The 72,089-nt window shown below is 40.9% G+C and overlaps 1 protein-coding gene and 1 pseudogene across 4 annotated transcripts; both read right to left on the bottom strand.

The window, feature by feature from the left end:
* On the bottom strand, positions 7,534 to 8,119 carry Gm2314 (predicted gene 2314; annotated as a pseudogene).
* Cyp3a57 (cytochrome P450, family 3, subfamily a, polypeptide 57) lies at positions 18,061 to 63,838 on the bottom strand. Of its 4 annotated transcripts, NM_001100180.2 has the most exons (13): positions 63,570 to 63,718; positions 59,567 to 59,660; positions 46,878 to 46,930; positions 43,274 to 43,373; positions 39,848 to 39,961; positions 38,265 to 38,353; positions 37,882 to 38,030; positions 36,336 to 36,463; positions 34,690 to 34,756; positions 31,586 to 31,746; positions 27,524 to 27,750; positions 21,867 to 22,029; positions 18,061 to 18,570 (listed from the first exon to the last, which is right to left on the bottom strand). In NM_001100180.2, exons 1-13 carry the CDS (start codon positions 63,638 to 63,640, stop codon positions 18,475 to 18,477), a joined length of 1,512 nt encoding a protein of 503 aa, NP_001093650.1. In that variant the 5' UTR covers positions 63,641 to 63,718; the 3' UTR covers positions 18,061 to 18,474. The 4 variants fall into 4 exon arrangements, with proteins under 4 accessions (NP_001093650.1, XP_006504912.1, XP_006504915.1 ...); XM_006504849.4 differs by lacking the exon at positions 39,848 to 39,961 and having other exon boundaries at positions 63,570 to 63,833; XM_006504852.3 differs by lacking the exons at positions 18,061 to 18,570; positions 27,524 to 27,750 and having other exon boundaries at positions 21,911 to 22,029; positions 63,570 to 63,838.
* Between the last annotated feature and the right edge of the window lie 8,251 nt (positions 63,839 to 72,089).

The raw sequence follows: 72,089 nt of genomic DNA, 5'->3' as shown, positions 1-72,089 counted from the left end.
AGTTTGAGATTTTATCTTATTCTAATCGGATGGCTAAGGCACCAATGCTGGTGTGGGTGGATGTGGGGGATGAAAACCCTCATGTAAGTTGTCCAGGGGAGGATAAAAGCTGGTGTGGCCACTGTATTTATTAGTACAACTCTCATATCTCAAAGAAATTACATTTATTAGTAACTCTCATATCTCAGAGAAATTTCCTTGTGCCATGATACAGAAACTCACAACTGGTCAAAGACTAGAGAGTAAGTGTTAACAAAGGGCTCAAAAACTGGGATGTCTAAATTGTACTCTCTTGTCCTTTCCTTCCTCCCTCTTCCCTCCTTCCTTCCCTACCTCCAGGGCTCAGGGACAATCACAGAAAAAAGGAATAGAGAGATTGTAAGAACCAGGGATTGGAAAGGGCCAGAGCAAAATATTATCTTCTTGACAGGACAAGACCAGTGCACTCATGAATTCACAGAAGCTGCGGCCTCCAGTATGAAATCTGCCCAAAATCAAGCATTGCACCCTGACTAACCCATCCTGGGAACATTGACAGTTGATGAAATCCAGAAAAGAGAGACATTCCTCCTTAAGGATGTGGCTCCTGGTAGATCAACCACACTCCAGTGGATGCCTGCACACTCATGAATATATGCTAGCAGGTTAGTAAAAAAGTACATGAATTTTGTGGGTTGTGGGAGAGACTGTGGGAGGGACTGTGGGAAGGGATCTGGGATAAGTGAGGGAAGGGCAGGGGGTGACTAGGATCCAGATACATTTTATGGATGTCTGAAATTCTCAAATAAATATTATAACTTTTCAAAACCATAAAAAAGCTGGGCAGTGGTGGTGCACACCTTTGATCCCAGCACTTGGGAGGCAGAGGCAGGCAGATTTCTGAGTTTGAGGCCAGCCTGTCCTACAGAGTGAGTTCCAGAACAGCCAGGGATATACAGAGAAACCTTGTCTCAAAAAACAAAACAAAATAAAACAAAAACAAAACAAAACAAAATATAAATCCCCAAACAAAGCCAAAACTGAAACAACCAAAAATATAATAAATAAGAAAATCTAGAACAAAAGTCTACAAAATCTAGAACAAAACTGGCACAAAATTCCACCAAATGTTAAACATAATAAAAACAAAAGAGAATTTCAAACGAAAACCTCAATCAACACTGAAAGCCAAAAACCAGCCAAGCAAAGAAACAGAAAATAAAATCCAAAGCATATAAGGTTAAGACTCAAATAACCCCCAGGGTGGTGGGACACACCTTTAGACCGAGCACTGAGGAAGCAGAGTCAGGTGGATCTCTGAGTTTAAGGCTAGCTTGGTCTACAGAGCGAGTTCTAGGACATCCATGGCTACACAGAAAAACCCTGTCTCAGGAAAAAAAAGGTCAACAAAAAAAACAAAACAAAACCCTCGAATATCCACAGACTGGGTAGCTAGTTCAGCAAAACACAAGGACCAACTTTCAGTGTTTAGAAACCCTGTGTAAAAACAGTCAACGGAGTAATTTTAATTTCAGATTTTGAAGTGGATCAAAGACCTTAACATAAAACCAGACACACAAGGTCTAATAGGACAGAAAGTGGGGGATAGCCTTGAGCTGATCAGCCCAAGAGACAACTTCCTGAACAGAACACCAATGGATCAGGCACTAAGATCAACAATAAGTGGGACCTCATGAAACTGCAAGCTTCTGAAAAGCAAAGGACATTGTCATTAGGACAAAACAGCCTATAGATTGGGAAAGAGTGTTCACTGTCCTACAGCTGATAGAGGGCTGATATCCAAAATATATAAAGAACTCAAGAGGAAGCTAACGTTAAAAAAACAAAAAACAATAAACCAAACAAACAAAAAAACCCAAACAACCCAATCAAAAAAATTGGGCATAGAACCAAACAAGACAATTCACAACAGAGGAATCTTGAGTGGCTGAGAAGCACTTAAAGAAATGTTCAACGTACTTAGTCATCAGAGAAATACAAATGAAAATGATTCTGAAATTCCATCTTACACCCATCAGAATGGCTAAGATCTAAAACTCAAGTGATGTCACATGCTGTTGAGGATGTGAAGCAAGGGTAACACTTCTCCATTGATGGTGGGATTACAAACTTATTCAACTACTCTGGAAATCAATTTGGCACTTTCTTAGAAAACCAGGAATAGTTCTATATCAAAGACCCAGCTATACCACTCAGAGACATATACCCAAAACAAGAAACTTCCTCAACTATATTCATAGCAGCCTTATTCATGACAGCCAGAAACTTGAAACAACCCAGATGTCCCTCAACTGAAGAATGGATAAAGAAAATGTGGTTCATTTACACAATGGAATACTATTCAGCTATGAAAAACAAAGGCATCATGAAATTTGCAGGCCAATGTATGGAACTTGAAAATATCATCCTGAGTGAGGTAACCCAGACCCAGGAAGACAAACATGGTATGTGCTCACTTATAAGTGGATATTAGCTATAAAGTACAGAATCGCCACGGTGTAATGAACAGACCCAAAGAAGCTAAATACCAAGGATGACCCAAGAGAGCATGCTTGAATCCCATTTAAAAGAGGAAATCAAATAGAGTTGGATGGAAGGAGGGAACTGAGGGGGAGAAGTGTGGGGGAGAGTAACAGGGGTAGGGATAGGTGTGGGGAGAGCAGGGGGAGGGGCAGCAGAGGGGTGGATGTGGGGGATGTATCTCTGGAATGAGTTGGAGACTTGGCAGGGATAGGGTTGGGGGAGACTCTAGGGAGCGTATGAGAGTAATGCTAGCTGAGACTTCTAGCAGCTGGGGTTGGAGAGACTGAAGTGGCCATCTCCTGTAGCCAGGCAGCATTTCCAGTAAGGGGAGGGTGGCACTAACCAACCCACAAAACCTTCAACCCAAAATTTGTCCCACCTATAAGTTGTTCAGGGATAAAGATGGAGCAGAGATTGAGAGAACGTTCAACCAATGACAGGCCCAACTGGAGACCCAGCCCATGGGAGAGACCACTGTTAACGATGCTCTATGACTTGCAGACAGGACCTAACTGTCTTCTGAGAGGCTTCACCTCGCAGCTGATGGAAACAGATGCAGAGATGCAGAGTCAAACACTAGGTGGAGCTTGGGGAGTCTTGTGGAAGAGTGGGGATAGAACTGAGAAAGCTAGAGGGGTCAAGGACACCACAAGAAGACCTACAGAGTCAACTAACTTGGGGCACATGGAAGCTCACAGACTGAACCAGCAACCAAAGAACATGCAGGGGTGGGCCTAGGCCCCCTACGTATTTGTAGTAGATGTACAGATTAGTCTTCATTTGGGTCCCCTAGGAACTGGAGCAGAGGCTGTCTCTGACTCTGTTACCTGCCTTTGGATCCCTTTCCCTTAGCTGGGCTGTCTTTTCTGGCCTCAGTGGGAGAGGATAGGCTTAGTCCTGCTAGGACTAGATGTCCCAGGGCATGGTGGCACCTAAAAAGTCAGCCTCCCTTTCTCTGAGAAGGGGAGGCAATTAGAGGAGGAGGGGCATGTGAGGTAGAACTAAGAGAAGAGGAAGGAGAGGGGCTATGATTGGAATGTAAAATGAATAAATAATAATTTTTAAAAATCTTTAAAAAAAATAAAGTAGATGGCTTACCTTAGAAACAATGGCCAAGCTGACTGACGGCCTCAACACAACAGATGTTCTCACACCTACTACATGTGCACCTATACACACTCTTGTGCCCACACACACACACTCTCACATACTCGCGCACAAACACACAGGTGCACTTACAGTAACCCCTGGGTCTACCTACACACACACAAAGGTACTCACATGCAAGTAAACTTAAAACACAACTCACACACACAAGTAATGCTTCTCCCAAACACACACTGATCTAGACACACACACAAGCTTACACACAAACGAATCAAACACAAAATCCACACACAGCTCGCTAGATACAACAAAATGGTAAAGGAAACCACAAACTCCACCAATTCCACCAAACTCAGCCAACTCCACCAAATTCTCTCAACACACTCAAAGAAATCTAGGTGTGGCCACAGCTTAACCCTGCTGACTGGGCCGCATCATAGTCGCTCCTCATGAGGTCATATCAGGACCTGTCCTGGCAGGCCTGGGAGGGACTCAAGGCTCTGGCTTAGGTGGGCTATGGAGACTGACATTAGGCTTTTAGATATCAAAACCTCTAGGATGTGCTGATATCCTTAGGTCTCTGGTTTGAATGTTTGCTGTGCCTCCTGCTTGAAACTCCTCATGTCTACACTCTGTGTGTCACCTTTGCATTCCAACTGATGGGTCCAGGATGATGCCACTGCTTAACATAAAAAAAGGTCCTACTCATTAAGACCTAGGTGCCTGCTGCCTTTCTGACATTACTGTAGCCATTTCTTTTTATACCTGTAGCCAGCCGTCTTACATCATTACAGAGGGCCTTTCTCATACCCGGCTAACCATTAACTGCATATCTCATTAAGCTTTATGCTTTGGTGTTCATGGAAACTCCCCCGACCCTAGCCCTCCTTTAGGGCCAATCATAATTACTACGGTCAGTTAGAATTGCTTTGTATAGTTAGGAACAATAAGCTTGGACTTGAACCAGCCACCCAACTGCCTGGCAAGACTTCCTGCACCTGTGTATGAGCTTTTATGGTTGCCGTGGCTTCTGTGGTTTTTGCCTTTTATAAGCAATCCTTGGGAAACAGAGTTGAAGTCTAAACTTCTGAGTCTGACCTACATCCCTGATCAATCAGTTCCAGGGTATATGTTCAATAAACTACCCCTGCTTGACTGAGATGGCTGAGTGGTTTGTGGGGTGATTCCTGGACCCCAACTCTGCTCATGAAATACAATAGGGCAGCTTATTACCACCTATGAGGATGACAGAAAGAGGCCTTTCTCATAATTTCCAAGGTTTTGGATTCTCATCAAAAACATGGGAGGGGCCTTAGGGGATAGACAAGTGGTTAGAACACCTGCCCTGCAAAGTATGAGGGCCTGAGTTTGAACGCATGTGGACACAGAGCAGACACTTGCAATATCAGAGCTCCTAGGAAGCAGGGAAAGCATTAGAGACAGGAAAATGTCTGGGAGCTTGTGGGCCAGGTAGCCAGGCATATGTAGTATCAAACTACACACCTAGTTTCAAACAAAGTAGAAGGTAAAGTCTGACAAAAATGTCTTCTAACCTCCGCACACATGGTGGGACATATTCATGACCATGTACATACAAGCTTGTTCCATTCTCTCTCTCCCCTCCCTCCCTGCTTCCCTTTCTATACCCACCGCTCTCTCTCCTTTCTCTTACCCCCCCAAACACACACCCCGCCCCGTCATCACACAGAGGTTGGCATGATGTATAGAAAACCAAGTCCATGCTGCGTGCAGGGCTCACTTTACACGCTAAGGTCCAAAGGTGGAGCATGCACATGCGAGGACCAGAAGCTCTGTGGACACCGTGAACAGATTAGCTGTACTGCTGACACACAGGAAACAGACTCTGAACCACAGTCAGGTCACAGAACCCATGCTGCTGTGTTATTCCTGAGCACCCAGTGTATCCAGAAGCTAATTATTGAGCGCTGATTGGCTCCAACCCTGAAAGGGCCTCTGCTTTTCAGAGTGCTGTGGGCAGTGCAGTGTGTAGCTCTTTCCTTTTGAAGACTCTTTTCTGGGGTTTTGAGTCCTCTCTTGAGGAACCTCAAATCTGCAGACAGTACAACTAGGAGGAAAGATCCTCATAGGTGAACTTCATTGACAGGCCTGAGAGCAGAAAAGAAAACCTGCCACCACTGGTCATTGTGCCTCAGCTTCTGACATTGCAGTTGAGATCAGGTGCCCTGGAGCCCTCCCTAGCCTGAGTCAGTGATCTCAAGTTCAAGTCCCTGCTTCCTGGTTTGTACTGTCAATCACAGGATGGTTTCAGGCCAGGGGAGCTGTGAACATCATGTAGACCTTGCTGTCTGCATTTGAGGGGGACTGTTTATTACAGGACTAGGCTAGGGCTGGAATCCAAACTCCCTTCTCCCTTGAGGCCAAGGGACACTGATATTTAGCTAATTCCAGGCTCTCTGATCTTACATAGGCAGAGACCCTGGGATGCGACTCATGCCACATCTGCAGGAATCCACAGGGTTACCGTGCTTGCCTCTGTGGAAGTGGGTCAAGCTGATGGTATCTAATGTTCTCTCTGGCCCTTCTGATCATGCTGCTGGGTCCAGAAGAACCCAAAGTCCACACCCAGCTTCTACACTTCCCCACTTCAGGTACCTGAAAGCTTGGTCCCTTCAAAGGCACTTTTAATGATCTGGTGGTTAGGGGTGTGAAGTTATTCTTCCTGGGGTTTTTGAACACCACAGGAACAATTTCCCTATGTAAAGAAGAGGCAGGAAAATCTCCGAGGTCATCTTTCACAAACATCTATTTTATTCTCAGAGGAGGAGTCTGATTATGACCCTGGGTAGGCAGAGGGGCTGTGGGGAGGGATCTGGGATGAGTGAGGGAAGGGCATGGCGTAACTAGGATCCAGATACATTTTATGGATGTCTGAAATTCTCAATAAATATTATAACTTTTAAAAATCATAAAAAAGCTGGGCAGTGGTGGCGCACAACTTTGATCCCAGCCTTGAGAGGCAGAGGCAGCCAGATTTCTGAGTTTGAGACTATCCTGTCCTACAGAGTGAGTTCCAGAACTGCCAGGGCTACACAGAGAAACCCTGTCTCAAAAAAAAAACAAACAAACAAACAAAACAAAAACAAAATAAAAGAAAAACAAAACAAAACAAAATATAAAGCCCCAAACAAAGCCAAAACTGAAACAACCAAAAATACAATAAATAAGAAAATCTAGAATAACAAAAGTGTAGAAGAAAAAAACTGGCACAAAATTCCACCAAATGCTAAACATAATAAAAACAAAAGAGAATTTCAAACAAAATCCTCAATCAACACTGAAAGCCAAAAACCAGCCAAGCAAAGAAACCAGAAAATAAAATCCTAAGCATATAAGGTTAAGACTCAAATAACCACCAGGGGGTGGGACACAGCTTTAGTCCCAGCACTGAGGAAGCAGAAGCACTTGGATTTCTGAGTTAAGGATAGCCTGGTCTACAGAGCGAGTTCAAGGACATCCATGGCTACACAGAGAAACCCTGTCTCATGAAAAAAAAGCAACAAAAAACAAAACAAAACTCTCCAATATCCACAGACTTGGTAGCTAGTTCAGCAAAACACAAGGACCAACTTTCAGTGTTTAGAAACCCTGTGAAAAAACCGTCAACGGAGTAATTTTAATTTCAGATTTTGAAGTGGATCAAAGACCTCAACATAAAACCAGACACACAAGGTCTAATTGGACAGAAAGTGGGGGATAGCCTTGAACTCATCAGCCCAGGAGACAGCTTCCTGAACAGAACACCAATGGATCAGGCACTAAGATCAACAATAAGTGGGACCTCATGAAACTGCAAGCTTCTGTAAAGCAAAGGACATTGTCATTAGGACAAAACAGCCTATAGATAGGGAAAGAGTGTTCAGTGCCTCTGGGCCAGCCCCTCTTATGCGGACAGGTTTATCCACTGCTGAGGCTCTGGTGTGGCCTTCTGTGCTCTCATCGCTGCTGTTTGACTGGATTGTGCAAAACATTGAGTAAACGCAGGGTACACTCCAAAAACGGGTGTGTGTGTGTGGTCCATTGTGGGTGTTGTGTGGAGTGGCCTGCCGAGAACACCGGGCCAACTGACTCTTCTGTCTCTTTTCTTACTAGTACTCTTGCCACAGACAGACACTTGCCTATTGGCAGATGACCAGGGACATGTGGGTTCAGTCTCTATCCTGCGAAGTCAGAGATGGAAAGTAGCAGTATCAACAAGGGAAGGGAATGGGGTCACCGATGGGTTCACAGGCTGAGCCCGGGTTGGCCTGTCACATTCCTTAAGAATCTGTTTTTTCAGTGGACAATAAGACGCCATGGTTTGGTTGAATTTTCTCTGACGTAACGAATCTTCAACATCTTGAGCTTGTAACCCGATGTGTCCCATTGCTTTTACAATCACAGGGTCTGGCTTGAGGGGGGTCTGTTCTTCAAAAGGATCTGGGAACACCCCTGAGCCTTCTGTGACCCAGAAAATCAAAACCACACACAAAGCCAAGAAAATCCAAATTAAAAAACCTAGCTGCAAGTCACTAGGAGAGAGGGGCACAGCTCAGAAACACTAAGAAGAAATATTACTAAGTGTGTAAGAATAAAAATGTACAGGGAGCCAGGAATGGTGGCGCACACCTTTAATCCCAGCACTCAGGAGGCAGAGGTAGGGGGACTTCTAAGTTTGGAGCCACCCTGGTCTACAGAGTGAGTTCCAGGACAGCCAGGGCTATACAGAGAAACCCTGTCTCAAAAACCAAAACAATAAAAAAAGTACAAGGAAATGTATAAATGATCAATATAACAAACTCATCAGAACTTCTAGAATACACAAAGAACTAAAAAAATAAAAATAACGGAGAAGCTTTGCCTCAGCATCAGCAGGAGCCATCTTACTACATCCACCGAAAGTAGTTTGCACAGGTGAGAGTGTGCACTACAGAAGCTAACGGCTTCTGGGACAGGCAGGAGCCACAGAGCTTCTGAGGCAGCCCCCTTTTTGGGCTCCAGACATCTGGCCACCTCCCTGGCCAGAGGACAGGTGTCTGCCCAGCCCTGGAGGGCTTGCCTCAGCATCGGCAGGAGACATCTTGGTTCCGAGACTCTGCCGAAAGTAGTCTGCACAGGTGATTGTGTGGACTACAGATCTAACAGCTTCTGTGACAGGCCAAAGAAACACAGCTTCTGAGACAGAACCAAGTTCACACATTACCTTTCCACGAATCTCGCCCTTCAAAGGATAATAACAGAAAAAAAAAAAAAAAAACAATACAAGGATGGAAACCAGGTGCTATTGGATGGGTCACACGGCCCCTAATGGAGGAGCTAGAGAAATTACCCAAGGAGCTATAGGGAACTGCAACCCTATAGGTGGAACAACAATATGAACTAACCAGTACCCGGGAGCTCTTGTCTTTAGCTGCATATGTATCAAAAGATGGCCTAGTCGGCCATCACTGCAAAGAGAGGCCCATTGGACTTGCAAACTTTATATGCCCCAGTACAGAGGAACGCCAGGGCCAAAAAGGGGGAGTGGGTGGGTAGGGGATTGGGGGGGTGGGTATGGGGGACCTTTGGGATAGCATTGAAAATGTAAATGAGGAAAATACCTAATTTTAAAAAAAAAGTTTTAGTTGGTTTCATTAATATGGTTGTCAACCACTATTTTCTGGAATTACTATTAAGTCCATCCTTAAATACATATTCAACTTGTATAAAAAACCCTCCTCATTTGAATAAAGTATCAATGTATGAATGGCAAAAAAAAAAAAAAAGCAAGAAGGTAATCCTTCAACAAACCTAAAAGAACAAACCCAAAAGAAGACATCCACAAGAACAGAATACCAACTTTAACAACAAAAATAATAGGAAGCAACAATTACTTTTCCTTAATATCTCTTAATATTAATGGACTCAACTCCCCAATAAAAAGACATAGACTAACAGACTGGCTACACAAACAGGACCCAACATTTTGCTGTTTACAGGAAACCCACCTCAGGGAAAAGGACAGACACTACCTCAGAATGAAAGGCTGGAAAACAATTTTCCAAGCAAATGGTCTGAAGAAACAAGCTGGAGTTGCCATTCTAATATCTAATAAAATCGACTTCCAACCCAAAGTCATAAAAAAGACAAGGAGGGGCACTTCATACACAACAAAGGTAAAATCCTCCAAGAGGAACTCTCAATTCTGAATATCTATGCTCCAAATACAAGGGCAGCCACATTCATTAAGGAAACTTTAGTAAAACTCAAAGCACACATTGCACCTCACACAATAATAGTGGGAGACTTCAACACACCACTTTCACCAATGGACAGATCATGGAAACAGAAACTAAACAGGGACACAGTGAAACTAACAGAAGTTATGAAACAAATGGATCTAACAGATATCTACAGAACATTTTATCCTAAAACAAAAGGATATACCTTCTTCTCAGGACCTCATGGTACCTTCTCCAAAATTGACCACATAATTGGTCACAAAACAAGCCTCAACATATACAAAAATATTGAAATTGTCCCATGCATACTATCAGATCACCATGGACTAAGGCTGATCTTCAGTAACAAAATAAATAATAGAAAGCCAACATTCACGTGGAAACTGAACAACACTCTTCTCAATGATACCTTGGTCAAGGAAGGTATAAAGAAAGAAATTAAAGACTTTTTAGAATTTAATGAAAATGAAGCCACAAAATACCCAAAGTTATGGGACACAATGAAAGCATTTCTAAGAGGAAAACTCATAGATCTGAGTGCCTCCAAAAAGAAACTAGAGAGAGCACACACAAGCCGCTTGACAACACACCTAAAATCTCTAGAACAAAAGGAAGCAAATAAAACCAAGAGGAGTAGTCGGCAGGAAATAATCAAACTCAGGGGTGAAATCAACCAAGTGGAAACAAGAAGAACTATTCAAAGAATCAACCAAACAAAGAACTGGTTCTTTGAGAAAATCAACAAGATAGATAAACCCTTAGCCAGACTCACTAGAGGGCACAGGGAGAGCATCCTAATTAACAAAATCAGAAGTGAAAAGGGAGACATAACAACAGATCCTGAAGAAATCCAAAACACCATCAGATCCTTCTACAAATGGCTATACTCAACAAAACTGGAAAACCTGGATGAAATGGACAAATTTCTAGACAGATACCAGTTATTAAAGTTAAATCAGGATCAGATTAATGATCTAAACAGTCCTTTATTCCCTAAAGAGATAGAAGCAGTCATTAATAGTCTCCCAAACAAAAAAGCCCAGGACCAGATGGCTTTAGTGCAGAGTTCTATCAGACCTTCAAATAGGATCTAATTCCAGTTTTTCACAAACTATTCCACAAAATAGAAGCAGAAGGTACTCTACAAAATTCATTCTATGAAGCCACAATTACTCTTATACCTAAACCACAGAAAGACCCAACAAAGATAGAGAACTTCAGGCCAATTTCCCTGATGAACATAGATGCAAAAATCCACAACAAAATTCTCGCTAACTGAATCCAAGAACACATCAAAACAATCATCCATCCTGACCAAGTAGATTTTATTCCAGGGATGCAGGGATGGTTTAATATACGGAAATCCATCAACCTAATCCACTATTTAAACAAACTCAAAGACAAACACCACATGATCATCTAGCTAGATTCGGAGAAAGCATTTGACAAAATCCAACACTCATTCATGATAAAAGTCTTGGAAAGATCAGGAATTCAAGGCCCATACCTAAACATGATAAAAGCAATCTACAGCAGGCCAGTAGCCAACATCAAAGTAAATGGCGAGAAGTTGGAAGCAATCCCACTAAAATCAGGGACTAGACAATGCTGCCCACTTTCTCCCTACCTATTCAACATTGTACTTGAAGTCCTAGCCAGAGCAATTTGACAATAAAAGGGGATCAAGGGAATACAAATTGGGAAGGAAGAAGTCAAAATATCACTTTTTGCAGATGATATGATAGCATATATAAGTGACCCTAAAAATTCCACCAGAGAACTCCTAAACCTGATAAAGAGCTTCATTGAAGTAGCTGGATATAAAATTAACTCAAACAAGTCAATGGTCTTTCTCTATATAAAGGATAAATAGACTGAGAAAGAAATTGGGGAAACAACACCCTTCTCAATAGTCAAAAGTAATATAAAATACCTTGGCGTGACTCTAAAAAAGGAAGTGAAAGATCTGTATGATAAGAACTTCAAGTCTCTGAAGAAAGAAATTAAAGAAGATCTCAGAAGATGGAAAGATCTCCCATGCTCATGGATTGGCAGGATCAACATTGTAAAAATGGCTATCTTATCAAAAGCAATCTACAGATTCAATGCAATCCCCATCAAAATTCCAACTCAATTCTTCAACGAATTAGAAAGGGCAATCAGCAGATTCATCTGGAATAACAAAAAACCTAGGATAGCAAAAACTCTTCTCAAGGATAAAAGAACCTCTGGTGGAATCACCATGCTGGACCTAAAGCTGTACTACAGAGCAATTGTGATTAAAAACTGCATGGTATTGGAATAGTGACAGACAAGTAGACCAATGGAACAGAATTGAAGACCCAGAGATGAACCCACACACCTATGGTCACTTGATCTTTGACAAGGGAGCAAAAACCATCCAGTGGAAAAAAGACAGCATTTTCAACAAATGGTGCTGGCACAACTGGCGGTTATCATGTAGAAAAATTCGAATTGATCCATTTCTATCTCCTTGTACTAAGGTCAAATCTAAGTGGATTAAGGAACTCCACATAAAACCAGAGACACTGAAACTTATAGAGGAGAAAGTAGGGAAAAGCCTCGAAGATATGGGTGCAGGAGAAAAAATTCCTGTTAGAACAGCAATGGCTTGTGCTGTAAGATCGAGAATCGATAAATGGGACCTCATAAAATTGCAAAGCCTCTGCAAAGCAAAAGACACCGTCAATAAGACAAAAAGGCCACCAACAGATTGGGAAAGGATCTTTACCTATCCCAAATCGGATAGGGGACTAATATCCAATATATATAAAGAACTCAAGAAGGTGGACTCCAGAAAATCAAATAACCCCATTAAAAAATGGGGCTCAAAGCTGAACAAAGAATTCTCACCTGACAAATACCGAATGGCTGAGAAGCACCAGAAAAAATGTTCAACATCCTTAATCATCAGGGAAATGCAAATCAAAACAACCCTGAGATTCCATCTCACTCCAGTCAGAATGGCTAAGATCAAAAATTCAGATGAGAGCAGATGCTGGCGATGATGTGGAGAAAGAGGAACACTCCTCCATTGTTGGTGGGATTGCAAGCTTGTACAACCACTCTGGAAATCAGTTTGGCGGTTCCTCAGAAAATTGGACATAGTACTACCGGAGGATCCCACAATACCTCTCCTGGGCATATATCCAGAAGATGTTCCAACCGGTAAGAAGGACACATGCTCCACTATGTTCATAGCAGCCTTATTTATAATAGCCAGAAGCTGGAAAGAACCCAGATGCCCCTCAACAGAGGAATGGATACAGAAAATGTGGTACATTTACACAATGGAGTACTACTCAGGTATTAAAAGAATGAATTTATGAAATTCCTAGCCAAATGGATGGACCTGGAGGGCATCATCCTGAGTGAGGTAACCCAATCACAAAGGTACTCGCACAATATGTACTCACTGATAAGTGGATATTAGCCCAGAAACTTAGGATACCCAAGATAAAAGATACAATTTGCTAAACGCATGAAATTCAAGAAGAACGAAGACCAAAGTGTGGACACTTTGCCCCTTCTTAGAAATAGTAACAAAACACTCATGGAAGGAGTTACAGAGACAAAATTTGGAGCTGCAACGAAAGGATGGACCATCTAGTGATTGCCATATCCAGGGATCCATCCCATAATCAGCTTCCAAACGCTGACACCATTGCATACACTAGCAAGATTTTGCTGAAAGGACCCAGATATAGCTGTCTCTTGTGAGACTATGCCGGGGCCTAGCAAACACAGAAGTGGATGCTCACAGTCAGCTATTGGATGGGTCACACAGCCCCCAATGGAGGAGGTAGAGAAATTACCCAAGGAGCTAAAGGGAACTGCAACCCTATAGGTGGAACAACAATATGAACTAACCAGTACCCCGGAGCTCTTGTCTCTAGCTGCATATGTATCAAAAGATGGCCTAGTCGGCCATCACTGGAAAGAAAGGCCCATTGGACTTGCAAACTTTATATGCCCCAGTACAGGGTACCCCAGGGTCAAAAAGGGGTAGTGGGTGGGTAGGGGATTGGGTGGGTTGGGTATGGGGGACTTTTGGGATAGCATTGAAAATGTAAACGAGGAAAATACCTAATTTAAAAAAAAAGAACTTCAAGTCTCTGAAGAAAGAAATTAAAGAAGATCTCAGAAGATGGAAAGATCTCCCATGCTCATGGATTGGCAGGATAGATATAGTAAAAATGGCTAACTTGCCAAAAGCAATCTACAGATTCAATGCAATCCCCATCAAAATTCCAAATCAATTCTTCAACGAATTAGAAAGGGCAATATCCAAATTCATCTGGAATAACAAAAAACCTAGGATAGCAAAAACTATTCTCAAGGATAAAAGAATCTCTGGTGGAATCACCATGTCTGACCTAAAGCTGTACTACAGAGCAATTGTGATAAAAACTGCATGGTACTGGTATAGTGACAGACAAGTAGACCAATGGAATAGAATTGAAGACCCAGAAATGAACCCACACACCTATGGTCACTTGATCTTTGACAAGGGAGCTAAAACCATCCAGTGGAAGAAAGACAGCATTTTCAACAAATGGTGCTGGCACAACTGGCAGTTATCATTTAGAAGAATGTGAATTGATCCATTCCTATGCCTTGTACTAAGGTCAAATCTAAGTGGATCAAGGAACTCCACATAAAACCAGAGACACTGAAAGTTATAGAGGAGAAAGTGGGGAAAAGCCTCAAAGATATGGGCACAGGGGAAAAATTCCTGTTAGAACAGCAATGGCTTGTGATGCAAGAGCGAGAATCGACAAATGGGACCTCATAAAATTCCAAAGCTTCTGTAAGGCAAAAGACAGCGTCAATAAGACAAAAAGGCCACCAACAGAATGGGAAATGATCTTTACCTATCCTAAATCAGATAGGGGACTAATATCCAATATATATAAAGAACTCAAGAAGGTGGACTCCAAAAAATGAAATAGACCCATTAAAAAATGGGGTGCAGAGCTTAACAAAGAATTTTCACCTGAGGAATACTGAATGGCTGAGAAGCACCTGAAAAGATGTTCAGCATCATTAATCATCAGGGAAATGCAAATCAAAACAACCATGGAATTCCACCTCACACCAGTCAGAATGACTAAGATCAAAAACTCAGGTGACAGGAGATGCTGGCAAGAATGTGAAGAAAGAGGAACACTCCTCCATTTTTGGTGGGATTTAAAGTTTGTACAACCACTCTGAAAATCAGTCTGGAGGTTCCTCAGAAAATTGGACATAATACTACCTGAAGATGCAGCAATACCTCTCCTGGGAATATATCTAGAAGATGTTTCAACTGGTAAGAAGGACACATGCTCCACTATGTTCATAGCAGCCTTATTTATAATAGCCAGAAGCTGGAAAGAACCCAGATGCCCCTCAACAGAGGAATGGATACAGAAAATGTGGTACATTTACACAATGGAGTACTACTCAGGTATTAAAAGAATGAATTTATGAAATTCCTAGGCAAATGGATGGACCTGAAGGGCATCATCCTGAGTGAGGTAACCCAATCACAAAAGAACTCACATGATATGTACTCACTGATAAGTGGATATTAGCCCAGATACTTAGAATACCCAGGATATAAGATACAATTTGTGAAACTCATGAAACTAAAGAAGAAAGAAGACCAAAGTGTGGACACTTTGCCCCTTCTTAGAATTGGGAACAAAACACCCATGGAAGGAGTTACAGAGACAAAGTTTGGAGCTGAGACGTAAGAACAGACCATCTAGAGACTGCCATATCCGGGTATCCATCCCATAATCAGTCTCCAAACGCTGACACCATTGCATACACTAGCAAGATTTTACTGAAAGGTCCCTAATATAGCTGTCTCTTGTGAGACTATGCCGGCGCCTAGCAAACACAGAAGTGGTTGCTCACAGTTAACTCTTGGATGGATCACAGGGCCCCCAATGGAGGAGCTAGAGAAAGTACCCAAGGAGCTAAAGGGATCTGCAACCCTATAGGTGGAACAACAATATGAACTAACCAGTACCCCACCCCACCGCCCGAGCTCGTGTCTCTAGCTGCATATGTATCAGAAGATGGCCTAGTCGGCCATCAGTGGAAAGAGAGGCCCATTGGTCGTGCAAACTTTATATGCCTCAGTATAGGGGAACACCAGGGCCAAGAAGTGGGAGTGTGTGGGTAGGGGAGTGGGTGGGGGAGGGTATGGGGGGCTTTTGGGATAGCACTGGAAATGTAAATGAAGAAAATACTTAATAAAAAAAAGAAAAAACTAAATATTTCTGTCCTTCATTGTCAATGACTGTGTGGATCTGGTTTACATCTGGACTTGTTTATTAGTTCAGATGAAGAGCTAACCCTCTTTGACTTTTCCTATTGTTTCATTCTTCCATGACTTCTATGTGTGTGTTGTTTGCTTCTGTAAGTATTTTCACGTTCACATGTGTGTGCATATGTATGTATGCCAGAAGTTGTTATCAATGGGTCTTCCTCAGTGTCTCTCTACTTAATAATTATTTAAAATTACATTTTGATGTGTTTATGTGCACAACTGTACATTTAACTCAGAGTCTGTGTAGAAGTCATAAACCAACTCATGATTGTTTCTTCCCTTTTACTGTATGGGCCCTGGAACTGAATACAGGGTCATAAGTTTTGGCAACTGGCAACTTACTCACTGAGCCATCTTGCTGGACCTCTACTTTATTGTATGAGACAAGGACTCCCAGCAAACTCAATGACTGTGAAGACTATCTGTCCAGCAAGCTCCAGGAATGGCCCTGTCTTTGCCTCTATACCACTAGGATTACAAGTATATACCACCTTTTCTGGGTTTTTATAGTGTTGATTGGTATCTAGTGGTCAGTTGATCACTCTGACCCATTTATCCTACCCCAACTATTTATTTTAAATGAAATTTGTGAACCACTGGTGAAGTGGACATTTCTGGATATGTTAGGTGTTATAGACTCCCGTGGTGAGGCAGACTCACCTGGTATTTTGCTGAAATAAGAACCATTCGAGGACATGTGATATTTGGAGAAAATATTCACTGAGCTTGCATCTTTGACTTTGCTGACTGGCACTTTGTTTGAGAGAGACATGGCAGAGAACTTCTTCTGGTGTCCATGGCTGGCCTGGTCATTTCCACTGACTCATGTCAACTTAGTGGAGGTCAGGCTCCTGCTCCAATTTGGATCATGCAATTGCTGCTGATTTGTGTTTGGTACCCTAACACTACTGAATACTGTGCCTGTAGTCTGACAAATGGAAATGGGAATTGCTTCAAAAAACTACTTCTAAAAAGGTCTATATCTCCTTGTCCTATTTGTCATCTTCTCTCCCCTATCTTTGTATGGTGGGCTAGAAGGTGTTTGAAGTAGAGAGGTGTGCTGCGTGGGTGTCTTCTACTGTACTACACCGAGAGGCATGGCTAGCCTGGGTCCAGTCAGCCATTTTTATTTTATTGTCACTATGTAGGACAGTGAAGAGCATATGATGGATTCAACCTTCATATCTGGTCCTATTGCTGTGTTAAATACTGTGACAAAAGCAACTTAGAAGAGAAAGAGGTGACTGTCTCACAGTTCTCAGGAAGAGTTCATCTTGGAGAAGAAGTCAGGGTGGCAGGAGCCTGAAGATTAATCATGCGGAATCCACAATCAGGAGGCAGAGAAATGGATGCTTGCTGATGCTCAGCTTCCTTTCCCTACAGTCCTAGATCTCATATGGTACCACTACAGTGAGTTGGTCTTCACACCTTAATCAACTCAATCAAAAAAATCCTTCACAGTCATGCCTGGAGACCCATATACCTCTCAGGTGATTCTAGATCCTCTGAAGTTGACAACACTAACAGCCATAGACTCCAAAGAAGTCTAAGAAAACTTGTGCTTTCAGAGATGTAGGAGGAGAGGAAGATGATCCTAGGTCAATCCTAAGAACAGGGTTTCATCTGCACTATATAATAAATCCTTCAAATGTGGCAGAATTAAACTATGAATACATTTCTCAAGAAATGTGTCAAATCAAAATGGATCAAGATGACCAAACTGTTAGAGTCAAGTGGGCATCCCAAACTGGATCACACAAGTGTGATTGGAAAGGATTAGTATCTTCTTTTCTTGATTCAGTGGTTTTTGCCATTGATGTGTATAGTGACAAAAGTACATCACACCTCTTGAAAGATATATTTATGTATATTCTTAATATCATATATTTTACATAGAGAAAACTTGATACACATTTACTAACAGTTATTACAATGGTTTCTATTGATAGAACTAGAGATAAATAGTTGCTGCAGTTAGAATTCAGAATGGATGGAACTAACTGGAATAAGTGTAGATGGTCCCACGAGAATCAGAAGATGAATCTCCACGTCTAACATTGAGTCAATAATTTCCTTTGAATCACACAATAGATGATATACTGCAGAGACACTGAGCATGTTCAATGAGTTTCTTAATACTTAGTCATCAAGGAAAGAGGATTATGCCCATATTATGTTGGTCTTGTTCTAAGGTTAATTAAATTCTCTGGTGTTCTGTGACACAAGCCCCTTGAAGAATATAACATGGTTTCTGAAGGAAATTCACGGTCCAGTTCTGGGTTTATCTCTTGACACAAACTTTAGGATGATGGGTTTTTCTGGTCGGAAAATTGGTTGCCTGCTGATCTTCACAGGGATCTGCAGTAGTTGAACAATCACAATGAGAAGCAGTGAGTGAACCAACAGCAAGGGCAGAAGCAAGAGGAACAGATATATCAAGGACCCTGATGTTCCATACACTCAAATACACTGTATATCACCATGTGTGATATAATTATATCAGTCATTTATATCGGCCATCATTCTTGAGCTTGTTATGCCTATACATTCACTGAGACTGAATAGTAAAAGTCCTTATGTAATTTTTATACATCAAAGTATTAGTTGAACATCTATTGTATATACAGAACCAGAGAAAAGTTATGTGTGTATGGACTCTTTAGTGACTTAAATTTTAAGTGAAAAGGACATGCTAAAATTTTAGATCAGATATTAAATGTATGGAAAATGGATTTTAAAGGCAATATAAGTTTAATTTTACATTTGTTGAAGCATAAGGTAATCGTGAGCAGGTATCACAATTTCATCTCTATAGAGGAACTCAGTTATCAAAGTGTCTGGGCAGCAGGTGTCCTCACTCAGTTCATTGGTGTACAAGGACTTCAGGAAGTTTTGTCCCTTGTTATTACAGCTGCCGAGGGTTATATGAAAGATGAACTTCTGAGTAATTGAGTGTTTTCATAACCATTTTGCCTCAGTTGCTTTTGATCTCAGTACAAGGAAAAAAGAAAGAAAATTGTCATGGGGAGGGGTGTCAGACTGTGGGTGAGTAAAGCTTGTCAGGTGTCCCCAACTCCTGCTTATTTTCAAAACTAAAAGCTTTGTCCATGTGCCCATCGAAAAAACTGCTGCACTGTCTTATAATACAGTCACACTGCAGCCACGGGCCACTACAGTCCCCCTGGCCTCCCTTGAAAAACGGCAATGGAAGAGGAAAGCACTATATATTTCATACATGTGTGTTGGAACATAACCATCAGGCAGTGATATATATAGTATTCCCATTATCTTAGTCGCTGTTCTAGTGTTATGACACCATGACCATGACAACTCTGGTTGGGGACTTGCTTACAGTTTCAGAGGCTTGTTCCATTCTCACCATGGTGAGGAGGAGCATGGCAATAAGCAGGCAAGTATGGTGCTGGAAAAGAACCTGAGGGCTGAATATTGATCCACAAACAGAGAGCAACAACTCTGGGCCTAGTGTGGAATTTTGAAACATTAAAGTCCATACCCAGTGATACACTTCTACCAACAAACCACACCTTTGTCTTCTCAAATATTGCCACTTCCTGATGAATAAGCATTTAAAGATATGAACCTGTGAGGGCCATTCATATTCAAACCACCACACCCATTAATGAGAATAAAGACAATATATATTTTTGAAATGAGATACTTGTCTTTAAGTTCTTTGGGAAAGATGTTTCAGCATTCTACATGTCATATCTTATTATTCTAAAATAACATGGATTTTATGCATGTTCTCTAAAGACACAAATAAAGATTATATTTAAAATAAAAAAATATAAGAACTCTTATTAAACTGGCAACCACTTTCTAAAATATACTGAAGGATTTCAATGTATATGTTCCCCAGCGAAGCACCATGAATGCTTTATATAAGCGATGGTGTATTTTCAATCCAAAGAAGATACAGAGAACAGAATTGGATGATCTAGAGAAAAAGTATTTACTTCAATGAAGAAAGGTTTGTGGGAATCAATTGATGGGCTGATCTTTTTGTGCACTGTGTAAAGGTTGTCTTTGAATTATTCTAACCTGATCTCTGTGCCAGCAGAGATCCAATTACAGGCTGGACTTTGGTATTATTATTCTTATGGTGAAATTATATTTTGTAAACACTCCCTCCAACACTTCTGATTTTTTAAATAAAGAACTGATGGCCTATAGCAAGCCAGGAAAGGATAGGTGGCAAACATGGGCAGAGATAAGAATTTGGGGAAAGAATCAGTCAAAAAGATTCACCAGCCAGATGAGGAGGAAGGAACGGGTGCAGGTACTCAGGAGGTAATGGCCCAAGTGGTAGAATGTAGATTAGTATAAGCAGTTTAATTTAAGTATAAGAGCTTGTTGAGAACAAGACTAAGTTAAATCTAAGCTTTCATAATTAATAAAAAGGTCACCATGCCATTATTTGGGCTGCTGATGAGTGTGAGACAGTTTGGCAATAACCAGTAACAGACACAGAATAAATGAGCTCTGGTTACAATTGGGAATTTTTCCTTGAGTCTTTTAGGCATTGTTTTGAGATGGAATTACAAGAGTAAAGAGGAATATGAAATAAGAAACAGAGATTTATTACGAAGGTGTAAAAAGAAAGATATTTTTCCTGGAGCAGAACTCCTGAAATGTAGGATCAAATGACCAGAATGACTTTAACACCTGAAGTGCTTGATATCTTGTGACAATCTTGTAAAAAGATGTCACATCAATGCTTCTGAACTTGGGTTGTGCAGGAGAAGTAAGGTGTGCGTTTTAAAGCCACACTTGTGGTGAATTATTTCAGCGGATCTGATTTAACCAGGCATTATGAAGGTTTAAGGCTCTTCAGTAGTTCTAAAGTACTGCCAGTGATTGGGAGCCCCTGACACCTAGAAAATTTTCTTAAGACCTAGTTATGTCCTCCACTCACAACCATAATAAGGTGACTAATGTATGCTGTGTGCACAATCATTCCCCATCTCTAGTTACCTTAGAGTCGATTTCAAGGAGATTTCGTATAGCCTTGTCTCACTAATCTGGACTGACTTTAAATGCATTCTTTATTTGATCTTTATTTCAGACGCAGCTCAGGGAGGAAACCATGCTCAGGTTTAAGGTCAGCTCAGGATCTGAGACTTCATATCAGACTACACATACATTCTTTGTTCCATACATTATTAAAATGTTAATGAGCATTGTGGTGGTTTCAATGAGAATGGCTCCTACAGGTTTTTGTTTAAATTCTTGGGTCGAGTTGATGGAACTGTTTGGGAAGGATTAGGAGCAGAGAGAGGCCTCAATCTAGGAGATGTATCACTGGGGGATGGGCTTTGAAGTTTCAAAAGGATGGTACCATTCATTACCTCTCTCTCTCTCTCTCTCTCTCTCTCTCTCTCTCTCTCTCTCTCTCTCTCTCCTCTCAGCTATTCCTGCCACCATGTATTCACTCTATCACCGTGAACTTTAATGTTCTGTAACCATAAGCTCATTTAAATACTTTTAAAAAAAGTTGCCTTGGTCATAGTCTTTTATCACAACAATAGAAAAGTAGTTAAGACAAGCATTTTTGTTTCCACATGTAAAGGTCTAAGTCTTTTTTTAAGTATAAAAGTCGAAATACTGTTTGTTGAGAACATTTATTGCCCCACCTGTGTCTCCTCACAAGGCTGGACAGTGAAGTTCTGCAAGACTCCTGTGACAGCAAGTTTCACGCTGATGAGAGCAAACCTCATGCCTATGCAGTTCCTGGGTCCATTCCCAAAGGGCATGTATATATATGGATCAATGTTGCCCTTGTTCTCCTTGCTGAACCTGGAACCACAGAAGAGATGGAAATGAGGTGATAGAACCTAGAGACCCCAAGAGCTGCAAGTTTGGAGTTCACTTCAACCAGGATGGCACAGTATATATTTGTGGACTTGTAGCTAAACCCTTGCTGCAGGTATCTAACTAAAACCTGTGAGCTAAAGGTCCCCCCACCACCACTCACACCAAAACATAACTGTTCTCTGTTGTTGAGATAAATTGAAGTAATTGCCTTAAACACAAAAATCCTCATCCAGACTGTTGATATTTTCTGCTCTGAAAGTCATATTGGGATTGGACAAATGAAGGCAAAGTAGGTTCCTGACTCACGTTTAAGGGGGTTGTGAATAGGGGATGCTAATTTCCCCTCACTCCCACTGCTAACATTACCTCTCATTTTCACCATTCTTTATAGTTCTGCTCCTTTGAATTTTCCTTGATTTCTTCTTCCTCTCTCTCTCTCTCTTCATTCTCAGAATTGATTTTTTTTCTTTTTCCCTCTTCCTCTATATAATAGCTAAAGCTATTTTTCTGAGATACAGGATAAGTTTCTCTTGTAGCTTCATGTATGACTTTCATGTCTACCTTCTCTGTGAAGCTGAAAATAATCTCCTGAACACTTAAAGCTGAATTTGCCGGGCGTGGTGGTGCACGCCTTTAATCCCAGCACTTGGGAAGCAGAGGCAGGTGAATCTCTGAGTTTGAGGCCAGCCTGGTCTACAAAGTGAGTTCCAGGACAGCCAGGGCTACACAGAGAAACCCTGTCTCAAAAAACAAAAACAAAAAAAAAGCTGAATTTGTTCAAATGTGATTTTTTATTATTTGAGTATATAAATGAAAATAAATGGACCTGAAAAAATGAGAAGGAGAGGAGGAACTGGTGTTTTAAAACTGTTTTTATATTTTGGAGAGAAAATGAAATTTTGCATGTGATATGCTATAAAATAACATGGGAGTGTAGACAAATCAGGTTATGATGGATGGATAGGGGATTCACAGTGGACACAAGAAATTCAATATACTAATTACATGGGGCTTGGGAGATGGCTCATGCAGGAAAGCTCTTGTCTGGCAAGTGTGAAGACCTGGGCTTGAACCCAAGAACATCCACAGAACTGTGATCACGGTGTTGTGTGCCTCACAGTGGCTACCTGGGAGGTGGGGACGATTGCAGCCCTGGAGGGCACTATTTAGCTACACTATTCCACTTAGTGAATTCCTAGGTCAATGAGAGGTCCTGTTGCAAACAAAAGGTGGAGGGCACTTGGAGAGTAGCATCTGAGGTTTGCTCCAGACCTCAGATATAACAATATTTATATTCGTCCAATTGTGCACATACACCTACATATATATGCTCTTCCAAAACACACACATGCACGCACGCACACACACACACACTTGTGTACCCCTACAGCCACCTGTACACACACATGTATCCTCCTACACAAAAAATCATATGGACTCATAACCTAGAGTATACTGAAATACAGGTCAAATAGTCAAATGTTCTATACACTTACTTAGGTTTTTCACTGAAAGTAGTGAGACTGGGCAAAACCCATAGATTTTATGGCCAAGAAAGCAGAGAAATCAATCAACTCTGATAGATCCCTTCCATATGTTCAGTGTGGAGACCTAATCATGGCACTAGGGCCACCACTGCCAATAAGACAAGGTCCCAGCCATAGGCACAGTGAATGAGCCTATGAAGTCTCGGTGCCAGACTCACTCTTCCTCAAGCCACTGTCTTAAATTGTATTCATGGTTTTGCTTTCTAACACAGTAGGGCAGCACAATCCATTTTTAAACTGAAAACATGCCTGATTCCTGACCTTGACTCTAACACGGATGTTCAAGCCAGTTCCAAGGAGGAGTATGTCAGACTCAGGAGTGACTCAGGCTTTCATGGAGACTGGGCAGAAACTGGCCCAGGATGGCAGATCAAGACAGGACTAGAGTCTGTATGGTTTCTGTTGTCTCCACCTTCCAGACCTCTATTTGTGCTGTTTTATCTATACTGGAGGGCCCAGGAGGAAGTTTCTAATCAAATGGATGGGGGAACTGTTTTCTAGAGCTGATGATTGGGCCAATGAGATGGCTCAGTGGATAAAGGAGCTTGCTGCCAAGCCTGATGATATGAGTCCCATCCTCAGGACCACATGATAGAAGAGTAAAACAACTCCCCAAAGATGTCCTCTGACCTCAACACACATGCTGTGGCATGCATACCCCTTCTTTACACAAATCTAGTAAAACCTTCTAAAGTTAGTGATAAATTCGTGGAATTAAGCATGCTTGAAAGAGAAAAATTGCTCAGTTCTAAAATTAGGTAGTGCTTTAAGAAATTATAGCAGAATAGATTCACCTGAGAAGATATACATACTATGAAATAGCAGATTGCTTGTGATTTACTTTAAGTAAATAGTAACTCAAAATATAGCTGAAATGATGCTACATAAGCTTTTTAACAGTCTATGTGCACCAAAAGATGTGCACCTATAAGGATAGGTATCACCTTATTAATGAGTTTAATGTTAATACTCTGGCACTCTGAATGGTATATGTGTGCAATTTCAACAGCAATTATCATTTTAAAAATTTTTAAAGTTCTAATTCCAGGATCTGGGAAGATTGCTCAATGATCTAGAGAGTTCACTGCTCTTGCAAATGACCTGAGTTTCATCCTCAGAACCCTCACTTCATAATCTCTTGTAATTTGAGTTCTAGGAGACCTGATGTCTTCTAGCTTTGAGTGTACTGCTCTCTCTCTCTCTCTCTCTCTCTCTCTCTCTCTCTCTCTCTTTCTCTCTCTCTCTCTCTCTCTCTCTCTCTCTCCCTTTTTCTCTCTCACACACATAATATATATATGTGTGTGTATATATACATATATACATATATGCATGCCAAGGGTATAAAATCACATATATGTGACTTCCTGTAAGAGGCATGGTGGTGGCTTGAATAATATTTCCCATATGTTGATGGTCAGTCACCTGGGAGTTTCACTATTTGTAAAGATTAGAAGGATTAGGAGGCATACCCTTGTTGGAGGAAGTGTGTCACTGGGGGTGGGCTTTGTGGTTTTAAAAGCCCATGCCAAGCCTATAATCTCTCTCTCTCTCTCTCTCTCTCTCTCTCTCTCTCTCTCTCTCTCTCTCTCTCTCTCTCTCTCTCTCTCTCCCTCCCTCCCTCTCTCTCTCTCTCCCTCTCTCTCTCCCCCCCTCAGTCCCTCCTCTTTGCCTCCCTATTGATGAGGATAAGATGTAACTTGTAGTTACTGCCACAGTGCCAAACTGTATGCCATCATGTTTCCTGCCATGGTGATAAAAAACAAAGCCTCTGAAACTGTAAACAAGTCTTCAATTAAATGCTTTTTTGTAATAGTTGACTTGGTCATGATGTCCCTTCACAGCAATAGAACAGTGACAAAGACAGAAGTTTGTACCAATGACCAGGGTATCACTGTGACAAGTCTGACCATGCTGTTTTTAGGAGGAACATGGAAGTATTTAGGACTTTGGACTAAAAAAGTCTTTGGCTTCTTTAAGCAGGATGTAATGGGCCATCCTAGTTGGATTAGGAAGAATGCTGCTGAGGGAGGTATGAACTGTGACAGCCTCTTTCAAGAAGTATAAGAGCTAAAGAGTCATAATAATAGGTCTGGAAGTCACTCCTGTGATTGATATTTCATCTAAAGAATTGGGTGGTTTTGTCCATGTCAAAAAAAAATATGCCAGAAGCTAAATTGAAGATTTTTGGATTAATGATGATGGCAGATGAAATTTCAAGACAGCCTAGTATTGACTTTGTCATGTGTTTATTGGTGTTCATTCTTTTGTAGATCTATAATGAAAAGAAACAAACTGAATAAGGAAAAATAGAAAGTGTACAGTTTGAGAAGAAAAGAGGCACCAGGAAGTTCTGTAGAGCCAAGTCCTGTCTTCAAGAAGATAAACAGACCCCAGCCAGCTAAGCTTCCAACTTGTGAGAAGGAATTAAAGGCAAGTTTAAGCCATGTGGTTCTGGCTTTATAGTCAAGGATACAGGAAAGGAATTATAAAATTTCCCTCCAGTAAAGCTGCAGAGGCCAGATATATATCAAGGATGAGCCTACATGGAGGCCCAGAGAGACCATTGTGTGAAGCTCTGAAGGTGAAGCCTGGATTTCACTGGAGACACCAAGATGTTAGAGATTCCAGAGTCTCAGAATGCCTACTAAGGAAAGATGCAGACAAGGTGTAGAACCAGCCCAACAGAGAGAAGTGTAATACAGTCAACAAAGCAGAAATGAGTTGGAGAGCTGAAGAACACCTTGACATCAGACTTGACGGTTCAGAACTTGGAGTCTGTCTTGCTGTAGTTTGACTTTGCTTTGGTCCAGTATTTTGTCACTGTGGTCCCTTTCTTCCCTTTTGGAATGGTAATATATATTCTATACAATTGTATGTTGGAAGGTATATGATCTGGTTTTTATTTTTACTTTAGAGGGGATTATAGTTAAGAGATTGCCTTGAATCTCAGAGGAGACTTTGAATTCTGCACTTTTAAACAATGTTGAAACTGTGAAAGGCTAAGGGGACTACTGAAGTTGAACTGAAGGCCTTTTTTTTTTTTTTTTGCATTACAATATGGCTACAAGCCTATGCGGATCAGGAAGTAAAATGTGGTAGTCTGTATGATAATGGTTCCCATAGTTGATTGCTTAGTCACCTAGGAGTGGGACTATTTGAAAGGATTAGAAGGATTAGGAAGTGTGGCCTTGTTGGAAGATGTATGACACTAGAAGGGGGCTCTGAGGTTTCAAAAGCCAATGCTAAGCCCAGAGTCTCTTTCTCTGCCTATGGGTCAGGATATAGCTCCCAGTTACTGCCACAGCACCAGCCTGCATATCACCATGTTCCCCACCATGATGATATGGACTAAACATCTAAAACTGTAAGCAAGCCTCTAATTAAATGTTTTCTTTCAGAATAGTTGCCTTGCTCATGGCATCTGTCTTAGTTAGTGTTTTTATTGCTGTGAATAGACACCATGACCATGGCTACTCTTCTAAAAGAAAGCATTTAATTGCTACTGACTTACAGTTTCAAAGGGTCAGTTCATTATCATCATTGTGGGGAGCATGATATTACACAGGCAGACTTGGTGCTGGAAGAGTCAAGAGTAGTGCATCTTGATCTGAAGTCAGCCAGAAGTTGACTCACTTCTGCAAGCAGTCAACAGGAGTCTCTCCCATGTTGGGTGGATCTTGAATGTAAGGCCTCAAAGTCCACCCCATCACTGACACATTTTCTCCAAGGCCACATCTATTCTAAAAGCACATACCTCCTAATAGTGCCACTCCTCATGGGCCAAGCATTCAAATACACGAGTCTGTGGGGACCAAACCTACTCAAATCATGACAGTATCTCTTCACATCATGGAACAGCAAATAAAACAGATGTTATATATTTAACCTGCCTGGTTCATGGCGGAAATCCCTTTCCAACATATCTGTACCTTTCAGGGCAGAAGTCTTCAGGCTCTGGCCAGTACTCGGGGTCCCGATGAAGAGGATAGATTGGTATCATAACTATTGTCCCTTTGGGAATAAACACTCCATGAATTTCCACATCTTTTTTTGAGAACCTGTCTATCCTGCTAACAACTGGGTACAGTCTTAGACTTTCATTCACCACCATGTCCAGGTACTCCATGTCCATCAGGGCATCATAGGTGACAGGTGCCTAGGAAAGGGACACATGTTTCCAGATGAGGCTTAGATTTGGTCTTCAGAAGCTTTAATGTTTAACCTCAATTAGTAGAAAAACTTAGTCTTAGTAAATCATTCTACACCTGTGATGATTGGATGTGAGGTATAACTATTAGAGCTATTGGGACAATCCCCTACCCAGATCCCCCATTCTCATTTGGGACACTCCCATGCCCAGATACCCCCTGCTCAGTACCATAATGCTCTGATTACTTTTTCGCTGTGAGTGTATATGGCCAATATATTATGACACTCAGACAAAGTAGTCTCATATCCATAGACTATCAGCCAAAACCAAGGAAATATGTTGTTGCAAGGAACAAACTCCCTACTCCTGGTCCAACCAGGTTGACAATGGCAATACCACATCTTGGTAGCTTCTTTGATTTCATACAGGAATGGTTTAGTGATAAGTATAATGAAGTATTCTGTGTAAGATGAGAGACTAGGTGCTGCCTCTGTGTGATCTGGTGAAGGTGAAAATTCCAAACAAGGGGGAAAAAAAGCCCTTTCTGGAGAAAGGAAGAGAGGAAGAACTTCAGAAACACACAAAGGAAGTGGCAGGATAGGTTAAAAGCCTGAGGGAAGACATGGCTGAACTCATGGAAAAAGGAGCCAAATTAAACTAGGCTTCAGCTACCCTGTCTCAGTTCACAGTAGAGAGTTAGTCAAAGGTACCCCAAGTCAAACCAGAGCACCTGATTGAAAGAGACTGGAGCCCCGTCTTTAAGAGAAATTCCTACCTCCCACAACCTCAAAACCCATACAGGTCTGAGTGAGATAACAATGCCCTCATTGACAGAAAGATCCCCATAGTCACGCAGTAAGACCCAGAGAATTTATTATTGTAAATTGACCCTCCAACAGGGCCAGACTCTTGGGCAAAATGACAAGACACAGACACTTTTGATGAATCTAGGCTATTCAAGGTGACAGTTAGTGCTAACTGCCCCCCCCCATTGTATATTTAGAAGACTCTAGGTTAACACCCATCATTACCAGTAAGCCTCTGTTTATTGATTCACTATTCACAATAGCTAAGAAAGCAACAGGACTTAGTATCTAAATACAGATGAATGAATGGGTAAAGCAAAAGGGGTGTTTGTGCAAAACAGAATATTTTTTAACTACAGAGATATGAAACCATAAAGTTTTCTGGAAACAGGTGCACTTAGAGATCATTAGGTTAAGTGACACAAACCAAAATCAAAAAACGTGTGAAGAGAGGGCTTGAGGTAGGCAAGGAGGGAGAGAGTAGGGAGACAGATAAAAAAGATGGGGAAATTGAGAGTGAGTGAAGGAGGTAGGGAGGAAGGCAGAGAGAGAAAGAGAGAGAGAGAAGGAGAGAGAGAGGTATGAAAGTAAAATGGATCCACATACAATTTAGGGGAAGGGAGAATCCCTGTAAGAGTGGTCAGGGAGGGTCTGGGAGGGCAAAGTGGGAGGAGGATGAACCTGAGTCAGCTTTATTGTCATGAATATTAGAATGGCCAAGTGACTCACATTGCTTTGTGTGCTAACTTTTAAAAGAATATAAATTTTAAAATGTTTAAAGTCATTTCCAATGGGACCAGAAGACACTCTCAACAACATCCTTGGTAGCTGGACAAGCATAACAGTTGTTGCTTCCAGACCTGATGATAAATTCTAGAAGAGATGCATTTCTCCCCACTCTGCCTGAACAGTCACATGAATCCCAGGTAACTTCACAATTCCAAACCTGCCAGTCAAGCAAGGAGATGGAGACAGTGTGGGTATTATTATGTCTGTTACCTTGCGTGACATTCAAAAGACTATCCTGTAGAGATTTAGAGTTTGGTTTAGAAGGCTTATGAGATGGGTCAGGGATTAAAGGTATTGGCCTGAACTCAGTGTCTAGCAACAAAATTGTGGAAAGAGAGACCTGACTCCTGCAAGTTATTCTCTGACCTCTACACATGTGCTGTGGCATGGACACCTATGCACACACACACACACACACACACACACACACACACACAAAGTAAATAAAACAACAACAACAATAATAACTATAGGCTTAGGACCTAGAGACATTGGCTCATCCCTTGGCTTCTTCACCTCTAGCTATATCGATGAGTGCATTCCCATACAGCTAGGGTTGAGACATTATCCAATTCTAAGTGTTTGATCCAGAGACTCCCAAGAGGATGAGAGAGCCTGTCTGGCACACTGACTATAAAGAAGTCTATTGACAGCAGAGGGTGCTGATACTCAAAGAAATTATTAAAGTGATGTTATCTAGCATCCAAAGCTTTAAAAAGGAAGTAGTCTGATACATCATTAAAGCCATTATCAATCCTAGAAAAGAAAAAACTTCTTAGCTCAACTCATGTACATCACACACACATAAATGTCATGCTATTGGACTGGACAGCAGAGCCATTATGAGTAATGTCTAGTCAGCCTGCTGAGATCAATGAAGGCCAGGCTAGCAACCCTTAGATAGGCAGGACACCCACAGATATCAGCAGAGATAACTGTCCTGACATGTGGGGATTGGTGCTTATTCTTAAGAGTTGTTGGACTGTGAAAGGCAGCCTGTGTTCTGGTTGATTAAGGCTTGCTCCAGAGACCCAGGAGAAAATTCTACAAGGGATTGAACCATAAGCTATGCTCCTAGACATTAGGCTCCTGACACCACGAGCCTTCAACTCCTTACTCCTGTGGCTATAAGTCACATAGGCAATGCCCCAAGCCCCTGGTATTCAGGCTAGACTCCAACCCCACAGTTACCTGGCTACAGCCAGATATGCCCTGCCCCACAGTTACCTGGCAACAACAAGGTAGTCCAGCCTACTATAAAAAGGGTTGCTTGGCCCCTCCTCACTCTCTTAAGCTCTTGCTCTTTTTCTTGTCTTTTACTCTCACCTCTTGCTCCCCTCTCTCCTCCTCCTGCTCCCTGTCTCTCTACGTGGCCATGGCCACCCTCTGCTTCTTTACTCTTCTCTCTCTCTCTCTCTCTCTCTCTCTCTCTCTCTCTCTCTCTCTCTCTCTCTCTGTCTGTCTTTCTACAATAAATGCCTTAAAGTGATGGACAGTCTCTTCTCATTGTGATCTGCCATGCTGGATCAATGGACCAAGCTTCCCTTTAAGAGCTACATGTCTTACCTCCTGCCAGGAGGCCTCCCAGGGTTTTAAGCCACCAGACCAGACCAAGTACTCTTGCCCTTACAGCACCCACCAAGCACTTTCTCCCTCTGCCCCTTCTCCCTTTGTCCCCAGGGCTGACCAAGCAGCCTCCAGGGCCCCGACCTGTTCTCAGCTCTGCCTAGGTATCCAGCAATGTCCTTCAATGCCCAAGAGCTAAAACCGGTTATCCCTGGCCTCTGTGAGTCACAGAAACCCTGGACTACTCCCTCCCACCCATGCCAACTAGGGTTCTACCCATCTAGCCAGATGCCTACCCATCATCATGGAGAGCTCGTGCATTCCAAATCCCTTGTCCGCCCTCCCAGTGCCCCTGAGCTCAGGCAGGATGCAGGTCATCTCTCTCCCCTCCCTTTATTTCACCAGGACTGGCTCCCTACGAAGAGTCATACAGATTTCCTGGGTATCTCCTACCTGGCTTTATTGTCATTATATATAACAAATCCACCAGCTCTCTGTTAAAGATTGTGTATTTGTGGGTCACATTCATTTCTTAAGTCCTTCTCTTTATTTCTCTTTTAGACACTTGCTGGGTGGAAGAAATGTTGTATAGCTCTCTGTAAAAATATCTCATTGCAAACGAGGCATGTTTTTGTTAGTCCTTTACCTTTGTCGTCCCTCTCTGAGTACCATCCACATACCTTATTGGGCAAAGCTCTGTCAATCTCATCCTGAAGTTTCTTTTGCACATCAGGGTGAGTGGCCAGTTCATACATTATGAAGGAAATGGAGGTGCTTGTGCCATCATAGCCCCCGAAAATAAAAATAAGAGTTTGTGCTGCCATTTCTAGATCAGAAAGAGCTAAAAGGGAAAAACATTTCAGATAAGGAAGGTCAAAGAAGAACATCATAGTTGAGATGAAAATAAATTCAAATGGTGCTCATAGCTGTCTAGAGAAGAACAGAGAAAGGCAGTTCACAGTAACTGGGACTGAGTTCCACTCTGGTGTCTGTTTGAAACACCAGAAAAAATGTCAAATTATTATTATGCTTTAAATATGTTTTATGTGTACGGGTGTTTTATCTGCATGTATATCTATGTACCACATACATACCTGGTGTCCAGGGAGGCCAAGAGAGGGCCTGTGACATCAGACCCATGTGATTGGAATTACAAATACCTAAGAGCAGCCATGTGAATAGAATGTGTTGTGAATAAAGTCCAGATCCTCTGGAAGAGCAGTCAGTACTCTTAACTGCTGAGCCATATCTTAAGTCCCAAAGTCAAATTATTTTAATCCAGGATTAATAATCTAAGATATGTATTATTCTTGACCACCTCTGTTAGGCCAAGTTATATCATCACAACAGGGCAATTTCAAGAGGCAGGATTCTCTCCAACCCATACTCTTATCACAGTGTGGAATAAAGACAAACTATTGTCATAGTTGACAGGGATTGTTAACCTGACGGGATCTGGAATCACCTAGGAGATAAACATCCTGTAATGCTGTTGCTGTATTATCTAGATTTAGTTACTTTCTGGATATACTTATTACTGTTTGTCTTGACTAATTTATTGATCTTGTTTCCAAATATTTACTTTCAAGTGTGTGTGTGTGTGTGTGTGTGTGTGTGTGTGTGTGTGTGTGTGTCCATTGAGGCCTGAAGATGGTGTCAGATTCCCTGAAACTGGTTACAGGTGGCTGTGAGCTCTGGAAGAGCAGCAGGTGTTCATAACTGCTGAGTCACTGCTCCAGTCCTGGATGACCTATCTTAATTATGGCACCATCCCATGAGCAAGCTTCCTGGACTGAATAAAAAGGAGAAAACAAGGTGAGTACCAGTTCTCATACTTCCTGGCTGTGGATGAAGTGTGAACAGCTGCCTTGAACTCCTGATGCCATGACTCCTACTGCCATGTTGGAGCATGATGGACATTACTATGCACTGTCCAAAACCCATAAAATAGAGAGAGCAGGATTCAAACCTATGCAAACAATCTCAGTATAGGTCTATCTTATAACAGTATAGGTTTCTTGGATGGTGGGTTGGGTGTTACATGTACCCATGGGCACTAGTAGATTGTAATCCTCCCTATACTTTCTTCTCAGTTCTTCTATGGCCAGAAATTGCCTTACAAATTAAGGTCTTTTTTAGGAATCAAAACTATACAAGGGTTGGTAAGATGGATCAGTGGAGAAAGGTCCTTGTTGAGCGGGCCACATAGGCTGAGTTTGGTTCCTGTACCCATGTAAAGGTGTACAGATAGACTTAATTCTACAAAGTTATCTTGCTATCTCCCCATGCATATCTCAGCAGATGCAACCCTCCATACCACACACAAAAATGCTGCTTCTGCTGATGATGATTATCAGTTTAAGAAAATATAAATGAAAGGGCTAGAGAGATGGCTTAGAGACTAAGAGCTTCTTTTGGGCGAGTGGGTAGAACCTGAATACAAATCACAGAACTCACATAAATAGGTGTGGTCACACATTCTGGTAATTCCATCAAGGAGGGAATGGAGATAGGAAGGTAACTGGGGCTTGGTGGCCACCAGACTAGATCCAGATTCATTTACAGACCCTGCTTCAAATGAATAAGACAACAACGGAGCAGAATACCAACATTCTCCTTTGGTCTTTGTGAGCACACCACACACTGCACACATACACACACCACATACACAACATACATACATACATACATACATACATACATACATACATACACACAATATACATACATACATACATACTATACATACCACATACACATACATACACATCATACATACCAAATACACACACATACACACCATACATATCACACATACATGTACACCAAACATACCACATAAAACACACACACCACACATATAACACACATATATCATATTACACATATACATACAAACACCATTCTAAACACCACACACACACACAAACATACAAACAAAATAAAAAGAAACTAAAATGAAAGAAATGGTAAAAACCCACATCACACAAAGGGCCCTGAGTGGACATATATATAAGATAGTTGAATGTAAAATAACTAAGAATCAAAGGAGCATAGCAGGGAATGCAGGAGGTCATACTGATGGAAGCGAGTGAACACATTTTGTAAAATAAAAACACAATTTAACATTTTTAAACATTCCTCTATGCTGAGTGATGACTGGTGAGAACAGATAAAAATGATGGAGCTTGGAGATCATCGTTTCTGTAGCTATAACAGTAATAACAATTTCCATCTCAAAGCATCCACAGATATCAAACCAGGGGTAAAATAATGAAGAAAGGCAGGGAATATTGTTTCCCAGATGCTGTTAACACGGAGAAGTGAAAATGAGCTGCAGATGAAGCTGGTGAACACAATTCTACCATTGTATGTACTGTGGCACTCCCAGAGGCCATCCCTACCACTAGACAGTGTGCTTCCTGAGAGGGCCCCTATATAAAATCCCAGGCAGAAATCCAAAATCAGTGGAATGGAATAATTTGATAAACAGTATATGCTTTGTCATAGATGATCCAGCACTGAGGACTTCTGGATATGAAATACTTCTCCGTGGCTGCCCTACAGGCTCTGGTCACACTTACACTGGTGTCCTTCTAGAAAGTTCCTGTGGATACCATACATATCATACAAGTGCATGATGTGAGTGTCTTTCTGAAATTTGATGGAAATGCTTTCATGCCTGTACCACTAATCCCCCACTCCTGGACTGGAATGCGCATGTACAAATACACTCTTCCCTCTGGGCTTCTTGATCCACACACTGTGAAACATCACAGGTTACCTTTCAGGGACTCTTGGCCTTTGGAGTTCTGAGTATTCATCATCAGTTGTAGAAAATCTACTCGGTTCTGGAAGCAGCAAGAGAAATGTCAATGATGGATGTTTAGTTGGGAGTCAGACTTGAAACAAGGGTTCACCTCCCTTCTAATAATATGGTCTCCAGGAGTTTACAAGTGCTGGCTTGAGTAATCAATGAATACAAGCATCTATGGGGCTTGAAAAATGCTCAGTGGTTAAGAGCACTGAATGCTCTTGCAGAGGACCTGAGTTCAGTTCTCAGACTCTACATGGTGACTCAAAACTCCTAAAAACTTCAGTTCCAGCGGATACAATGTCCTCTTCTGGTCTCAGCAGGCCCTGCCCATACATGGTGCATAGACAGACATACAGATAGAAAAAAGCACCGATACACTTAAAATTAAAGCACCTACCAGCAAGCCTTGGGGACCAGGACATTGCCCTGAGAGAAATGCATCTTCTGGTCTTTATCCCTCTAATCTGTGTCTCTGGCTCATGAGCATTCTCCTGGCCAGAGAGCTGCTGACTCCTCTCATGGTACTTGCTCAGGAAAGGTCCCAAGCTTCTATTCTCTGTTCTCTTCTCACAACGCTTAACCAACAGCCTCCTTGATTAATTCTATCTGTAGTGCTCACTGCCAAGTTTTGTGCAAGCATCCCCTGGTGCTCCACACTCCAGATACTACAAAATTCAAAGTGGAATCACAGGTACCTTCCTCCCTGATCTGCAGACAGACTTCTTGTAACTTCCAGGCCACAAATACCAAAGCTAGGCTAGCAGCTAGCAAACTATTTGTCCAGAGAAGATATTCACCTATTGTAGCCTCACTGTCAAGAAAATACACACACACAAAGCAAGGCATACTCAAATTTAACATGGGCCAATCTCCACCAGTTATGGTGATATTTCTGTTAGAGACTATGTCAAAATGAGAGGTTTAAAATATAAATTATTTTTTGATGATAGTAACTTTAGAGAGAGAATCATAGTAGTAGATATAATTCCTTGGTGCAAATTCTATTTTTGACATTTTTTTCAGTGAAGGGTGGTGGTAATGTTACTTGGCTGGTACTTATCTCAGTGTATAATAACTATCCCTTCTTTTGGCAAATGTGACACTGTTTCTCTCATTATTTCTTATATCGAATCATCCAGCACTTATCTCCCTAAGATGTAAACACCATCTTGCTCTAATCATAGTTTTCTCTATTTAATTTTAAGAGAACACAAAGAAAAGTACATAAATCACATACTGAGAGCCTAATACATAACCAAACCCTGAGTATCAAGAACAAACCCTGGTTATCATGATGAAACCCCAAGTGCCATGAAAAAACCCTGAGCATTGTGACCAGACTCTGAGCATCATGACCAAACTCTAAGTGTGATGACCAGACCTTGAACATCATGACTAAGCCCTGAACATCATGACCAAGCCCTGAGCATCATGGTCAATCCATGAGCATCATGACCAGAACCTGAGTGTCATGACCAAATCCTGAGCATTGTGACCAGACACTGAGCAATATGATCAAACCCTGAGCATCATGACCAGACCTTGAACATTATGACCAAGCCCCAAGCATCATGACCAGACCCTGAGCATCATGAAAGTAGTGTCCTATTTACCTTCTGGTTGTAATCAAGGCGATCTTTCTTCATCTTTTTTACAAATTTTTTGAAAAAGTTCATTGACTGTCTTGGAAAAATGGAAAGATTTAACATCTCATATATTGGAGTAAGAAATGGAAACAGAACTACAGAGAAAAAAATAAATAAATGCAGAGAATGAGTGACAATGGACTGACCAGCATCGACTGATATGTCTACAGGGAAAACTCTATATCCAAGGCTTAGGGGAAATCATGGATGAGAGGGCAGAAAGGTTGTCAGGGCAAGAAAAGGAGAAGGTCTGCCATAAGATTGTATCTCCTAGACAGGGCAGGGAAACTGGACTCTTGAAATCTCAAAGTTATTGTTGTCCAGACAAAACCTGTGTAAGATAACATGAGCTGACATGCCAATGTGGAAAGGGAATTTTCACAGGTTCTTACCTCTAAATTAAAAGCCATAGAAAATCAGTGGCTATTGAGAGAAAACATCAGCTTTCTCCAAGGATAAGCTATCCAATCCCAATTACTTGGCCATAAACATATGCACGTAAAAGTAATACTAAATGGACTCAGTACCACATATACATGTGTGTACATACATACATACATATGCATACATACACACATATATATACACGTGTGTGCTTATATGCACATATATGCACATGTGCATATATACATATATGCAACCATTATACTTAAAGGAGAAGAGTCATGAATTTGATTAGGAGTTAAGTACATGAAAGGAGTTAGAGAGGGAAAGGAAGGGTAGAAAGAAATAATGCAAATATAGAACTCATGTATAACATTATTAAAAAATAAAAATATGAATAATTCCCCATAATGATGGACTCCAAAATGTCCTCTAAGGTTTTAATAATTTAAAATGTAATGAAGAAAAATCAAGTTTCAGATGGGATATAGAGAAAATGGAGTCCTTGAGAACTACTGGCAGCACAACTGAATGCTGCAGCTGTTGTGGGAGCAACTTTTCAGTTGCCCAAAATGTCAAACACAATTCTTTTATAATAATTCACTAATTCCACACCAATTTCCCACCCAGAACACATGAGAACAAATGTTAAGTCCTAATCTTAGATGCCAGCGTCCATGACAACATTATTCCCAACACCCCAAATCTGGACATAACTTGAATGACTATCAGATAATATGGAATATGATCTGTCTACAGAACATGGGAGCTTTAGCAAATAGTTCTGTTGAATATGTGATGGTAAATGAAGGAAAATTGTTGCCAATTTCTTATACTATATAAAATATTTGTATTGTATTTTGATACTATGCCCAGAATAGGCAGATCTACAAAAGCAGATAGGGAGCTGGGCATTTCCTTATGGTGAGGAGGAAAGAGAGATGAGGATGAAATGGTTTTCTCAGAGAACAAATTTTCTGGTTGACAATGTTGATGGATGTATGGATCTTTGGTGAACATTTCATGAAGTTGTATTACTATTACATGTGAATTATTTTTTAACAATTATGTTATTTTGAATGTTGTGAAGAGGGGAGGGATACAAATAGAGATGAAATAACATACATACCTACAGAAAGAAGAAATGGATCAAAAAATTTAAATTTTAAGATCTTCTTGATTTTCTGCACAAAGGGATCCTGTGGATTATTGAGGGAATCGATGTTCACTCCACATGATGTACCAGTGATCACATCCATGCTATAAGCTCCAAAGATACTGGTGGATAGAGACATGGGAATCAAAATTTGCATCTGAGGCAGCTCATATTTCCAACCTATCAGGCAAGGAGCCACAGAGTCACAACCACAAGATCATCGGTACGGTCCAGGCTCCTATCACACACTCACACCTTGGCCTTTACCTGATGTCAGTATGCAGATGTCGTATTCCTAGGGTTGAGGGGACACTGAGGTACTTACAGTCCCATCAGCTGCACCACCACTTACTTACTCTTTCATGTTGATGGGCTCCTCTTTCTCTTCTTCTCGTCTCAAGTTTCTCACCAATATATCTCCATACTGTCTCATGATGGGGAACATCTAAGCACAGAACACAACACCTGTAGTGTAAATGTCAGTTTTATTTCCTCCGATGAAAAGGTGAGAGGAGAGCTGTATCTAAGATGTACAGAGACATGGCTTGGGCCGAAGGAGACTGTTTCCTTCTCTGTTTCAACTATCTCTAGGCATAGGCATGGACACTTCTAGCATCTGTATAATCTAGTATTCCCAGCTGACTTAATCAATTCAAGCTGAATTCTCTTGGGTTCTGCCTAAATTGCTCTGGCTGTCCTTATACTAACTTTGGTAATACATCCTAATCTGGATCTTTCTCATTCTCTGGATAGTTCTGTCCTCACCTGTGTCTAGCTTGTTCTGTCTGCCAACTGTCTCTGTAAAGCTAACACACACACACACACACACACACACACACACACACACACATACACACACACCCCACCACCACCACCACCACCACCACCACCACCACCACCATCACCACCACCACCACCACCACCTGGGTCTAGTCTGTTCTCTTTCCCCATACTGTTCTTAAGTAGCCTCTCTTGTTGTAGATTGCTCTGGTGCTGTTTGTGTTTTGATGCTAATTACACTTTTTCAAGAGGGGTTGCCTCAGACATGGAGTGGATCATGAACTCAGGTGAACCTCCCAACCTTAACTGGTCAAATAAAGATAGAGCCTGTGATGGGACAGTGGAAGGAAAAAGTGGGACTGAAAGTTTTGGACAGGAAGAGAAAGAATGAAGGAAGGCAGAAGAGGAGACAAGGGAGAGAGAGGAAGACAGAGGAAGAGGAGGTGGAAGGAAGATGGAAGCACATGGCCTGGAGGAACCAAAAATAGCAAAGTATTTCATAGCTGGGAGTAGTGTAATAGTATATCTGCCAAATACAGGTGTGCAGTTTATAAATATTATAACTGAGTTGTGTTTTCCTTGCATGGATTTATTGGGGTTGGAGAATTACCACAACACTCTTTCCTGTCTGTTCTTGTGAGAGTTGGCTGTATCCTATCTCTGACTCGGTCTATTAAATTGTTCTCTGTTTCATCACTTTGTCTGCCCCTGTTTCTCAATTAGAGGTCACTTTCAAACATGGCAGATTCCTTCTACAAACCTTACCTCCATTGTTAGGAATGAAAGGTGTATACAAAGGCTGTATCTATATTCCAGACAGATCATATAGCAATTCAAAGCATGTCTGCACTGAAGCCAGAACACATAGACCTAGATGGTCTGTGGATGTGATCCCTTGCCAGAGCAGCCATGTTACTGGAATAAAATTCCTCTATTCTGAAGCTAAATGTGGAATTTCGGGTCCCAAAAAGGCACATCATCCCAGTAGTGAGGCAATGACTTGCAGTTGATTTTATTATGAGAACCCCCTGGTATGAAGACAAAAGACCATCTTATAGGAATTGTAACTCAGAGGATCAACCCTTGGAAAGGGACTCTGGGTTTGTTTTCTACCTGTCTCTGGATTTGTTCCTTAAGTGAACACCCTCTCCATAGTCACCTCCTTGAGTTTGCTACTGGTGAAGGTTGGAGACAGGAGTGTTCGAAGTCTCTTCCATTCTTCATCCTCAGATATGGTAATGGACTTTTTCAAAAATCCCACTGGCCCAAAAGGCTAGAGTTCAAATGGAAAGGAAGTTTATCATATTAAAATTATGATAATCTTCACAATTTTAGAAAGTATATTAAACAAGCATCATTTATTTAACAAATATCACTGTTAATTGTCTGGGTCTTACTAGATGTCCAACAATCTTCTACTGAAATTTTCTGTAATCCCTATAAATGAAGGTGATATCTATCCATCTGGCACAGCTTCACATCTTTCTATGACCATCTCACTTTAAATGTAAAATCACCCTTGCAGAATCCATGAGAACAAATAGGCCAGACCTATAGTGTCTTTCAAATCTGTGCAGATGAAAAAGAATGGATTAGTAACAAACAGCAACTGGCCTTGGCAAAGTATTACTAGTGTAAACAGTATGAGGAATTGAAGAATAGGGATGATGCTTTGAGATGGAGTTTCTAAAAGACTGTAGCTGATATAAAATATTTATTTGATATTTCAAGATATAATGCAATTATTTTATCTTAATTTTCTATGCATGGACACAAGGAAAAGGAAAGATAATTTTATTTCTCTGCTAGAAACTTTATTCATGTTTATCGGTGAACAGTGTATCAATGGAATGTCTACATCTGCCTATCTATCTATCTATCTACATATCTATCTATCTATCTATCTATCTATCTATCTATGTAAATATAATATCCTTCAGTCAACGTCACACTTAGTGGTGAAAGTCTGAATGTTTCACTCACTGATTTGTAGCAATTCCAAGAGTCTGATCTCACCACTGTCATTCAATCTCATCCTAAAACTGCCGGCTATTGCAAAGAGCCATGAAAACAAAATAGAAAGCATACAGATTAAGAATCAATAAGCAAAAATATTCTGATTTCCAGGCCACATAACTTTCTGTGCAGAACATATCAAATAACACACAGAAAGAATTAATAGGAATAAAAAGTGAATTTGTAAATTGTTCTATGATACAACAGCAATTCAAAATCAATTTTTTGTATTTAATGTCAGTTGTATTAGAAAAATTTCAAGAATATTACACAATATTCAAACATGTCAAGAAATGTTACATGTTAAGTCATTTATAATTAAAATAGAAACTTAACAAGACATGTGCAGGGTTTTCAGCTGAAACCTATAAAAATTTCCATGTGGCAATCAAATATATAACATCTAGAACACATAATAGCCATGGGTTAGACAACCCAACTCAGAAAATGTGTTTCTTTACTCATGGGTAAGTTTCAAGTTTTCATCAAGCTGAGATCATTATCAATACAGACAAGCTAGTTCTGATTTTTGTTAGAAAGATAAAGAGTATTTCAAATTAACTCTAGGGAAAAAAAGTGGTTAGAAAGAATTCACTTGTTGTACAGAATCAGTTATTAATAAGATATGACCCTAGAAGACAGAAAGGCATTGTGATCTCTGGAAGAAAATGTAGAATGAGAAAAGGTTTCATACAAATAGGTCAATAGGCAAAAAAAATTAGATTTATCTACTTTGTGTGTGTGTTTTCCTACATGTGTGTCTATGCACTACATGTTTATGGTGTTCTCAGAGGCCAGATCAGGGCATTGAATCCCTGAAGCTGGAGTTGCAGATAGTTGTAAATAGTCACATGGGTTCTGGGGATTAAACCTGGGTCCTTAGGAAGAAACTCCAGTACTCTTATCCACTAAGCTATCTCTTCAGCCTCTAAACAGATTTTGAGAGTGCTACAAGAATTCTTTAGAGGGAACAGTTTTCCCTAAATGATACACAAACAACTGGACATGGATGGTACAACATAAGACTTTACCTGCATCTTATACTTTATAGCCCAAGTACAAATACATCATACATGTTACTGTAAAGTATAAAACTATGTGCATATTTTGTTTAAAAGAGAGAAGATTGCTAGGCATGGCTGAGGATGCAGCTCAGTTGGCAGAGTGCTTGTCTGGCATACATGAAGCATTTGGCTTGATCCTCGGCACTGCGTAAATCAGGTGGGGTGGCACATACTGGGAATCCCAGCACTTGAGAAGTTTAAGGCTGAGGCAGGGTCACATGAAACTTTATTCAAAGAAGAGTACTGAACAAAATATAATCAGACTTGACTCCAAAGGCACATCTATAAAAAGAAAGTGGATCAGACTCTGTGAGGAATTAAAAAAAAAAAAACAGGCTATACATGGCCATTAGAACATAAGCACTAGAGAAAGCTCAATGACAAATAAGGAAATTTCCTTGAATAAGGAAATTTCCAACTCAGATTGGCCGGAAGGCATGTATGTGGAGAATTGTCTTGGTTAGTAACTGATGTACTTAGGGCAGTACTATCCCTAGGCCCTGTGGTTTATAAGGAAGCCAGCTAAGCATGAGTCTGAGCAAGCCAGTAGGCAGCTGTTCTTCATGGATTTTTTTTTTCCTTCAAGCTCCTGCTTGAGCTCCTGCCTTGACTTCATTCAGGAATAAAGTGTGACTTGGAAGTGTCAGTCACTGAAGACCTTCCTCTGCTAAACTTCTTTTGGTCAGAGTGTCTTCCCTTCCTTCCTTCCTTCCTTTTTCTTTCTTTCTTTTCAGAATTTTTATTTATTTTATGAATATGAATACACTGTAGCTGTCTTCAGTCACACCAGAAGATGGCATCAGAAACCATTACAAATGTTTGTGGGCCACCATGTGGTTGCTAAGAATTGAACTCAGAAACTCTGGAAGGGCAGTCAGTGTTCTTAACCACTGAGGCACCTCGCTAGCTCCCAGAGGGTGGGGGCGGGGGCAACAGAAATAAAAGTAGAAAAAAAACAGAACTGCATTATAGTTACATTATATTATACTTATATAATGTGTGTGTGTGTGTGTGTGTGTGTGTGTGTGTGTGTGTGTGTGTGTGTATGAAGAGGACCAAAACTTTCCTAAGAATGGCGGTGGCTCTTTACCATTATTATATAATTATCTTGAAAATTTAAATTTCATAGGTTGTTGTAGTGGTTTGAATAGAAATGGTCCAGAGAGGTTCCTATATTTGAATTCATGGCCATTAGGGAGTGATATGACTTGTCAGGGATTAGAAAGTGTGGCCTTGTTAGAGAAAGTATGTCACTGGGGGTGAAGCCCCAGCCTGGTCCAGTGTTTCTCTCTTCCTGCTGCCTGCTGATCTTGATGTAGAACCCTCAGCTACCTCTTCAGCACCATGTTTTCCTGCATGTCACCATGCTTTCTACCATAATGATAATGGACTAAACCTCTGAAACTATAAGCCAGCCCTGATGTGATCATGGTATCTCTTTACAGCAATAGAACACTGACTAAAATAATAGTAAAGATTTATATTTCTAAAGAGGGGATGCCTACCCGACGGTTTGTGAAGACTGAGTAACATTCTTTCACCAGCACAATTTTGATGATCTCTGGATCCATGATAGCCAATATAGGCTGTGGGCCCTCATAAAACCTAGGGGGAAAACAGAATGAACTGAACCTCAGAAGTCGGGTTCTACAGCTGGAGTCACACACAAAATTTCAATCTCAAGCCCTGAAGCACAGTACATATCCTCAGTTGTATAAAGCACCATAATATGAAGTGCTAGTTCAAGTTCTGACCATAGAAGCCATTAGAGTCTCATGAAAGGAAGTCTAATATGGCTGAAGAAGGAAAGAGGCAATTAGGACAAAACAGCCCTTTGAAGACATCCTGGTTATTGCCAATACCATTCTTGAGTGTTTAAATATTTCAGTATCTGGGTTGGAGGTGTGGCTCAGTGGTAGAGCCCTTTTCTATCAAGTGTGTGGCACTGGGTTAGACTTCCAGAGATATAAAAAATATAGAGAAAAATTACTAAAGGACCCAAAAGTCAAAGCAGTATGTATCAGAGGAAATTTAGAGACAAACTATTCAGTGTCTATAATAATATTGCAGAAGCATTTACTTAGGGGACACTAGAGGGCAACACAACACATGCCTGGCATTGGTCACAATGTCTCTATGGACTGTGTCACCTCAGCAATCCCTGTATCCAGGCCTGTGGTTTCTGAAGATGGATGAGAAGTGATGAAGAGACAGAGCCTCCTCCCACTTTCTTGTGTCTCACAGTACAATGGGGGGCACCTCCTCCAAGTCTCCAAAACATCATCTGTACTGACAGGAAAGGATTACACCCTTGACTCAGCCACTCCACAAAACCACTGAAGACTTAACCTTGGGGAAGTAACCCACGGCTGAATAATTCCCTGCATTTCTTCTTCAGTGTCAGCAGAATTAGATGGGCAGGAAATACCCATATATACTTCTAGCGAAGTTCTTATCTTGAATTTAATTAGTGGACAAAAAGAAAAATTCTTACACAGATGTCTCATTCAGGACTGAGCCATCTACAATCTCTTAGGGTCTATACATTAGCCAGTTGTAGATCTCCATCTTATTCATCATCTACTGAAGAAAGGAGCTTTGCTGATGAGACCAAGAGGTGCGCTACTCTGTGGGTCCAATGACAAGTTGTTTGGAGTCCATGCAATACTATGTTCATTTAGCAGAATGATAATAGTAGATTCTCCTCCCAACACTCAGGGATCCTTGCAGAAGGGGGGGGTGGAGAGAAAGATTCTAAGTGCTTGAGGCAGAGGATGCCCAGAAAACTGAACACAATGTGTCAGTTGTACAAATGGATCCACTATCATTGTCACAGCATTAACAAGACCTTCATGAGCTCAAAATAGACAAAAATCACAGCTTGGAGAGGGGAGGTTGGCAGGAAGACCCATTTTAGCTGAGGAACCATTGGTGACTAATGAGAGCAACTCCCATTTCCTCCCCTCCAATCCCCACTATCACCATTTCCCTCCAACTTCATGGGTTCTCTCTCTCTCTCTCTCTCTCTCTCTCTCTCTCTCTCTCTCTAAAATCCTACTTACTTGTGCCAGTATGTTCATGCATGTAGGGCAATCTACTGGAGGATTGTGGGGCTACAGTCTATGCTCAGACAGCCTGGTTTCTAGTCGAGGCTAGATCTTGAATCCCGGTGGAACCTGATGGGTGGTAATTCCCACCTACATGGGACGTTCAGCATTCGACCATGTCTCATGGACCCCTGGCTCCTCTTGTCAAAGTTACCGCTCCCACAGGAGAGGCGTGGCTATCAGCCATGTAAGAGCAGCACCAAGCCTTCCCACATGAAAATGAGGTTTTCCCCAAACTCTCAGTCCAAGCAAATGAGAGGTACCTGCTGTCAAACCCTGAATCACCCCCAGAACTGTATATAAGTCAGGGTTAGGGAATTAAAGGTACATGAGAACTATTCCTTCATCTGATTCTTTTGTTCCAAGAGCTGTATGTAACTCTTGGGAAGAGATCTCTCCCGAAGAGCCACCCACACTCCTCACTGAATTTTCAGCTTTTCATCAGCCCAGCCCAACCAGATTCAGTTTAGAGTGGCTCGGAGTTACCAAGTGACCTGGAAGGTGTGGCAGAGAATTCGTCTTCCTGCCTGCATTTGCTTCCCTTCACTGGAACCCTTGCACCCGGCCTGGACAGGTATCTCTGTGGAAAACCTCTGGTACCCAGGCCCACAGAGGATGAGATAGCTGTTTGGAGGAACCATCCCTGAAGAAAACTTGTCCTCCTATCAAGCTATGATTTGCCAACTTCTCAGGTAAGTGTGGGACTTTCTGACCATATCCGCATTCCATGCTGGGATTTTATCTAGCTTGATCTTATGTGACTAGGGAGGTCATAGATGCTGAGGGAGAATGTTTGACGAGATGGACATAACAAGATTAGCATAGGTCTCAACCCTCATCAAAGACGCTTCTTTTAGCACAGCAGTTCTCAATTTGTGAGTTGCAACCATCAGAGAACACATTTCTGATGGTCTTTTGAACTTCAACACCCTTCATTGGGAAACTTACAGTTATGAAGTACCACCATAAATACATTTATTGTGGGGGATTGCTAAGACCATCAGAAAATATGTGTTTTCTGATGGTCATGACATGCAGGTTGAGAAGTGCTGTTTTAGCAGAACATGGTGACTAGCACAGAGATCTGCAACTGCTCAACATGCAGAGAGTAAGAGATTGTGGAGTGTTCATCTTATATGGAACATTGCTGTCCTACCCTGTTTTAGTCACAGTTACTATTGCTGTAATGAAACATCAGGACCAAAAAGCAAGTTGGGGGAGGAAAAGGTGTATTCCTCTTCCACTTCCATATCTCTGTTCATTATTGAAAGAAGTCAGGACAGGAACTCAAACAGGACAGAAACCTGGAGGCAGGAGCTAATGAAGATGCCCATAGAGGAGTGCTACTTACTAGCTTGCTCAATCTACATTTTCATAGAACTCAGGACTATCAGTCCTGAGATGACACCAACCACAGTGGGCTGGGTCAACCCCATCAATCACTAATTAAATTAAGAAATTATCCTGCAAGCTTGACTACAGCCTGAGCTTATGGAGGCATTTTCTCAATTGAGGCCTCCTCCTCTCAGATGACTTCAGCTCGTGTCAAGTTGACATAAAACTATCCAGCACCCGCCCCCCTTCCAAGGCTCATGGATCATTCTGGAAGGTGATAGGGTGGAAGGACTGTAAGAGTCAGAGGCAGCAGAGGACTCCAGAGAAACTGTTTTCTGGATACAGCAGTGCAGTCCCACATTTGAACTCACATCAGCTATGATGGCATGCACAAAATTGTAAAGACTTCCCATGTGTTTGAACATGTGCTTAGAGGTTCTGAACATAGCCTTAATGTATTAAAAGGGAGAGGTGGTAAGCCTTGAGTTTGGAGGCTACCAAATCCCAGAGGGTGCCATGGCAGGCAACATTGTCAACTGAACTCATACTGTTCAAGTTGCTGCCTGTGATGTGTACCACATCAAAAGGCTTCACCCCAAGAACAGTGTGCTCAGGGAAGTGCATTATCCTAATTAGTATGTGGAATGGAAAATTCCAGAAGACTTACCCCCATATTTTTCCATATTTTTTATAGCAATCATCATCAAATTTCCACATGCCCTGGGAAGACAAAGAAAATGAAACTGGTTATTGTTCTGTTACATGCTGACTGCTTCCTAACTAGGGCCAAATTACTGAATGCTCACAAAACTGGGCTTCCTGTCTCACTGGCAAGCACTGACAAGTTCTTTATTTTATGTTATTTTATTTTCATTTAAAATTTTTAACTTACATTACATCCCACAAACTACCCCCCCTTCCAGTCACCTCCTTCCACAGTATCCCCCTCACTCTCTCCTTCCCCTCTGAGTAGGCGGGGGGTCTCGCTGGAACATCTCCCCGGCTTGGCACTTCAAGTCTCTATGAGTCTAGGGACTTCCTCTCCCACTGAAGCCGGCCAAAGCAGCCCAGCTAGAAGAACATATCCCACAAACAGGCAACAACTTTCGGGATAGCCCTCCAGTTTCAGCTGTTTGTGATCCATATAAAGACCAAGCTGCACATCTGCTACATATATGTGGGGAGGCCTAGGTCCAGCCTGTGTATGTTCCTTGGTTGGTGATTCAGACTCTGAAAGCCCTAATGGTCCAGGTTAGTTGGCTCTGTTGGTCTTCCTGTGGAGTTCCTATCTTCTTCAGGGCCCACAATCCTTCCTCCTATTCTTTCATAAAAGTCCCCAAGCTCCAACCACTATTTGGTTCTGGGTGTCTGTATCTGTTTGAGTCAGCTGTTAGGTGGAGCAAAGGCAAGTTCTTATTAGAGATATCTAAAGGTATCAGGATTATCTGGATCAAAAAGTTCAAGCTGTTCTTGCCCTTTCTCAGTGTTGTACCTCTTGAAGGACTTTTCCTTATCTACAGGTAGCAAAGAACTGTGCACTTCAGGTGACTTGCTTATGTATGTTGTTTCAGAGATCCTAGCAAACTCTGAACAATTCCCTCCTTGGGCAAGTGAAGAATCCAGTGGGAAGGAGTATATGTGAGTTTCCTGGTGCAACACATAAGCTTTTATTTCCTGCCTCAACCCCTGGCTCCCCAATCTTTTGAATATGAATGTTTAAGATGGGGCCGAAGAGATGGCTCAGTGGTTGAGAGCAGTGCTTGACTCCCAGCACCCATATTACAGCTCAAAATCATTTTTAACTCCAGTTCCAGGGATCTGACACTCTCTTCTGGGCTCTTCAGGCAATGCATGTACATGGTACACAGACATACATGCAGGGAAAAAAAACACATATATAAATAAGTTGAGACAATGAACCCAGGGTAAGTGGCACACGCCTATAAATCCTAGCGCTCTGGAGGTAGAGTTAGGAGGATCACAAATTTGATGGTTGGCATGGTGAAATCTGCAAAGTGAGATCTAGTGCTACAACAAAAACAAATAAACAAATAAAAAATCTAACCCTAGAAAGAAATGTAAAAGAAACAATAGGGAACAGGAGAATGTGAGAGATTGCAGACAGACAGTATGAACATCCCATGAGAAAATGGAAAAATAGGAGATGAACAGAGTTGAATCACCTGGAGCCATGGGGTGCTCAGAGTTTCAACCACCAACCAAAGAACATACAGTGTTCTCTCTACAGCAAGACAAAGCTAAGGAAATACTATGTCTGAATTTTAAAAATTAAACATGACAAATGGGGACTGCCTATGGCCAAAGTTAAGCTATGATGTTGCTCAAGGGCACAGTACCTGCCAAGCACCACAAAGCCCTATGTTTCATTTCCTGCATGACTTAAATCAGGGATGATGGCTCCCACCCATAATCTGAGCACTTGGGATGTGGAGGCAGGAGGATCAAAATGTCAAGTCATCCTTTCCTACATAGTGAGTTCCAGGCCAAGCCTAGGCTACCTATGACCCTATAAGAAAATAAGTTTCACTCTAGGAAGTGTGTTATAAGTCCTGGGAACCATTTAATTGTAAAAATTTTCTATTTTTATTTTTATTAGATATTATCTTTACATTTCATATGCTATCCCCTTTCCTAGTTTCCCCTCCAAACCCACCCCCCTCTATTCCCTTCCCCTTCCCCCTGCTCACAAAACCACCCACTTCCTCTTCCTGGCCCTAGCATTCCTATACTGGGGCATAGAACCTTCACAGGACCAAGGGCCTCTCCTCCCACTGACTAGGCCATCCTCTGCTACATATGCAGGTAGAGCCATGAGTCCCACCATGTGTTTTCTTTGGTTGGTGGTTTAGTCCCAGGGAGCTCTGGAGATACTGGTCAGTTCATATTATTGTTCCTCCTATGGAGCTACAAACCCCTTCAGCTCCTTGGGAACATTCTCTAGTTCCTTCATTGAGGACCCTGTGCTCTGTCCAATGGATGACTGTGAGCATCCACTTGTGTATTTGTCAGGTACTGGCAGAGCCTCTCAAGAGACAGCTATGTCAGGCTCCTGTCAACAAGCTCTTGTTGTCATCCACAATACTGTCTGGTTTTCATGGCTGTTTATGGGATGGATCTCAAGGTGGGGCAGTCTCTAGATGGTCATTCCTTCAGTCTCTGCTTCACACTTTGACTCTGTGACTCCTTCCATGGGCATTTTGTTCGCCCTTCTAAGAAGGATCGAAGTATCCATGCTTTGGTCTCCCTTCTTCCTGAGTTTCATGAGTTTTGCAAATTGTATCTTGGGTATTCCAACCTTCTGGGCTAATATCATAATATCATTGAGTGCATATGATGTGTGTTCTTTTGTGATTGGGTTACATCACTCAGGATAATATCCTCCAGATCCATCCATTTGTCTAAGAATTTCATAAATTCATTTTTAATAGCTGCATAGTACTCAAAATGTACCACATATTCTGTATTCATTCCTCTGTTGCGGGACATCTGGATTCTTTACAGCTTCTGGCTATTATAAATAAGGCTGCTATGAACATAGTGGAGCATGTGTCCTTATTACCAGTTGGAACATTTTCTGGGTATATGCCCAGGAGTAGTATTGCTGGATCTTCTAGTAGTACTATGTCAAATTTTCTGAGGAACTGCCAGACTGATTTCCAGAGTGGTTGTACAAGCTTTCAATCCTACCAGCAATGGAGGAGTGTTCCTCTTTGTCCACATCCTTGCCAGTACCTGCTGTCACCTGAATTTTTGATCTTAGCCATTCTGACTGGTGTGATGTGGAATCTCAAGGTTGTTTTGATCTGCATTTCCCAGATGACTAAGGATGTTGAAAATTTTTTGAATACTCAGCCATTCAGTATTCCTCAGTTGAAAATTCTTTGTTAGCTCTGTACCACATTTTTAATAGGGTCATTTGGTTTTCTGGAGTCCAACTTCTTGAGTTCTTTGTATATATTGTACATTAGCCCTCTATCAGATGCAGTATTGGTAAAGCTCTTTTTCAAATCTGTTGGTTGCCTTTTTGTCTTATTGACAATATCCTTTGTCTTACAGAAGCTTTGCAATTTCATGAGATCCCATTTGTTAATTTTTGGCCTTACAGAACAAGCCATTGGTATTCTGTTCAAGAACTTTTCCCCTGTGTCCATATGTTCGAGCATCTTCCCCACTCTCTCCTCTATACGTTTCAGAGTAGCTGATTTTATGTGGAGATCCTTGATCCACTTAGACTTGAGCTTTGTACAAAGAGATAAGAATGGATAAATTTGAATTCTTCTACATGCTAACTGCCAGTTGAGCCAGCACCATTTATTGAAAATACTGTCTCTTTTCTGCTGGATGTTTTTAGCTCCTTTGTCAAAGATCAAGTGACCATAGGTGTGTGGGTTCATTTCTGGGTCTTCAATTCTATTCCATTGCTCTACCTATCTGTCACTGTACCATTACCATGCTTTTTTTTTATCACAACTGCTCTGTAGTACAACTTCAGTTCAGGGAGGGTGATTCCAGCAGAGTTTCTTTTATTGTTGAGAATAGTTTTTGCTATCTTATTTTTTTTTATTAGAGATGAATTTGCAAATTTCCCTTACTAACTCTGTTAAGAATTGAGTTGGAATTTTGATGGGAATTGCATTAAATCTGTAGATTCCTTTTGGCAAGCTGGCCATTTTTACTATATTAATCATGCCAATTCATGGGCATGGGAGATCTTTCCATCTTCTGAGATCTTCTTTGATTTTTTTTCTCATAGACTTGAAGGTCGTATCACACAGATCATTCACTTGCTTAGTTTGAGTCACACCAAGGTATTTTATATTACTTCTGACTATTGTGAAAGGTGTAGTTTTCCTAATTTCTTTCTCAGCCTGTTTCTCAGCCTGTAGAGAAAGGCCATTGATTTGAGTTAATTTTATAGTCAGTTTTTTCACTGAAGTTGTTTATCAGGTTTAGGAATTCTCTGGTGGAATCTTTGGTGCCACTTATGTATACTATAATGTCATCTGCAGATAGTGATATTTTTACTTCTTCCTTTCCAATTTGAATCCCTTTGATATCCTTTTGTTGTATAATTCCTCTGGCTAGGACTTCCAGTACTACACTGTATATGTAGGGAGAGAGTGGACAACCTTGTCTCGTCCCTGATTTTAGTGGGGTTCCTTCAAGTTTCTCTCCATTTAGTGTGCTGTTGGCTACTCATTTGCAGTATATTGCTTTTATTATGTTTATGTATAGGCTTTGAATCCCTAATCTCTTTAAAACTTTTATCATGAACAGGTGATAGATTTTGTCAAACACATTCTCAGAATCTGATGAGATGATCATATGGGGTTTTTTCTTTGAGTTTGTTTATATAGTGGATTACGTTGATGGATTTCCATATATTGAAACATCCTTGCATCCCTGGAATGAAGCCTACTTGATCATGATGAATGATCGTTTTGATGTGTTCTTGGATTTGGCTTGTGAGAATTTTACTGAGCATTTTTGCATCAATATTCATAAGAGAAATTGGTCTGAAGTTCTCTTTTTTGTTGGGTCTTTGTGTGGTTTAGTTATCAGAGTCATTGTGGCTTCATAGAATGAATTGTATAGAGTAACTTCTGTTTCTATTTTGTGAATAGTCTGAGGAGTATTGGTATTAAGTCTTCTTTGAAGGTCTGATAGAACTCTGCACTAAACTCTGGCCTTTTTTGGTTGGGAGACTGTTAATAACTGTTTCTAATTCTTAGATAGTTTATCTGATCGTGGTTTAATTTTGGTACCTAGTATCTGTCTAGAAAATTGTCCATTTCCTCCAGGTTTTCTAGTTTTGTTGAGTATAGGCTTTTGTAGTAGGATCTGATGATTTTTCCGATTTCCACAGATTCTGTTGTTATGTCTCCCTTTTCATTTCTGATTTTGTTAATTCGGATACCATCTCTGTGCTTTCTAGTTAGTTTGGCTAAGGGTTTATCTATCTTGTTGATTTTCTCAAAAAAAAAAAAAAAAAAAAAAAAAAAAACAGCTCCTGGTTTGGTTGATTCTTGTATACTTCTTTCTGTTTCCACTTGGTTAATTTCAGCCATGAGTTTGATTATTTCCTGCAATCTACTGCTCTTGGGTGAATTTACTTCCTTTTGTTCTAGAGCTTTCATGTGTGCTGTCAAACTGCGAGTGTATGCTCTCTCCAGTTTTCTTTTTGGAGGTACTCAGAGCAATGAGTTTTGCTCTTAGCACTACTTTCATTGTGTCCCATAAGTTTGGGTATGTTGTGGCTTCATTTTTATTAAACTCTAAAAAGTTTTTAATTTTTTTTCTTTATTTCTTCCTTGACCACTTTATCATTGAGTAAAGTGTTGTTCAGCTTCCAAGTGTATGTGGGCTTTCTATTATTTATGTTGCTATTGAAGATCAGCCTTAGTCTGTGGTGATCTACTAGGATGCATAGGATTATTTCAATAGTTTTATATCTATTGAGGCTTGTTTTGTGACCAATTATATGGTCAATTTTGGTGAAGATACCATGAGGTGCTGAGAAGAAGGTATATCCTTCTGTTTTAGGATAAAATGTTCTATAGATATCTGTTAACTCCATTTGTTTTATAACTTCTGTTAGTTTCACTGTATCTTTGTTTAGTTCGTTTCCAGGATCTGTCCATTGATGAGAGTGAGGTAATGAAGTGTCCCACTATTAATGTTTGTAGTACAATGTGTGCTTTGAGCTTTAGTAAAGTTTCTTTAATGAATGTGGGTGCCCCAGCATTTGGAGCATAGATGTTTAGAATTGAGAGTTGATCTTGGTAGAGTTTACCTTTGATGAGTATGAAGAGTTCCTCCTTGACTTTTTTGATAACTTTAGATTGAAAGTCGATTTTATTTGATATTAGAATGGCTACTCCAGCTTGTTTCTTTAGACCATTTGCTTGGCAAATTGTTTTCCAGGCTTTTACTCTGAGGTAGTTTTGGTCTTTGTCCCTGAGTTGGGTTTCCTTTATGCAGCAAAATGTTGGGTCCTATTTACATAGCCAGTCTTTTAGTCTATGTCTTTTTATTGGGGAATTGAGTCCATTGATATTAAGAGATATTAAGGAAAAGTAATTGTTGCTTCCTGTTATTTTTGTTGTTAGAGTTGGAATTTTGTTCATGTGGCTATCTTCTTTTAGGTTTGTTGAAAGATGACTTTCTTGTTTTTTCTTGGACTTAGTTTCCTTCCTTGTGTTGGAGTTTTTACTTTACTATCCTTTGAAGGGCTCGATTCATGGAAAGATATTGTGTAAATTTGGTTTTGTCATGGAATACTTTGGTTTCTTCATCTATGGTAATAAAGAGTATTGCTGGGTATAGTAGCCTGGGCTGGCATTTGTGTTCTCTTCGGGTCTGTATGACATTTGTCCAGGATCCTCTGGCTTTCATAGTCTCTGGTGAGAAATCTGGTGTAATTCTGATAGGTCTGCCTTTATATTTTGCTTGATATTTTTCCCTTATTGCTTTTAATATTCTTTCTTTGTTTTGCGCATTTGGTGTTTTGATTATTATGTGACTGGAGGAATTTATTTTCTGATCCAGTCTATTTGGAGTTCTGTAGGCTTCTTGTATTTTCATGGGCATCTCTTTCTTTAAGTTAGGGAAATTTTCTTCTATTATTTTGTTGAAGATATTTACTGGCCCATTAAGTTTGGAATCTTCATTCTCATGTATACCTATTATCCTTAGATTTGGTCCTCTCATTGTGTCCTGGAATTCCTGATGTTTTGAGTTAGGATTGTTTTGCATTTTGCATTTTCTTTGATTGTTGTGTCTATTTTTATATGAAATCTTCTGTACCTGAGATTCTCTCTTCTATCACTTTTATTCTGTTGGTGATACTTGCATCTATGGCTCCTAATTTCTTTCCTAGGTTTTCTAACTCCAAAGTTGTCTCCCTTTGTGATTTCCTTATTGTTTCTATTTCCATTTTTAGATCCTGGATGGTTTTGTTCAATTCTTTCACCTGTTTAGTTGTGTTTTCCTGTAATTTTTAAAGGGATTTTTGTTTCATCTTTAAGGGCTTCTACCTGATTACCTGTGTTCTCTTGTGATTCTTTAAGGGATTTTTGTGTTTACTCCTTAAGGGCTTCTACCTGCTTAGATGTACTCTCCTGTATTTCTTTAAGGAAGTTATTAATGTCCTTTTTTAAATCCTCTACCAGCATCATGAGATATGATTTTAGATCTGAATCTTGCTTTTTCCAGTGTGTTGGGGTATCCAGGACTCGCTGTGGTGGGAGTACTAGGTTCTGATGATGCCAAGTAGTCTTTGTTTCTGTTGGTAAGATTTTTGGGTTTGCCTTTCACCATCTGGCAATCTCTGATGTTAAATGTTTTTGCTGTCTCTTGCTGGAGCTTGTTCATCCTGTGAGTTGTAAGCCTGTGTCAGCACTCCTGGGAGACCAACTCTCTCCTGGCAAGACCTGTGCACAGAGGGCTGTGGAACAGCCCCACCTCCTGTGTGCAGATGTAAGCCTGTAGACCCCTGTCCCAGCTGCTCTGCCACTTCTGAGGCCTGTGAGGTCCTGAGTGGACCTGCCTTAGAGAGTCACTGGAGTGAAAATGGGGGAGGGGAGCATTGTAACATGATTTGGCATGATTTGTTTTGTTTGCCTTGTCCTTTAAAGGACTCATGCCCTTCAGCATCAATTGCCTCTTAGAACTCTGGGAACAGGTGATGAAATAAAAAGCCAGCAGAGGCTGAGCACTGGAAATAGGATTCAGGGATAGGAGAAAGAAGGTTCCCGAGGACTGAAAAATAGGATCAGAGAGCAGAGAGAGAGAAAAAGACAGTTAGTGACAGTTGAGCCAAGAGAATCTGAGCTGAGACAGAGAAGATATTATTAGGAGACAGGAGAAAAACTCACAAAGAACCCACAAAGTAGAGAATATAAAGATTAAATAAAGACCAAAACCTAAAAGTTGGTGTTATTCATAAGAAAAAAATATGGAGCTATTTGTAAGCAACAAAACAAAACAAAGATTAGAAATCATGTGGCCACCAGTGTGGCTAGGCTGAATAGGAGGCTTGATGTCAAGCAAAGGTAGAGCAAAAAGCAGGAAAGGGAGGAAGGGATACTTTGTTTCAAAAGCTGACAGGGTGTTTGCTGAGGCTGTTGTTGAAAAAAGCCTCACATGGTTTTAAATAGCAATTTTTCTTCTTTTCCAGCTTCAGGGCTATTTTTTGTTTATGAAAGAGTAGCTGAGCAATTGGAAAAATATGGATGCAATTAGAGAAGCTTGAGGATAAAAAAAAAAAAACCACTGGAAGAAAAAATGTCAAATACAAGAAAAGGGAGAAGAAATAAATTTATTCCCAGTTACAGAACCAGTGAAAGGAAGTTTACCCCAGGATAAAAGAAACTGTGCCAAAGGGCAGTCAATCAAAGAAATGGAAAAGCAGGAGAATGGTCAGCTCAGATAGCCTTTCTCAGGAGACAGGGTTAAACCACAACAGTCTTTGAGGAAAGGCAGTCCTGAGTCATCAAATTACCAACCGCATTCCTAGTCATTATACAGCATATGCTTGCTAATGGAGATGATCCACAAGGTTATGATGAAATGGGGTGGTGCCTGTAGACCTATGACCTTTTAAAAGGCCACAATGTCATATAGATGCATTCTCCCTATGTGAAACAAACTGTAAACAATTAGGCTATTTAAAATAGAATTATTCCCCAAGACCAGAGGGGATTGGTAACAGCTGTACTAGAGGCTAGTCTTCAATTGCAATAATTGTCATGGTGGAGAGAAGTCAGGAATTTGGCACAGTGTAATAGAGTGAGAGGAATTGATATAGTGAGGGAGCAGTTGATAGGGGCTATGTGCTGATATACAATGGGTTAAATTTGAAGACAAAATCATAGAGCAATGTCGTTAACAATTCTAAGAGTCTGGGACCAATTTGAAGAGACAGGAAAAAATTACAAAAAGGCAATGATTTTTCTAAATATAAGTCAAAAAGAAAGCCTATGCTTCCAGGGGTGTGCAGGCACTGTGTTAAGGGTTGCCTCTGGGTGAATGAGTATCCAAGATAGATATCCAAGGCAATTTCTAGCCATCAGGAAACAAAATGGAGGCACAGAAAAAAGTACAAGCCATTTGCCTCTTGTCAGCCAGGAAATAAGCAGGCAGAAAAACCTGAACTAAGCATTGCAGATTTAATGCATGCTACTCCAGGAAATGCTGCTATAAATTTGGTCATAGATGAGCATCTTACTCTATCCCAAGAAATTCAATGTAATAAAATAACTTCTGGAGTTTATGATCTTTGCCCTCAGAGACAGTAGGAATGGCCTTGGAAGGAGCAATTTGACTTCCCAAGGATTCATTGTGCATCCAGGAATTATAACATGAAGATTTCAAAGAAGAAAATAAAATAATGTCTTATGTAAAATATATATATATATATATATATATATATATATATATATATATATATATATATGCAATTGAACATGGGTGATAGGATTGTTCAGATACTACTGTTTCCTTACATCAGAGGCAACGCTGCTCCAGTAGAAAGATCCAGAGCAGGATGAGAGTAGGGTCCGGCTGGCAGAAGAATGGGGTCCAAGAATAGCATTAGAGATGACATTTGGTTCGGGAAGAAAGAAGATTAAGTAGGGCTAGAGAAGAGAAGAAATGAGATTGAGCAGAGTGAAGATAAACAGTTGACCCAGGAGAAGCAGAGCTGAGCCAGAGAACATATTGTTAGAAGACAGTCAGGAGAAGAATCCAAATAGAACCTACAAACAAAGTAGCAGATATAACAAATAAAACAAAATAGAAGTTGCAGAACTGCCATTGACATGTTCATCTCAGAAGGCTGGAGTTACAGATATGTGAAGTAGGCCTGCTATACCCTTCCACATTCTTACTCATGAGTGTTTCCTTTCCACATCAGCCATGAAGCAGTAGGGGGGGGTCTCCTTTAGAACTCAGGCCTGTAGTGAGCTTCTAGCTATAAAATGTAGGATCTGACCAACAACTGGAGTCTTCAGTACATGAAATCTTAGCAGAGAGCAGCTCACATGCATAACATGACTTTCTTGGCTCGCCAGCTCCCAAATAACAACAGAGAGATGTTTTATTAATTATGAAAGCTTTAGGTCTTAGCTTGTTCCCAACTACCTTTTCTAATTATCTATCTCATTTATATTAAACTAAGTTCTGCCACGTTGCTCATTTCCTCTCCTCAGATTTGTAAGTCCAAATCACTGTGTATTTGGCTGTGTATCCTGTCCCTGACTCTTGCCCAAAGTACCATCTCTTGCCAAAAGTCATGCCTTTTCTCTCCTGCCTCAGATATTAGCCATTCAGCACTCTATTAAATAAATCAAAATGTGTTGGAAGGACTATTTACAAGATGTGATATAGCCATCTGAATAACAATACCAAAACTCAGCCTATAATCAGATCTCTGCTGGTACAGAAATTGACATTAGAATAATAATGTCAATTTCTGTACCAGCACAGTAAAATCATCATTGCACAGTACACACAGAAAAAAATGATCACTCCAACCTGCATGCTCCCAGGAGCTGATCTCATTACTTTATGGCCAGGCTTTAGCCTTGGGCCAGATCAGACTAGTGTGTTTGGAGTGACCTGGTTGGAGGAGGAGAGACCAGTGGATAAGGAGGAAGAAAAAGAAAGAGAGGAAGCCACCATGAGGGGAGATGTAAGATGAGCATATGACCAAGAGAAACAAGTATCTGGGGTACACCACTGAGAAGGTAACCAGACCTGCAGTTAGAAGAGTATATTACAGGTGACCACCCAGTAATTGTCAAAGGCAAATAAAATAACCACAGTCTGAGTCTCATTTATTTGTAAGCTAGTTGGGGCTAAGCTTGAATTGGTTCTGCTATACTAGCTACCAAAAATAAACAGCCACTCATTTCACATGATACCAAATTTTTGATAATTGTTGCCAAGCCATCCTTCCTATGGAGATTCCATAAAGTGAATCCACTTTTGCTTAGAAAAGCAAAACTTGCTGTGGTGTCTGTGTGTGAAAGAAAAACAACATTCTGTCTCAATCTGTCCTTCAGGGTGCCAACACAGAACAAGAGAATCAACACAGAACACCATTAGATATTCTGTCTAACAACCAAAGATATCTAGGTACTCACAGGCGGATTAGAGCCATTGAAGTAACTACAGAGGACATAGGAGCTCCTGAGAGGTTCCCAGTAAGTGGGAATTCCCTGAAGGCCAACAATCAGTCAACCTGATACATAAATGATGCAGTGCTGGCCAGCAGGAAGAAAACAAATGCTGCTCCTGAGCCTGGTGTGGAAGAAGAATATTCTACTCTAGTGCACCCAGACTGGTGCTGAGTTACTATTATCAAGCATAGTTTCCCATGAGTGCTAGATAAGGACACTGTGCCTTCCTGGATGCATCTCTAGAGCAAAAGCCCAGGCTTCTGCCCCAAACACCAGGATCTAATTCTTCTGTGACCAAGGCTTTCTATTGAAAACTCCAAATGGATGTCAGCAAATCTGAAATGGAAGTCTAAGCACTCTCCTGGTTGGACACACTGTTTCGGACTTCTGGCACCAGAGAACCTCCTCCTGATTTTTTTGTTTTTGTTTTTGTTTTTGTTTCTCTGTGTAGTCTTGGCTGTCCTGGACTCATTTTGTAGAACAGGCTGGCCTCTAGATCACAGAGATCTGCCTGCCTCTGCCTCCAGAGGACTGGAATTAAAGGCATGTGCCACCATGCCAGGGCCCTAGGTGCATGCTTTTAATTGCAGCATTCAGGGAACAGAGGCAGGTGGATCTTTTTAGATTTTGAAGCCAGTCTGACCTACATATGTATATCCAAGCCAAGCTGGCTATGTAGTGAGATGCTGTCACACACACACACCTACTCAACTTTGAGGCTGGAGAGACAGTTATGCAATTAATAGCACTGTCTATACTAACAGAGGAACCAAATCCAGACATGGCAATCTACAGCTATCTGTAACTCCAGTTCCAGGGATCTTACATCATCTTCTGACCTCTACTGGCACCAGGTTCACATGTGGTACATAGACATAAGTGCAGACCAATACTCATAGTCCTTAATAAAAACAGATTAATCTAGTATTGAAAGAAATTGCCACTATAAGAAATGAAAGAGCAGTCAGATAGTGATAGGACATGCCTTTAATTCTAGCACTCTGGAGGCAGAAGCAGGTGGCCCTCTAAGTTCCAGGGCAGCCTGGTCTCCAGAGTGAGCTCCAGAACAGTCAAGGATATGCACAGAAACTCAGTCTCAGAAAAAAAATGAATCAATAAAAAATAGAAATGAAAAAGCTTACACACTACTCACATCAAGGTAGTTGATAATGTTGCCAAATAAAGGCAGAGGTTTTGGTCCAGGAATTCCTAGTTTCTTAAAGAGACCATGAGAATAGGTCCCATATCTGTAAAGTAACAGAGAAATACAAGTTTATACATATGGAGATGTGTCATTCATGACTGCCAGAATCAAACCCAAAAAGTAACATCTAAATGACAAATAAGAGTAAAAACCCAGACAGCTACAATCCCAATTACTCTCCTCTCCAATTTCCTACAATGTCAAAATGATGGGATAGAGATAGTGGAAGCTGCTGTACTTCCAGTCCACCAGAACATCATAGATGAAAAGCCCCAGATTTGGATTTGAGAGTATCAGGGATTCAGGCTCAAGGCTTCCCAGGGTGTTCCATTCGTTCTTGTCCATTTAGAAAATTTCCTGAAGCAATATCTCTCATCAGATAAAAGGGGGGATTTTTATTTGCATAACTGAATGTACTTAGTGCCACAGGGTCATGGAGACCTTATAGTATTGTTCTTCCAGACTGGTCAGTGACTTAAATGTTTGCTTTTCTCTAAGCCAAATGTTTGTTAGAGGCTCTCATTGTTCTGAAACTTGTCTTTGTAGAAAGACCTGGAACCAGTCATGGAGCTCTTCTGTCCATATAATGACAATTGAGTTCATGACTGACACTGCCTTTACAGAAATATCAGAGACCCCCAAGATTCTCTGTCTTGCAAGCTGGTTGACTTATGCTATAGATAAGGCTACTTTCCCATAGGTTCCCTTAATGACCAAGACATTGTTTAAAGGCCATTCCTCTCATGTGTCAATCTGGATCTCCAATTGGTGATAATCATCCAATAGCCACAGTGTCAGACAGAATTATATTTATCATGATGGTCAGTGTAGTGGCTTAAAGGAAAATGGGCCTCATAGCCCTACAGAAAATGCACTATTAAGAGGTGTGGCCTTCTTGAAAGAAGTAGTGAATGGGCTTCTGGGAGTGAAATGGGCTTTGAAATTTCAGATGCTCAAGCCTGGCCCAGTGTCACTCTTTCTTCCTTTTGCCTGTAGATCCAGATGTAAAACTCTCAACTACTTCTCCAGAAATGTGATGATAATGGACTAAACCTCTGAAACTGTAATCCAGGCACAATTAAATGTTTTCTTTATTAAGAGTTGGTCATGGTGTTCCTTCATAGCAATAGAAACTCCAACTAAGACAGTTAGTCACAAATGAGGAAGATTATTGCCTGTGTATGTCAATTCAGTGTGTACAAATTTCTACTAAGTCAAGTGCTCCATGGGGCAAAGCTGCTATCACCGATGATGTAACACATCCTAACTTCTCATAATGCTACAGACCTCCCAACTCCAGGGTCACTGACACATAGCAGATGTGGGGGAAGAAGCAAGACTTATGACTGTGATTCTGCAGATTACTGTAATTATTTTTGTATAAAGGTTCTATCTGACCTAAGAATCCTTTGACTTGTAAGACAAAGGAACTTCAGAAGGTCAGGTACTTCCTATTGATAACAGATTAAGTATATGTCACAAAATAAGAAACTGTACATGTTCCAGACATGAAAATTAATACCTCTTCCCTCTTGTTTCATTTAAATTAAATTTTAATTATTTTATCTGTATGAGTGTTTTGCCTGCATGTATGTCTGTGTACTACATATATTCAGTGGCCTCAGGGGGCAGAAGAGAGTCCTGGAGCTCTTGGAACTGCAGTGATAAATGTTATAGCCACCATGTGGGAACTGGAAATCAAACCCTAGTTTTTATGAAAGAACAGTGTTTTTAACCGCTGAGCCATCTCTCTAGTCTATTCACTCTTTGTTAATGGTAAGTCTTTAGCTCAATGCAGTTTCCAAACATTTGCTATAAATCAAGTGAAACTTATAACATTATCAAATATAGCCAAGAATTTGCATGCAGGGACATGCACTAAAGGATCACCAAGGAACACCTCAACAAGGCCTGACTAGTAACTGGGATTCCTCCCACAAGATTGTGATCGCTGCTTGTCTTAGGGTTTCACTGCTGTGGACCATTCTGTGACACCATGACCAAGGCAACTCTTATGAGGACAACATTGAGGCTGGCTTACGGGTTCAGAGGTTCAGTCCATTATCATCAAGGCAGGAACATGGCAACATCCAGGCAGGCCTGATGCAAGAGGAGCTGAGAGTTCTACATCTTCATCTGAAGGCTGCTAGAAGACTGGCATCCAGGGAGTTAGGATGAGGGTCTTAAAGCCCACACTCACAATGACATACTTCCTCCAAGAAAGTCCTACCTCCTAATAGTGCCACTGCCTGGGCCAATATTTGGTTTGAATATTTAAAAAATATTCAAACCATTACACTGCTCTTTGCTAAGAAAAAGAAAGGAAGAAAGAGAGAGAGAGAGAAAGAAAGAAAGAAAGAGAGAGAGAGAGAGAGAGAGAGAGAGAGAAAGAAAGAAAGAAAGAAAGAAAGAAAGAAAGAAAAGAAAAGAAAAGAAAAGAAAAGAAAAGAAAAGAAAAGAAAAAGAAAGAAAAAAGAAAAGAAAGGAAAAGAAGAGAAAAAGAAAACAACAAAAACATTTAGTGTTAAGTGGTTTCAATATTGCAAGGTGGAAACATGATTTTAGAAAATAATAGAGTTCTGGATAATGGTCAAAGAAAAGAGAGTTATGGATGCCGACCTTTCTATAATTGCTGGGTTATTGTGTTTATTAGGTTTTTTTTAATCAACTTGGCACAAGCTAGAGTCATCTGGGAAGAGGCAATCACACTTGAAAGAATGAGAGAATGTCTTTATCACATTGGCCTGTGGGCAAGTCTGTGGGGTATTTTCTTGAATGATGATTGATGTAGGAGGGCCCAGTCCACTATAAGCAGTTTCACACCTAGGCAGGTGCTGCTGGGTGGTATAAGAATGCTGGTCAAGTGAGCCATAGAGAGCAAGACAGGAAGCAGTGTTCCTCCAAGCCTTATGCTTTGGTTCCTGCCCTGGCTTCCTTCATGATGGACTGTAAGCTGTAGGGTGAAATAAAACCCTCTCCTTCTCAAGGTGGTTTTGGTCATGGAGTTTATCACAGAAGTAGAAAAAAGTATAGTTACCATGTGGGAGTTTGTGTAAATCAGATTAGAAAGTGTGACAAATGGAAGCAAGAAACACCCAAATCCACAGGTAACTAGTCATACACTCATCACTTATGCTGACAAAAGAGAAAGGGGAGAAAGGGAGAAAAAAACTAAGCAACTAGACTATTCTAAGGGTTCTCAAAGCTTGGAAAGGTGGTGGTTGCTAAAGTGCTAGTCTTATTTCTGTTGTTGTGCTAAAATGTTCCAAAAGAAGCAACTTAGAGGGGAAAGGGTTTATTCTCCTGACAAGTCCATGTAACAGTCCATTGTATCTGGAAAGTCAAGGCAGAAACTCAAGTAGCCAGTCACAGTGAAGAACAGAGAAAACAGACAGGTCTCTGCTTGTTTGCTTTCATATAGGTGTGTGTGTGTGTGTGTGTGTGTGTGTGTGTGTGTGTGTGTGTGTGTGTGTGTGTGTGTTATAGGTGTATGTTATAGTTGCATAGGAAATGCTGCTGCCCACAATGATCTGGGTCTTCCAGCATCTATTAACAATCAAGACAATCCTCCACAGAGCTGCCTATAGGTCAACCTGACCTAGACAATTTATCAATCAAATCTCTCTTTATAGGTAATTTTAGGTAGTGTCTGTCAAGATGGTAGTTAGAAATCAACCAGCATATTAGTTGACTGTTTATAAAGCCACACAATTATTGGTTAGTCTAGGTTAGCCTGAGAGCCACCTGCATTATTATATGGGCAAGTCTTGTCAAAACCCATAAGGTTAGAGTTCTGGGTGTGAGCTCATAGGATGGCCAATGATATTGGTAGGAACTACCTGATGTTGATTTCAACTTCCCCTCCATTATCTCTTTGGATGTTTCAACAGGAAAAGAAAGGGGGAATGCATTTCCAGTTGCAGATAGAGGAGGATCCTGAACAGCTACTTACATGTAGAAGAACACCAGGCTAGTAACCAGCAGCACCCAGGTTTGTATAGAAAGGTTGGGGATGAGCTCCATCTTAGCTTTCCTTTAGCAGTTCAGGCCTCCAAGTTTCCCTCCCAGCTGAGAGTCTTGCAGCGCTTCTCTGCTAGGCCTAGCTGGCATCTAGTGAGGCCAGTCTATTTATTTGCTGGGAAAGGAGGAGATGACAGGGATATAGCCTGTACAAGGGCCACTTACACACTGCCCAAACTGGTAGTTCTGGTGTGGCCTCTCCACCTGACATTTGTCAAAGTGCCAAAAAGGTCATGCATTTCCCTACTCTGACCTTTGAGCTTATATTCTGTGTGTACTTGTTCTTTCAGGAGCTCAAATCAATCCACTTGCACTACTTTTATCTAATTTGTAGTTGTGTCTATGACTGTTCAAATTCCAAAACACACTAAATCTACACAATTAAACTATATCTACTGATCTTTACCTATTCGAGGCCCTTTGCCAATAAGGCTACTGTGTGCTCAGGAAGATGTGAAACTCACAGTTGAACATCACTTGCCACTCTGCACTGCTTCCTTGGTACACAACTCAGTTGTTTTTCTCTGTAGTCTTTAGACATTCCATGGAATGCCTCTCCACCCTGTAGCTCTTACATTCTTTCCCCCACCTTTCTTGCTGGGTTCCCTGAGCCTTGGGCAGGAAGGTTGATACAAATGTCTCATTTACAATAGATCTCTTTTAAAAAAATATATATTTAATATGTATTTTAATAGTCCTTGTCTAGTCGGTTGGTCATGGTAGAGTTTTCATGATCACTTTAAAGACAAAGAGACAGAAAGAGGTGAAAGAGGTGTTCAAGACTGAACCAGGACTATAGGAAACAGGCAGAATTATGATGAATTAGAATTCTGTAGGTAATGTGTGCTTGTCTTTAAAGGGGCTCCTGAGTACCCTCCTGGTTGTGTCAGCATCACACAAAGTAAATAATTCTTTGTACACCTCCTAAAGTACTCCTAGCAAGGCCACAAGTTGTTACAAAATGGCTGTAGTATAGTTTATCTTGTGTGCCTAGCCCTTTAAATGATCCCCAGTTGCTAGTCAGCTGGCTCTTCAAGAATTCTTAACTGTGAGAATTGCATGACCCTGTAACAAACAGTGTTGGTTGCCTCTTGAATTTCTGGGGATGGGAAAGGATATAAAAGTGCCAGCTGAGGCTGGGAGTGGGGGTTAGTAGGGTGAGAAGAGAAGGCAATTAGCGAAGACATTGTTAGGAGACAGTTGGACCAAAAGGAGCTGAGCTGAGCAGATAGGCTAGAATACTTGTTATGGCTTGGAGCTGCTAGTATTGGGAAAACTGGGAAAGAAACATTTAAGCAGACTGGGGAACTAATGGAAAAAGAGTTAGGAGAGACATTTGAAGAGGCTGGGCTGGGAACTGGGAGGAGGGCAGGCCGTGAGTTAAGAGAACTGGTTACCATTTGCAACAATAAAAACATTAAACACACACACTCATTTTACAAATGGCTTTATAAGCAAAAAAAAAAAAACAAAAAAAACAAAAACCACAAAAATCTTAGTTTCCATTATTAAATTGTGAGTTCCTGAACCAATCATCCAAGCAGAAAGGCAGATGTTCTAGAGGAGTGGTTCTCAGCCTTCCTCGTGCTGTGACCATTTAATATAGTTCCCCGTGTTGTGGTTACCCCAACCATAAAATCATTTTCTTTGCTACTTCATAACTAATTTGGCTACTGTTATGAATAATAATGTAAATATCTGTGTTTTCTCTTAATTATAGGTGACTCATATGAAAGGGACATTTGACTCATGACCCACAGGTTAAGAACCATTGTTCTAGAGAGTTCTGACATATTCCATCCAGGGCATTCAGAGGCACCAGAAAAGCAAAAAGCATATGAAAGCATGGGATAGAGGAGAAATCAAAGATGCTGGCAAATTTTAGGAACACACAAACGGAGAATGGCCAGTGTAAAACATCATGGTTATATCTTACTTCATTCTCTGCTGCTATTGTGGAATAATGATGTTCTAGTTACATAGGTTGGGAAATCCAAAGTCTTTGCAATAGATATGTGGTCTGAGTGCCTCTTTCTTTATCACTCCATCACTGACGGTAGAAAGACAACAGAGAATGAGAGAGAAGGGACAGACCAGCACATCATCTCAAGAATGTGATCCCTACAGCAGATGTGACTGCAAAAATGGCACCAATCCATTCTTGAGCAGAGACTTAAAATAGATGCACACCTCTGGGAGGTTCCATCAACTAGACACAATGTATTTAAGATTAATTTTTAACCACACAAGTGGGGTACACATTGCAATTATCATCACTGAATGTATGAAAATTCTTGATTGTGAAGTGCTATGTCTAAATTTTATTAATTCACTAGTTAATTAATGTTTCTACAATTTTTGAGTGCATGCACGTGTATGGGGGTGCATGTGGGTGTGTGGATTCATGTGTGTGGGTGGCCTAAGGATAATGTCGTCTCCACAAACTCTTCTATCTTATTCATTGAGGCAAGGTCTCTCGGTAAAATCCAGAATTCACAAATATAGTTAGTCTTGCTATGGAACTTGTTGTGAGGATCCCCTGACTTTACTGTTCTAGCTGGAATTACAAACATGTCGCCATGCCCACATGGCATTTTGGAGGATTTGAACTTCTGTCCTTGGGCTTGTATAGGGATCACTTTGGACACCTAGCCACTCCCTAGACATTAGCATCTTCATCTTCATTCCTCCTAAAAAGCCATCAGTTTATACAACCAGCTCTGAAGCTTGGGTGCTGTTTTAAGGCTCCACCCTGGACCAGTCATCAGGAAACTTCAGGCTGAGCAGAGCCCCTGGGTGCGTTTCTGGCCTTATCATGCCCCAGAGTGGGGTCTTACAAGTACTACCACATATTACTGAGATAAAAAAAAATATTGAATTAATACTAGCACAACATAAAATTAACCATTTTCAAGTATGTGGAGCTATCGCATTTAGAACACCTGCTTTAGGACAGCCGTGGTCTCTGCCCCATTCCTACCACAGCTTCCCAAAATCCTGTGCACAGCCAGAATCTCCCATCTCCCATCACTGACCCACACTGTGTGACTGTCTCTGTGTGCTTATGTGTGCTCTTCAAATAATTAAGATGAGACACCACGTGAAACTTTGTGTCTTGTGTCTTTAACTTAGTATGGAGTGGGGTTTTTTTCTGTGTGTATGTGTGCTTTGCCTGAATGTGTGTATGTATGTATGTATGTATGTATGTATGTATGTATGTATGTATATCTACCATGTGTTTGCCTGGTGCCAGTGGAGGCCAGAAGAGCATGGCATTTTCTCTGGAACTAGAGTTAAAGGTGATTGACACCCATCAAGTGGGTGCTGGGAAGTGAACCCAGGTCCTTCAGAGGAGCAGCTAATGCGCCACCTCTCCAGTTTCTTCTATGACGTTTCAAAGGTTCATCTCAGCATCAAGATCTAATTTTAACATTTTTTGGTAATTTCATTCATATATATAAAGAAGCTTTGGTCATTTTTACCCCATTTTAACTTGCATCTTCTTTCCACAGAAACCATTCTTCTCAACAAATCCCTCTGCCACTTTCTCTCTCTCTCTCTCTCTCTCTCTCTCTCTCTCTCTCTCTCTCTCTCTCTCTCTTTCTTTTAAATGTTTGATGTTCATCCTCTCCCCATCATCCTTCAATTCCCTCATTTATCTCCATTCTCACCTCCACTGACTTTGTTTAAAATAAATATTTATTTTAATATTATGTGTATTACTGCTTGCCTGGATGAATATCTGTGCACCACATATGTGTAGTGCCCACAGAGGCCAGATAAGAGCTTTAGATCCCCTGAAGCTGGGATTGCAAAGGGTTGTAAACTGCCATGTCGATGCTGAGAATTGAACTTATGCTAAAGCAGCCAGCATTATTAACAACAGAGTCATCCTTTTAGCCCTCAGACTCTTCTAGACCAGCATTTCTCACAACCCAGTTCTTCTCTACATGCAGCTCTTGTGCCAGTAGCCATCTCAGCTGAGTGCCTGTGATTGCAATGGTCCTGGCTTATCTGATAAACAGCATTTCACAGTATTCCTCCCTCCTCATCCTCCAGCCCTTACAATCCCAGAGGGCATCTCTTTGACAGATATAATTTATGAATAAGCCATTAACTGCCTTTTATGGTAAGTAGAGTTCTCACTCCCAGTCTGTACTTGAGAAGAGTCCATTTCAGTATCTCCACCTGCCTGATATAGGCTGATTCAAGTCCAATCTAATGAAGGCTTCTGTGTGTGCTGAGGTCATATTTTCCTATTTAACAGGGCCTATATGTGCAATCCAGCACTATAAGAAACAGGAGGTATGTGGCCTTTTTAATTTGTTTTGTGTTTTTGTGGTTGTTGTTTGACACTCAAACATCTACTTTTTTCCTAAGAATTTTTTATTAATTATTTTCTTACAATATATTTTGATTATGTTTTCCCCTCCCTCAATTCCTCCCCACCTTCTTACTCACCTGTCTTAGTTAGGATTTCATTGCTGCAAGAAGACATAATGACCATGACAATTCTTATGAAGAAAAACATTAAATTGAGGCTGGTTTGCAGTTTCACAAGTTTAGCCCATTATCATCATGGCAGGAAGCATGGCAGCATCCAGGCTAACATGGTACCAGAGAAGGAGCTGAGAGTTCTACCTCTTGATCTGAAGGCAGCAGAAGGAGATATTAATTCTATACTGGGCAGAGTGTGAGCATAGGAGATCCCAAAACTCACCCTCAGAGTGACACACTTCCTCCAACAAGGCCACACCTCCTAATAGTGCCATTCTACATGGGTCAAACATTCAAACACATGAGTCTATATGGGCCAAACCTATTCAAACCACCACACCACCCTACTTCAATTTTCTCTCTCACCTCTCTTAAACAAACAAACAAAAAAGAAAGTCTGTGTTAGGTAGGGCTTCTAAGGCTTCAATGAAACAACATGACCAAAAAACAAGTTGGGGAGGCAAGGGTTTCTTTGGCTTACACTTTCATATCACTGTTCAAAATTGAAGGAAGTCAAGACAGGAACTAAAGCAGGGCAGGAACATGGAAGCAGGAGCTGATGCAGCCCTGAAGGGATGATGCTTATTGGTTTGCTCAACATGACTTACTCAGCCTGCTTTTTTATTGAACCCAGGACTAACAGCTCAGAGATGGGCCCCACCTACAACAGGCTGAGCAGTCCTGTAGCAATAATTAATTAAGAAAATGCCCTACAGCTGTATATTATGGAGGCATTTTTTATCTGATGTTCACTCCTCTCAGAGGACTTCATCTTGTGGCAAGTTGATATAAAACTTACGCAGCACATAGGCAATAACAGAACAGTTCTGGGACAGGTACCAGACAGATGGTGTTCCAGCACTGTGACACACAAGGCAACATGGGTTCCCACCTCTAACCAAGAAACTATCTACAATTGATATGCCTTGGCAAAGGAAAAAAAAACCGTTTTCTCCAGTGGAGTCTCTTGGGTATATTAACCACATTTCTGGCAGAACCAACGCCAAGCAACTACTTATTAAGACTCTAATTTTGATCTCCATTTCCTGGGGGAAAGTATTAAAGAGATCTTGACTTTCAGTGTCCAGACCCCAAACCGTTCCTTGGCATGAGTTCCTGGAGTGAGCTGAATTCCCTTTCTCAATTCACCTGGAGTAGTGTGATTACATTAAGCTTACATGATCAGTTGTTATTTAATATTCAATGAAGCTTATGACAATGAGCTAGCATTGTAGAGCAATATCAGATAGGGGCTGCCATTGATGTTATGTGAGTTGTAACATGTTCTGGTTTGGCTGTTGGTTTTAATTACCAGCACCACCTTCTTCCCTTCTATGTCCCCCAGTCTGCAACCTTGGACAGTTTGACCATAGCTCACAGTATCAAAGTACGTGGAATAAAGACATGTTAGTTCTGAGGACCACAGAGCAATCAGGACTAAAATCACCTCCCCATGTTCAGGCAATTGAACTAGAGTTAGTACAGTTGTTTTAGAACTATTTGTTAAGATAAGCAAGAGACTGGGGTGTTTTAGCAAATGTTTGAAGTAAGAGGGATTACAAACGTGGAGCACAGCACATTCTTACTCAACTACAGGAACAGTAAAAAATTTCAAATCTTTCTAATCCTCTGCATCGTTACAATTTATTTTTGTCATCTGAAAAATATGAAAGTTCTAAATAATAGTAACTCATAGGGTTATTTATGATTCAGTGGCATAAAGAGCAAAGCATGTGAAATGGTTCCTTCTTGAGGCATGAATTCCCCCTGAGGACTATTATGCTCTACTGACTTATTCCTGAGGCTGTGCTCCCTGGAAAGTGCTGATGGAATGGCTTTTCACAGAAGAGGTGGATACCAATTGTGGAAGTAGCAAGTCTGATTTTGGATGCTGTTCTGTAAGACTTCTCCTTGGACAGATGGCAGAAGTATTTCTCCACAGTGCAACTTGATGACTCAGTGTGCTTCTTGGAGTCACTTACAGGAATATGGGTGAGGGGTGACTTCTAGGAGCAGGGACCACTCAAAGGCAGCCACATCATCCAAAAGCCTGCCCCAGGAGAGATGACAATTGACAAAATTTAACCCACCAAGTTTGGATAGGAGATCTCTGTGGAAATTTATATGGTGTCAATGGGCTCCTGATGAATTCTTTCAAGGAGTTTGTGAATAAGCTACTAAAAATAACTAGTAGAATTTTTTGGAGATCACCAAGTAGGGGTTCCTTTTGTTACACAATTGTCTTATGAGAATGCTAATACAGCTCAATGTGGGCATCTGGTCATACAAAGCAAAGGCAGACTTACCTGGATATATTCACCTTTGTACAGAAATTGTGCCCTCATACAATCAGGGTCTTGCTATGGCTGCTGCCTTGCAGGGGACTACAGTACAAGCAATGCTTTCACAGCACCAAGGTTATAAGGAATGCTTTAATTATGATGGGCATAAATCATTTTAGGAAAGACTGTCCAAAAATAGAGGCATAGATAGACAATAGAATCGCTCCCTGGAATCTGTCCTCACTGCAGGAGGGATAATCATTGGGCAATAGGCTCAAATTAAGAAATATTTACATTTGAGTTAATGCAAAGCTCAGAGTGGTCACAGGAAGGTTTGTGTGGCACTGCTTTTGTCTTGAAAACCCTGCATATGGAAGTTTTTGGGTCCTCGCCTCTTCTCTGGGTAATTACTTTTAAGCCAAAACAGCATTATTACAGATATATCCAGGTATTGTTCAAAATAAAGTTTATACTTAAGATTTATGAAAAGTCTATGAGGCTGTGGAACTTGTAGAAGCATTACAATCTGGCCTGCCTACTCCATAAAGAATTATTATTGATTTGGAGGGTTTTATTTTTCTTAGCATCCTAATAATTTTAAAGGGTTTGCTTCTAGTGAGCTTGTAATCATTGGAAAGTTTTGCCTCTAGGAATGGCTAGTAGCCTTACATTATGTAAAATAATTTTTGTCTCTTCTTCAATACAAGAAGTTAGGACTTTGAATCTTTCAGTGTATATTATTCATTACATGTATATTTTATTAGCTAATCCTTCTGACAGGGAATTTTACTACAAACCTTTGCTCTTATACAATGAGCTTTAAATTTTTGGGGAGTAGTTGTTGCTCCAGAAAAGATTTAAAGGCAATATCTTTTTCAATATTTGGGGCCTCAATTATATCCTAGAAAATTGTGGGACAGAAAATTCAAGAAAGAAAACATGATTTACTCACTTCAAATTATTTTCAAAAGCTTCCAGGAGATGTTAATTGGCTAAGTCCTCACATTAAGCTCACCATAGGAGGACTTAAGCCTTTGTTGGATGTTCACAAGGAGGATGCAAATTAATTGATGAGGGATGAATAGTTTCACAGAAAGTAGAGGAAGCTGCTATAGTCAATTGCTGATTGTTTATGTTATGTGCCCCCCAGCAATACTTTAATAAACAGAGCATTAATGTTGATTCATCTTTCTTCATCTCCAAGTAAAGTTTTAACATCTTGCCACACCCACTCCAGTGGAGTCTGAATGACAAGGACAAATGCTTGGCCATAGTCCTGAGGCAAAAAGTTTCATGGAAACTGGTCTCCTGGAGGTCCTTGGCATTCCATAACACGGATGTGGTCCAGTTTTGTCCTTGCTATAGTCGATAGAGGGTTTTGTGTGCTTTCTTTTAATATTGTTTTATTATAAGTGCCCTGTTATTCGACGCGTTCTCACGACCGGCCAGGAAGAACACAACAACCAGAATCTTCTACGGCAAAGCTTTATTGCTTACATCTTATGGGGCCAGAGTGTAAGAAGCAAGAGAGAGCGAAGCAAGAGAGAGAGAAAACGAAACCCCTTTCCTCTTTAAAGAGAACAACAATTGCCTAGGACGCATCACTCCCTGATTGGCTGCAGCCCATGGCCGAGCTGACGTTCACGGGAAAAACAGAGTACAAGTAGTCGTAA

The sequence above is a fragment of the Mus musculus genome, chromosome 5, assembly GCF_000001635.26.
Source record: "Mus musculus strain C57BL/6J chromosome 5, GRCm38.p6 C57BL/6J".
Taxonomy (NCBI): Eukaryota; Metazoa; Chordata; class Mammalia; order Rodentia; family Muridae; genus Mus; species Mus musculus.
This window is presented reverse-complemented; position numbering and strand designations above follow the sequence as displayed.

Coding starts and splice junctions, on each gene's coding strand:
- Cyp3a57 (NM_001100180.2), bottom strand. CDS start 63,640: ATGGAGCTCATCCCCAACCTTTCTATACAAACCTGGGTGCTGCTGGTT. Junction 39,962..43,273: donor CAGTCTTCACAAACCGTCGG/GTAGGCATCCCC, acceptor TTTGAACTCTAG/CCTTTTGGGCCAGTGGGATT. Junction 31,747..34,689: donor AGGCCAAGAGTCCCTGAAAG/GTAACCTGTGAT, acceptor TTTCCCTTTTAG/CTCTTTCTGATCTAGAAATG.